The following is a 72,089-nucleotide window of genomic DNA, read 5'->3' as shown; positions in this document are numbered from 1 at the left end:
GCATAAAATAAAGTTTAAGTATACAAATTGAAAGAACATCCCTTGGGAGTGCAATATACTGCCCCCCGGGAATTCAATATAGGTACACCTTGAGGGGATTAACACAATGAGGTGAGTCATCCACTGGAAATGCAGAAAAATGGCGTTTAGGGGCATAGAAACAAGAAAAACTGTGTTAGTGCCACTCAGAAACACGGTAAAACAGACACTAGTGGCAATCTGTTTTCTGTGATTCCTATTTTCAAATTCAAATTCATTGAATTCAAAAACAAGATATAGATCTCTTGGGCACAGCACAAATATTATGTCTTTTAGTAATAAATAGCAAAATAAAGTTGTATGATAAAACTTTGTCAGGATAAAAATAAACTAAAGAATAAAAACACTTGAGATTGAGAATAAAATTATCTGATAAAACTTCGTCAGGATAAAAATAAACTAAACAATAAAACCACTAGAGATCATTGTAGTATTTGACAAAGCTTGGCACAAAGCTTTTACTGTAGCGCATGGTGTTACAGTGGACTGGGGTTAGTTTCGGAACTTTCTCAGCCACTTCCATGGGGGGACGAGATTTTATAGGGACAAAAGGTGGGGGAAGGAATGATCGGTAGATGGGATGTTGAAGGAGGGTGGAGCCAAATCTTTGGCATAATTTTCCTCGGCGGGAAGAAAGGGATTCAAGTTTAAATTCCTTGAGGTAAAAGGAGTAAGGTAGAGGGGAACCACTATAAATGATTTGCAGTGATCTCTTCTGAACTCGTTCTTTTTTATCAATTCCATCCTGGGCAAGGGCAAAGTGCCAAACCGGACAAGCATATTCAACTAAGGGGCGGATGAAAGTGTGAAATATTAGTTTCAGCTTATCCTTAGGAACTCGAAATTTTTTCAGTGTTTTTAGCAGTTGGATTGCGCCGTTAGCTTTTTTTTACAATTGTTTTTGTATTCTCCCGGCATGAGAGGTCAGAAGAAATCACCACACAAAGTAAAGTTATTTTATGACTTATTAGCTCGGAAGCGATAGGAGGTTCAAAAGACGGTTGAGTATTCTGAAGAAAAGAAAGTGTTGTGACCATGCAATTGTCTTTATTCACGACCATGTTTAGTTCAACCACCTTTGAGGTAACTTGGTCAATGAAACCAGCAGCATTGCTCTTCTAATTCTCAGATACGACTTCCGTTAAAGACAAGTCGTCAACGTATTTCTATCTGTCCCCCAGCTCAGCAGCAATTTCACTTATCATGAGGAGGAAGCCCAGCGGCCCGATCACAGTTCCTTGTGGAATTCCACAAAAAACTGGCAGAGAAGTCTAAAATTGGTCTTTATACTTCACAGTTTGCTCTCTATTGGTTAAGAAGCTTTTGATGATTTTGATAATAAAGCTGGGTATATTTTTTCTAACATTTTTTATAAAAGTATTTTGTGATCAACAAGGTCAAATGCTTTTCTGAATTCAATTGCAATTAAATTTATCCATTTTCCAGGTTCATCCAGGTGTTTTAAAATAAAATCAATTAAATTAACGAGGTAATGAACTGTCGAACACTTAGGGATGTTACCAAATTGCTTTCGATCAGTTACTTTCAAAAGATATTTTTTCAGCCATGCGGCAACAAAGCTTTCGTATATTCTGCTAAAAACTGACGTAACTGTGATCGGTCGGACACCAGAGATATCAATAGCTGCTCCTTTCTTTGGAATGGGAGTAATAAATCCTTTCTTCCATTTCTTTGGAAAATATCCTGTTTTTGTTATATTATTGAAAATTATCTGAAGGGGAAATGATAATTCTTTAGCAAATGCTTTAATGAGAGCAACTGGAATGTCAAAAGGGGCAACGGAAGTTCTTTTTAACAAAGAGAGTTTACGGATTATAATTGCCGATGAAATATCAGCAATTAAATTATCATCTGAAGGAGTAGTTAAACTTACTGGAGGATCCTCGGGTGGAAGAGGAGGGTAAGACTGCACAATTGAAGCAAAATGGGCATTTAAATCATTCGCGGTTTTCTCTAGAGGCTCATCCCTCATGAAGTCAACTGGTTGAGAACTTTTGCCAGCCAGACTTTTTACTTTACTGAAAAACTGCGACGGTTTGGACTCCAAAAGATGGTCAACTTCATTTTCATAGTAATTTGCTTGTGCCTTTTTGATTTTCCATTTTATTTGGTTTGCCAACTTTTTTGCTTGGTTCACTTAACCTTTTCGTATTAGGTGCAATTTATGTTTTATCAGTTGCTTTATTTTTCAATTTACGTATGGTTTATCGCTAGAACAGAATTTAGTCTTAAGTTCGGGAAAGCACAGGAGGAATTCTGTATTTACCTTATTATGGAATTCTTCTACTTGAGAGTCCAAGTATTTATCTCAAGAGACTGCGACCCAATATTCTCCCGTCATTCAGTCACCGAAGGGCAGCAGACCATGGTCAGTGATCAGCCTTGAATTAACTTTGGTTACTGAATATTTAATTTTTACTTTTTCCATGGGGTTCCACTGTAACATATAATGATAACTTCCACCAAGTGGTGCTAGTTTACTTGGATTCCGGTAATATTCCAAAAAATTTGTCAGGATTACATCCAGAGAAGTATTCCCCTTAGTTGTTGGGAAATTGACTGGAGTTTTAAGGTTAAGTAACCTGGCCAGCGATTTGCTATCAAGTTTGTTAGCATCTCCTAGCCTTACTACTTCAAAATATGGGTGAGTTCTCTGGACGTAATCTGTCGATTCCTGCAGCTTCTCCCAAAAAGTTTTTTTTCACAACCTCCCACTTTCTCTCAATGTAAAAAAAACAAATACCTAAGATTTAGTATAAGTATACAAATTGGTGAGAAATCCCTTGGAAATGCAATGTAGGTGACTAACCCGCTGAAAATGCAGAAAAATGGTGTTTAGGGGCATAGAAACAAGAAAAACTGTGTTAGTGCCACTCAGAAACAAGGTAAAACAGACACTATTGGCAATCTGTTCACTTTTATTGGAAGTTAAAATCGTCCCTTTTATCTATCTGCAAAAACCAAATACAAAGGTTATTTCTAAGGTAAACCCATGGGCAGACTTTTCTTTTTGCGGGCAATGTACTTCTCATTGGAACTTCAATATCAGAACATCTAGGGTGATGTCGCAAGTTGACAAATCAGAAAAATAGCTTATTGGGCCATAGAAACAAGAAAAACTATTATAGTGACACTAACCATCAAAGTAAAACAGACACTAGTGGCAATCTGTTCCCTGTGATTCCTATTCACAACCTCCCACCTTCTCTCACTGAAAAAAAATATATCAAGGATTTTGTATAGGTAAACACATTGACGAGAAATCCTTTGGGGATGCTATGTACCTCCAACTGAGTATTCAATAGCTTTTCATATTGAGGTGAGTAGCCCGCTGAAAAAGATTAAAGATATCGGTTAGGTGCTGAGACAAACAAACCACTGTGTTAGTGCCACTCAGAAACACTATCAAACTAACATTAGTAGCAGTCTAGTTCCCTTTGATTCCTATTCCCAACCTCCCACTTTCTTTCAATGTAAAAAAAAAAAACCTAAGATTTAGTATAGGTATACAAAGTGGCGAGAATTTCCTTGGAAATGCCATTCAGCGTCCCCTGGATATTTAATATAGGTTGACCATGAGGTTAGTAACCCATTGAAAATGAAGTAAAATAGCGTTTAAGGGCATAGAAACATGAAAAACTGTGATAGTGCCACTCAAAAAAAGTGGATAACAAACAATCGTGGTAATCTGTTTCCTTTGATTCGTATTAACAACCTCCCACTTTATCTAAATGCAAAAAAAAAAAACCTAAGATTTAGTATAGGTATACAAAGTGGCAAGAAATCCCTTGGAAGGTCAATATACCGCCCCCGGAAATTCAATTGAGGTTCACCTTGATGTGAGCAGCCCACTGAAAATGCATAAAAATAGCGGCTAGGTCCAGAGACGACACATAAACTGTGTTAGTGCCACTCAGAAACAAGGCAAAATAAACACTATTGGCACTCTGTTTCGTGTGACTCGAAATTAAAACCCTGCATCTTCTATCAATGTAAAAAAAAAATACAAAAGTTTAAGTATAAGTATACAAAGTGGTGGGAAATCCCTTAGAAATGCAATGTAGCGCCCCCGGAAATTCAATATAGGTACACAATGAGGTGAGTAACCCGTTTAAAATGCATAAATATGGAGTTTTGGGGCATAGAAAAAACAAAAACTGTGTTAGTGCCACTCAGAAACAAGACAAAACAAACACTATTAGAAATCTGTTTCCTGTGATTCGAATTTAAAATCCTCAATTCTCTCTCAATGTAAAAAAAAAATACCAACTATTTCGTAAAGGTATGCAAAGGGACGAAAAATCCTTTGGAAGTGCAATGTACTGCCCACCGGAAATTCAATATAGGGTATACAATGAGGTGAGTAACCCACTGAAAATACGTAAATTTGGCGTTTTGGTACCTAGAAACAAGAAAAAACTGTTATTTGCTCGATAAGCCTGAATGCTGACCGGAGCATATTATCAATCTTGTACGTTTGACTCGTACTCCAAATCTCCACTCCACTTAGTATGCAAAAAAAAATGAAAAATAACTTTCAAATGTAAACACATGGGCGGGAAGTACCTGTGGACTGCCAAGTAGCGCCCCCGGAAATTCAATATGATACACCAAGAGGTGATTCACCCGCTGAAAATGCATTAAAATGGAATTTAAGGTCTTTTAAAAAAGAAAAACTGTGTTAGTGCCACTCAGAAACACGACAACACGGCCTCTATTGGTATTCGGGTCCCGTTTATTCCAAATCCAAGACCTCCATCATCTAGCAATGTAAAAAAAAAATACCAGATTTTACTCTTGGCATAACAAAGGTGCAAGAATTTCATGGTGCAAGACCTTCCCCACCCACTGAAAAGAAACTATAGGTTAACCATAAGTTTTGGCGTACACGTAACACGCAGTAAAATTTCATTTATTGGCATAAACGAAACAAAACCTGTGTTAGTGCCACTCACAAACAGTACAAATCGGACAAGATTAGCACTCTTTTCCGAGTGAGTCGATGTCACAACCCTCCACCTTCTCTCAATGTAAAAAAAAAATACCAAAGATTTAGTATAGGTAAACAAAGTTGCGGAAAATTCTTTGGGAGGGCCATGTACCGCCCCCGGAAATTCAATATAACGTCACCTTAAGGTGAGCAACCCATTGAAAATACATAAAAATAGCGGTGAGGTACATAGAAACAAGAAAAACTGTGTTACTCTTAATAAGCAGCAGGACTAAACGAACAATATTGGTAGTCAGGTTCCTTTGATTCCAATTTAAAACCTCTTACCTTCTCTAAATGTAAAAAAAAACATAAGATTTATCTTAGGTTTAAAAAGGGTCAAGAAATTTCTTGGGAATGCAAATTACTACCCACTGATAATTCAATATAGGTACACCATGTCTTGAGTAATCCACTTAAAATACATTAAATTTGTGTTTATGGAAATAGAAAAAAGAAAAACTGTGATAGTGTCACTCAGAAACAAGGTAAAACACACACTAGTGGAAATTTGTTCACTGTTATTCGTATTCAATATCTCCCACTCTCTATCAATGTAAAAAAAAAATACCATGTATTTATTAAAGGTAAGAAAATTAGCAGGACTTCCCTGCGAAAGGCCATGTACCGCCCCCGAACATTGCATATAGGTACACCAATGAGTGAATCCATCCACTGGATATGAAGAAAAATATCGATTTTGTGCAAAGAAACAAGAAAAACTGCTATATCGTCGAGAAGACACAAGTCTAACCGGACAAGATATTCTGTCCTTAAACTGTGACTCGACTTCCAAATCCTCTCCCCTATCACACTGCAAAAAAAAATACCAACGATTTCGTCTAGGTCTAAAAATGGACGAGCAATACTTGTGGAGTGCAATGAACTGCCCCCCGAGAATTCAATATAGGTACACCATGAGGTGAGTAACCCGCTGAAAATGTAGAAAAATGGCGTTTAGGGGCATAGAAACAAGAAAAACTGTGTTAGTGCCACTCAGAAACAAGGTAGAACAGACACTAGTGGCAATCTGTTCCCTGTGATTCCTATTTACAACCTCCAACTTTCTCGTAATGTAAAAAAAAAATGCATGATATTTCTTATAGGTATACAAAGGTGCAATAAATTTCTTCGGAATTCCCAGCAGCGCCCCCCGGAAATACTATATAGGTTCACCAGAAGTGGATTCACCAACTGAAAATAAGTAAACTTGGCATGTAGGGGCCAAGAAACAAGAAAAACTGTGTTAGTGCCAATCACAAACAGTGTCGAACTGACAATAGTGGCAATCTAGTTCCTTGTGATTCCCATTCCTTACCTCCCACTTTCTCTCAATGTAAAAAAAAAATACCTTAGATTTAGTTAAGGTATTCAAAGTGGCGAGAAATCCCTTCGAAATGCAATGTAGCGCCCCCTGGAAATTTAATATAGGTACACAATGAGGTGAGTAACCCGCTGAAAATGCAGAAAAATGGCGTTTATGGGCATAGAAACAAGAAAAACTGTGTTAGTGCCACTCAGAAACAAGGTAAAACGGACACTAGTGGCAATCTGTTCCCTGTGATTCCTATTCACAACCTCCCACTTTCTCTAAATGTCAAAAAAAATACCTTAGATTTAGTATAGGTATACAAAGTGGCGAGAAATCCCTTGGAAATGCAATGTACCGCCCCCCGGGTTTTCAATATAGGTACACCATGAGGTGACTAACCCGTTGAAAATACATTAAATTTGCGTTTAGGGACTTAGAAGCAGGATATACTGTGTTTATGCAACTCAGCATAAGTGCAAAACAGACACTATTGGAAATCTTTTACCTGTTACACGAATTCACAGCCTTAACCTTTCTCTCAAATTAAAAAAAAAAACCTAGGATTTAGTATAGGTATACGAGGTGGCGGGAAATCCCTTGGAAATGCAATGTAGCGCCCCCCGGAAATTCAATATAGGTACACAATGACGTGAGTAACCCGCTGAAAATGCAGAAAATTGGCGTTTATGAGCATAGAAACAAGAAAAACTGTGTTAGTGCCACTCAGAAACAAGGTAAAACAGACACTAATGGCAATCTGTTCCCTGTGATTCCTATTCACAACCTCCCACTTTCTCGAAATGTAAAAAAAAAACCTAAGATTTATTGTAGGTATACAAGTGGCGAGAAATCCCTTGGAAATGCAATGTAGCGCCCCCCGGAAATTCAATATAGGTACACAATAAGGTGAGTGATCCACTTAAAATGCAGTAAAATGGCGATTATGGGCATATAAGAAACAAACACTGTGTTAGTGCCACTCAGAAACACTATAACATAACCACTATTAGTTATCTTGTCCGAGTTATTCGAACTCCATACCTTCAATCATCACTCAATGTAAAAAAAAAATACCAAGGATTTCGAAAGGGTAAGCAAAGTGACGGAAAATTCTTAGGGAGGGTCATGTACCGCCCCCGGAAATTCATATAGGTACGCCATGAGGTGAGTAACACAATGAGGTGAGTAATCCACTGAAAATGCTTAAAAATAGCGTTTCGGGGCATAGAAACAAGATAAACTGTGTTAGTGTCACTCACCAACAAGGTAAAACAGACACTAGTGGCAATCTGTTCCCTGTGATTCCTATTTCCAACCCTCCACCTTCTCTCTATGTAAAAAAAAATACCTACTTTTTATTATAGGTATACAAAGGGGTGAGAAGTCCTTTTGAAATGCAATGTACCGCCCCCTTGAAATTCAATTTAGGTTCACAATGAGGTGAGTAACCCGCTGAAAATGCTGAAAAATGGTGTTTAGGGGTATATAAACATGAAAAACTGTGTTAGTGACACTCAGAAACAAGGCAAAACAAACACTAGTGGCAATCAGTTCCCTGTGATACCTATTTACAACCTCCCACTTTCTCTCAATGTAAAAAAAATACCTAAGATTTAGTATAGGTATACAAAGTGGCGAGAAATCCCTTGGAAATGCAATGTACCGCCCCCCGGAAATTCAATATAGGTACACCATGAGATGAGTAACCCGCTGAAAATGCTGAAAAATGGCGTTTAGGGGCATAGAAACAAGAAAAACTGTGTTAGTGCCACTCAGAAACAAGGTAAAACAGACACTAGTGGCAGTCTGTTCCCTGTGATTCCTATTCACAACCTCCCACTTTCTCTCAATGTAAAAAAAACCTAAGATTTAGAAAAGGTTTACAAAGTGGCGAGAAATCCCTTGGAAATGCGATTTAGCGCCCCTCGGAAATTCAATATAGGTACACCATGAGGTGAGTAACCCGCTGAAAATGCAGAAAAATGGCGTTTAGGGGCATAGCAACAACAAAAACTGTGTTAGTGCCACTCAAAAAAAAGGTCAACCAGACATTAGTGGTAATCTGGTCCCTGTGATTCCAATTTACAACCTTATATCTTCTCTCAATGTAAAAAAAAACAACCTAATTTTTAGTATATGTATACAAAGGGGCGAGAAATTTCTTGGAAATGCAATGTAGCGCCCCCCGGAAATTCAATATAGGTACACAATGAGGTAATTAACCCTCTGAAAATGCAGTAAAATTGCGTTTAGGGGCATAGAAACAAGAAAAACTGTGTTAGTGCCACTCAGAAACAAGGTAAAACAGACACTAGTGGCAATCTAGTTCCCTTTGATTGCTAGTCACAACCCCCCACCGTCTCTATCTGTAAAAAAAAATACATGTTTTCTAGTATGGGTAAACACAGGTGCGAGAAATTTCGTTGGTATTCCATTTAGCATCCACTTGAAATTCACTATAGGGTTCACCCTGAGGGGACTACTACACTGTAAATGAGTAAATTTTGCAGTTCTGGGAAAAGACAAAAGATAAACTGTGTTAGTGCCACTCACAAACACTACCGAACGAACACTATTAGCAATCTGTTCCCTTTGATTCGTATTCACAACCTCCCACTTTCTTTCAATGTAAAAAAAAAACACCTAAGATTTAGTATAGTTATACGAAGTGGCGAGAAATCCCTTAGAAATGCAATGTAGCGCCCCCCGGAAATTCAATATAGGTACACAATGAGGTGAGTAACCCACTGAAAATGCAGAAAATTGGCGTTTAGGGGCATAGAAACAACAAAAACTGTGATAGTGCCGCTCAGAAACAAGGTAAAACAGACACTAGTGGCAATCTGTTCTCTGTGATTCCTATTCAGAACCTCCCACTTTCTCGCAATGTAAAAAAAAAATACCTAATATTTATTATAGGTATACAAAGTGGCGAGAAATCCCTTGGAAATGCAATGTAGTGCCCCCCTGAAATTCAATATAGGTACACAATGAGGTGAGTAACCCGCTGAAAATACGGAAAAATGGAGATTAGGGGTAAAGAAACAAGATAAAATGTGTTAGTGCCGCTCACAAAGAAGGTAAAACAGACAATATTAGCACTCTGTTCCCTTTTATTAGTATTCAAAATCTACACCCTTCTCTCACTGCAAAAAAAAATTACATAGATTTTATATAGGTATACAAAGTGGCAGAAAATCCTTTTGAAATTTCATGTAGTGCCACCTGAATATTCAATAGAGGTACACTATGAGGCGAGTAGCCCGCTGAAGATACAGAAAGATAGAGTTTAGGGGCTTAGAAACAAGAAAAACTGTGTTAGTGCCACTCAGAAACAAGGTAAAACAGACACTAGTTGCAGTCTGTTCCCTGTGATTCCTATTCACAACCTCCCACTTTCTCTCAATGTAAAAAAACCTAACATTTAGAATAGGTTTACAAAGTGGCGAGAAATCCCTTGGAAATGCGATTTAGCGCCCCTCGGAAATTCAATATAGGTACACCATGAGGTGAGTAACCCGCTGAAAATGCAGAAAAATGGCGTTTAGGGGCATAGAAACAAGAAAAACTGTGTTAGTGCCACTCAGAAATAAGGTAAAACAGACACTAGTTGCAATCTGTTCCCTCTGATTCCAATTCACAACCTCCCACTTTCTCTCAATGTAAAAAAAAAAAAAATACCTAAGATTTAGTATAGGTATAAAAAAAGGCGAGAAATTCCTTGGAAATGCAATGTAGCGCCCCCCGGAAATTCAATATAGGTACACAATGAGGTGAGTAACCCTCTGAAAATGCAGAAAAATGGCGTTTAGGGGCATAGAAACAAGAAAAACTGTGTTAGTGCCACTCAGAACCAAGGTAAAACTGACACTAGTGGCAATCTAGTCCCTGTGATTCCTATTCACAACCCCCCACCTTCTCGAACTGTAAAAAAAAAATACCTAATTACTCTCATGGGCATACAAAGGGTTGTGAAAATTATTGGGAATTCCAATCACTAACCCTTGAAAAGTCTATATAGGTACTCCCTAATGTTAGTAATCCACGTAAAATAAATAAAAAGTTTATCTAGGGGCATAGAAACATGAAAAAATGTGATAGTGCCGATCAGAAACAAGGCAAAACAGACACTAGTGGCAGTCTGTTCCCTGTGATTCCTATTTACAACCTCCCACTTTCTCTCAATGTAAAAAAAAATACCTAAGATTTAGTATAGGTATACGAAGTGGCGGGAAATCCCTTAGAAATGCAATGTAGCGCCCCCCGGAAATTCAATATAGGTACACAATGAGGTTAGTAACCCGCTGAAAATGCAGAAAAATGGCGTTTAGGGGCATAGAAACATGAAAAACTGTGTTAGTGTCACTCAGAAACAAGGTAAAACAAACACTAGTGGCAATCAGTTCCCTGTGATACCTATTCACAACCTCCCACTTTCTCTCAATGTAAAAAAAATGCCTAAGATTTAGTATAGGTATACAAGTGGCGAGAAATCTCTTGTGAATGCCATGTAGCGCCTCCTGGAAAGTCAATATAGGTTCACAATGAGGTGAGTAGCCCATTGAAAATAAATAAAGTTAGCGTTTAGGGGCAGAGAAACAAGAAAAACTGTGTTAGGGCAACTCAAAAAAAAGGTGAAACAGACATTAGTGGCAATCTGTTCCCTATGATTCCAATTCACAACCTTCCACTTTCTCTCAATGTAAAAAAAAAAATACCAAAGCTTTAATATAGGTAAACAAAGTGGTAGAAAATCCTTCTGGACGACAATTTACTTCTCCTCGTATACTAAATAGAGGTACACCTTGTGGCAAGTAGCCCGATGAAGATGCAGAAAGATAGAGTTTAGGGGCATAGAAACAAGAAAAACTGTTGTAGTGCCACTCAGAAACAAGGTAAAACAGACACTAGGGGCAGTCTGTTCCCTTTGATTCCTATTCACAACCTCTCACTTTCTCTCAATGTAAAAAATACCTAACATTTAGAATAGGTTTACAAAGTGGCGAGAAATCCCTTGGAAATGCAATTTAGCGCCCCCCGGAAATTCAATATAGGTACACAATGAGGTGAGTAACCCGCTGAAAATGCAGAAAAATGTTGTTTAGGGGCATAGAAACAAGAAAAACTGTGTTAGTGCCACTCAGAAACAAGGTAAAACAGACACTAGTGGCAGTCTGTTCCCTGTGATTCCTATTCACAACCTCCCACTTTCTCTCAATGTAAAAAAAAACCTAAGATTTAGAAAAGGTTTACAAAGTGGCGAGAAATCCCTTGGAAATGCAATGTAGCGCCCCCCGGAAATTCAATATAGGTACACCATGAGGTGAGTAACCCACTGAAAATGCTGAAAATTGGCGTTTAGGGGCATAGAAACAAGAAAAACTGTATTAGTGTCACTCAAAAACAAGATAAAACAGACACTAGTGGCAATCTGTTCCCTTTGATTCCTATTCACAACCTCCCACTTTCTCGCTATGTAAAAAAACAAATACGAAATGCAATGTAGCGCCCACCGGAAATTCAATATAGGTGCACCATGAGGTGAGTAACCCGCTGAAAATGCAGAAAATTGGCGTTTAGGGGCATAGAAACAAGAAAAAATGTGTTAGTGCCACTCAAAAAACAAGGTAAAACAGACACTAGTGGCAATCTGTTCCCTGTGATTCCTATTCACAACCTCCCACTTTCTCTCAATGTAAAAAAAAAACAAATACCTAAGATTTAGTATAGGTATACAAAAAGGCGAGAAATCCCTTGGAAATGCAATGTAGCGCCCCTTGGAGATTCAATATAGGTACACAATAAAATGAGTAACCCACTGAAAACGCAGAAAAATGGCGTTTAGGGGCTTAGAAACAAGAAAAACTGTGTTAGTGCAACTAACAAACAAGGTAAAATAGACCTTAGCGGTAATCTGTTCCCTATGATTCCTATTCACAACCTCCCACTTTCTCTCAATACAAAAAAAATACCTAAGATTTATTATAGGTATACAAGGTGGCGAAAAATCCCTTGGAAATGCAATGTACTGCCCCCCGAAAATTCAATATAGGTACACCATGAGGTGAGTAACCTGCTGAAAATGCAGAAAAATGGCGTTTAGGGGCATAGAAACAAGAAAAACTGTGTTAGTGCCACTCAGAAACAAGGTAAAACAGACACTAGTGGCAATCTGTTCCCTGTGATTCCTATTCACAACCTCCCACTTTCTCTCAATTTAAAAAAAAAATACCTAAGATTTAGTATAGGTATACAAAGTGGCGAGAAATCCCTTGGAAATGCAATGTAGCGCCCCCCGTAAATTCAATATAGGTATACAATGAGGTTAGTAACCCGCTTAAAATTCAGAAAATTGGCGTTTAGGAGCATAGAAACAAGAAAAACTGTTTTAGGGCCACTCAGAAACAGGGTGTAACAGACACTATTGGTAATTTTTTCCCTATGAGTCGTATTCACAACCTCCCACTTTCTCTCAATGTAAAAAAAAAATACCTAATATATATTTTTGTTATTAGCAGGATCTATAAAACCATTGGTCAAGCAATGTAGCGCCCCCCGGAAATTCAATATAGGGTAAACAATGAGGTGAGTAACCCACTTAAAATAAATTAAAATTGCGTCTTTGGGCTTAGACAAACCATAAACTGTGTTAGTGCCACTCAGAAACAATGTAACACAGACACTCTCGGCAATTTTTTCCCTGTGATTGGAATTAAGAAACTCACCTTTTAGTGCAATGTAAAAAAAAAAATATAAAGTATTTAGTATGGGTATAAAAAGTGGCAGAAAAATTCTCTGAAATGCAATGTACCACTCCTCGGAAAATCAATATAGGTACGTAATGAGGTGATTAACCCGCTGACAATGCTGAAAAATGGCGTTTAGGGGCATAGCAACAACAAAAACTGTGTTAGTGCCACTCAGAAACAGGGTAAAACAGACACTAGTGGCAATCTGTTCCCTGTGATTCCTATTCACAACCTCGCACTTTCTCTCAATGTAAAAAAACAAATACCTAAGATTTAGTATAGGTATACAAAGTGGTGAGAAATCCCTTGGAAATGCAATGTAGCGCCCCCCGGAAATTCAATATAGGTACACCATGAGGTGAGTAACCCGCTGAAAATCCAGGAAAATGGCGTTTAGGCGCATAGAAACAAGAAAAACTGTGTTAGTGCCACTCAGAAACAAGGTAAAACAGACACTAGTGGCAATCTGTTCCCTGTGATTCGTATTCACAACCTGCCACTCTCTCTCAATGTAAAAAAAAATACCTAAGATTTAGTATAGGTATACAAAGTAGCGAGAAATCCCTTGGAAATGCAATATACCGCCCCCCGGAAATTCAATATAGGTACACCATGAGGGGAGTAACCCGCTGAAAATGCAGAAAAATGGCGTTTATGGGCATAGAAACAAGAAAAACTGTGTTAGTGCCACTCAGAAACAAGGTAAAACAGACACTAGTGGCAATCTGTTCCCTGTGATTCCTATTCACAACCTCCCACTTTCTCTCAATAGTAAAAAAAATACCTAAGATTTAGTATAGGTATACAAAGTGGCGAGAAATCCCTTGGAAATGCAATATAGCGCCCCCCGAAAATTCAATATAGGTACACCATGAGGCGAGTAACCCGATGAAAATACAGAAAAATGGCGTTTAGGGGCTTAGAAACAACAAAAACTGTGATTGCCTCGCTCAGCAGCAGGGTATACCAAACACTATCGTTAATCTGTTTCCTGCTTCTCGAAAACTCAGACATCTATTATTTCGCACAGTAAAAAAAAAATAACAAGTTTAAATCATAGTTATACAAAGTGCCGAGAAATTTTTCGGGACTGCACTTTACTGCCCCCTGAAAACTCAATATAGGTACACAATGTGGTGAGTAGCCCACTGAAAATGCAGAAAATTGGCGTTTAGGGGCATAGAAGCAAGAATAACTGTGTTAGTGCCACTCAGAAACAAGGTAAAACAGACACTAATGGCAATCTGTTCCCTGTGATTCCTATTCACAACCTCCCACTCTCTCGCAATGTAAAAAAAATACCTAAGATTTAATATAGGTATACAAAGTGGCGAGAAATCCCTTGGAAATGCAATGTACCGCCCCCCGGAAATTCAATATAGGTACACCATGAGGCGAGTAACCCGCTGAAGATACAGAAAAATGGCGTTTAGGGGCATAGCAACAACAAAAACTGTGTTAGTGCCACTCAGAAACAAGGTAAAACAGACATTAGTGGCAATCTGTTCCCTGTGATTCCTATTCACAACCTCCCACTTTCTCTCCACTCAGAAACAAGGTAAAACAGACACTAGTGGCAATATGTTCCCTGTGATTCCTATTCACAACCTCCCATCCTCTCTCAATGTAAAAAAAAAAATACCAAATATTTAGTATAGTTAAAAAAAGTAGTGGTAAGTTTCTTTGGAATGCAATGTACTACCCCTCAAAAATTCAATATAGGTACGCCTAAAGGGGATTAACCCACTGAAAATGCAGAAAAATGGCGTTTAGGGGTTGAGAAACAAGAAAAACTGTGTTAATGTAACTCAGAAACAAGGCAAAACAGACATTAGTGGCAATCTTTTCCCTGTGATTCCTATTCACAACCTCCCACTTTCTCTCAATGTAAAAAAAAAATACCTAATTTTTAGTTTAGGTATAAAAAGTAGTGAGAAATCCCTTGGAAATGCAATGTACCGCCCCCCGGAAATTCAATATAAGTACACCTTGAGGTGATTAACCCACTGAAAATGCATAAAAATGGCGTTTAGGGGCCTAGAAACAAGAAAAACTGTGTTAGTGCCACTCAGAAACAAGTTAAAACAGACATTAGTGGCAATCTGGTCCCTGTTACTCCTATTCACAACCTTATCCCTTCTATCTCTGCAAAAAAAATACAAAAGATTATGCTTTGTCAAACAAAGGGTTGGAATTTTCTCTTGAAGGGTATTGTAGTGCTAATCAGTACGTCAATATCAGAACATATTATGGGGATAAGCAAATTGAAGAAACATAAAAATATCTTTTATGGGCTTCAAAGAAAGAAAAACTGTTTTAGGGCAACTCAGAAACAAGGTAAAACAGACACTAGTGGCAATCTGTTCCCTGTGATTCCTATTCACAACCTCCCACTTTCTCTCAATGCAAAAAAAAAATACCTAAGATTTAGCATACAAAGTGGCGAGAAATCCCTTGGAAATGCAATGTACCGCCCCCCGGATATTTAATAGAGGTACACCATAAGGTGAGTAACCCGCTTAAAATGCAGTAAATTGGCGTTGTGGTTCTGAGAAACAAGAAAAACTATTATTGTGTCGATCAGCTTCAGTACAACCTAATCACGATTGTCACTCGTGTAGGTGTTTCTAGTATTCCAAGCCTCCAATTTTCGCTCTCTGTAAAAAAAAAATACCAAATTATTTGTAAAGGTCAAATCCTGATCGGGAAGTCCCTTTGGCCTGTCCAATACCGCCCCCCGGAAATTCAAGTGAATTAAGCACTGAGTGGAGTAATCCATTAGAAATACAGAAAAATAGTGTTTAGGGGCATAGAAACAAGAAAACCTGTGTTAGTGCGACTCAAAAACAAGGTAAAACAGACACTAGCGGCAATTTGTTCCCTGTGATTCCTATTCACAACCTCCCACTTTCTTTGAATGTAAAAACAAAATACCAAGGATTAAGTATAGGTAAACAAAGTGGAGGGAAATCTCTGTGAAATCTAAATTACCGCTCCCCAGATAGTACATAGAGGTTCGACTTAAGTGAAGTAGATCGTTGAAAATGCAGAAAAATAGCTTGTTTGGGGCTAGAAACAAGAAAAACTGCGTTTGTGTCACTAAGCCGCAAAGTATAACAAAAACTATTGGTAATCTTTTCAGTGTGACTCCAATTCAAAATCTTACATTTTCTCTCACTGCAAAAAAAAAACCTAAGTTTTAGTATAGGTATACAAAGTGCTGAGAAATCCCTTGGAAATGCAATTTACCGCCCCCCGGAAATTCAATATAGGTACACCATGAGGTGAGTAACCCGCTGAAAATGCAGAAAAATGGCGTTTAGGGGCATAGAAACAAGAAAAACTGTGTTAGTGCCACTCACAAACAAGGTAAAATAGACACTAGTGGCAATCTGTTCGCTGTGATTCCTATTCACAACCTCCCCCTTTCTCGCAATCTAAAAAAAATACCTAAGATTTAATATAGGTATACAAAGTGGCAAGAAATCCCTTGGAAAAGCAATGTACCGCCCCCGGAAATTCAATATAGGTACACCATGAGGTGAGTAACCCGCTGAAAATACAGAAAAATGGCGTTTAGGGGCATAGCAACAACAAAAACTGTGTTAGTGCCACTCAGAAACAAGGTAAAACAGACATTAGTGGCAATCTGTTCCCTGTGATTCCTATTCACAACCTCCCACTTTCTCTCCACTCAGAAACAAGGTAAAACAGACACTAGTGGCAATATGTTCCCTGTGATTCCTATTCACAACCTCCAACCCTCTCTCTCTGTAAAAAAAAAGAACATGGATTATGCATATGTAAAAAAAGTAGCAGGAAGATTTTGTGGCATATCAAGTACTACTACTCGAATATTCAAGTGAATTACGCCTAAAGGGGAGTACCCCACGAAAAATACAGACAAATAGCGTTTAGGGGTTTAGAAACAAGAAAAAACTGTGTTAGTGTAACTCAAAAACAAGGTAAAACAGACACTAGCGGCAATCTGTTCCCTGTGATTCCTATTCACAACCTCCCACTTTCTCTCAATGTAAAAAAAAAATACCAAAGATTAAGTTTAGGTATAAAAAGTGGCGGGAAATCCCTGGGAAATGCAAAGTACCGCCCCCGGATATTCAATGGAGGGTCGTATTGAGTTGATTAAATCATTAAAAAAACTGAAAAATAGCGATTAGGGGCCAAGAAAAAAGATAAAATGTTATAGTTCATATCAGAAGGACGGTTAAACAGACACTATTGTTTGTCTTTTCCGTGTGATTCGTATTCAGAACCTCCCACTTTCTCTCAATGTAAAAAAAATACCTAAGATTTAGTAAAGGTAAGCAACGTGACAGGAAATTTTTCGGGAGGGTCATATACCGCCCCCCGGGTATTCAATTTAGGTTTACATAAAGGTAATTAACCCATTGGAAATACATAAAAATAGCGTTGAGTTGTATAGAAACAAGAAAAACAGAGTTAGTGTAGATAAGCAGCAAGGTAAAACAGACACTATGGGCAGTATTTTCATTGTGATTAGAATACACAACCTCCCACTTTCTCTCAATGTAAACAAAAAAAACTAAGATTTAGTATAGGTATACAAAGTGGCGAGAAATCCTTTGGAAATGCAATGTACCGCCCCCGGGAATTCAATAGAGGTACACCATGAGGTGATTAACCCGCTGAAAATGCAGAAAAATAGTGTTTAGGGGCATAGAAACAAGAAAATCTGTGTTAGTGCCACTCGGAAACAAGGTAAAACAGACACTAGTGGCAATCTGTTCCCTGTGATTCCTATTCCCAACCTCCCCCCTTCTCTCTATGTAAAAAAAAATACGTTAGATTTTGCAAAGGCACACCCAGTGGACAATAATCCCTTGGGAATGCAATGTAGTGCCCCTCGGACAGTAAATATAGGTACACCATGAGGCGAGTAACCCTCTAAAAATGCAGAAAAATGGCGTTTAGGGGCATAGAAACAAGAAAAACTGTGTTAGTGCCAATCAGAAACAAGATAACACAGACACTAGCTGAAATCTGTTTCCTGTGATTTGTATTCCCAATCTCCCAATTTCTTTAAATGTAAAAAAAAAATAACAAGTATTTAGTAAAGTTAAACAAAGTTGCGGAAAGTCTCTTGGAAATGCAATTTAGAGCTCCCCCGAAAATTCCCCCGAAGGAAGCATAAAGGTGAGTCGTCAATTGAAAATGCAGTAAAATATCGGTTACAGACATAGAAACAAGAAAAACTGTTTTTGTGTAGATAAGCAGCAATTTAATTACGACTCTATTGTCAATATTTTCCGTGAGATACCACTTTAAAACATTCTTTTTTCTCTATCTGCAAAAAAAAAAATACCTACAATTTCGTATAGTTATACAAAGGGACGAGAAATTCATCGGTAGTGCAATTTACCGTCCACTGGAAATTCAATATAGGTACACCATATTGCGAGTAACCCGCTGAAAATGTCGGATAAGGTCCCTCGGATAGGTACACCATACAGGGAGAGTTAGAGACGCCCTGAAAATTTTGTATGAACTATTAAGATGGTTTGTACTAAAGTTTAGTTTTTTTTTACAATTTTTATTCCGTTTTGAAGTTTTCTGCATAAGAATTAAAATACCAAAGTGAAGTTTAAAATCTTAAATTATATAAGGTAATCAGAGTGATTCTATTTTAAATCAAGTTCTTTGACTACGCTTATGATTCAAAATATTTTCTTGATAGTGTAATCATAGGCAGCGCGCTAGCGCTGCTTAAGTAAAGAACGATGTGGGTACAATATGTTTTTGGTTGTTTTTTTTTTTCTCCATATCCGGGCACTTCGTATCGAAGGAGTTGTCGTAGAAACTTCGAAAAGGGCTTATTCGATTGGAAATTGGAGTAACTAGTGCTCTTTTTAATAGTCGAAATTGATTGGAGGGCAACTATCCTCCCCCCACGCCCATCATTCCCCCAAACACATCCAATCAAAATTTTGAGATAGCCATTTTGTTCAGTGTAGTTGTTTTCTAGATAGAAAATATATTTTTGAGGACAAAACTCCCCCGCAACAACCGGCGCAAGGGGTTTAAGTTATGCACTGGGGGCATATAAGGTTTTTACAGAAGACGTTGTCGTAGAAACTTCAAAAAAGGCTCATTCGATTGGAAATTGGAGTAACTAGTGCTCTTTTTAATAGTCGAAAGTGATTGGAGGGCAACTAGCCCCTCACCCGCGCCTATCATTCCCCAAACACATCTAATCAAAATTTCAAGATGGTCATTTTGTTCAGCGCAGTAGATTTCCAGATAGTAAATATTTTTTCGAGGAGGACACTCCCCTACAACCGTCGGGACAAGGGTTTTAAGTTATGCCCTGGGGGCATATAAGGTTTTTAAAGAAGGCGTTATCGTAAAAAAGGATCATTCGATTTCAAATTCAAAGGGATAGTGCCCTTTTTAATAGTCGAAAGTGATTGGAGGGCAACTAGCCCTCCCTCCCCCCGCGCCCATCATTCTCCCAAATACATTCTATCAAAATTTTGAGAAAACCAATTTGTTCAGCGTAGTTGATTTCCAAATAAAAATTATATTTTTGAGGATGAAACTCCCCTAAAACCCTCGGGGCAAGGGTTTTAAGTTATGTCCTTAGGCCATATAAGGTTTCTATAGGAGGCATTGTCATAGAAACTTCAAAAAAGGCTCATTCAATTGGAAATTCAAAGGGCTAGCGGCATTTTTAATAGTCGAAAGTGATTGGAGGGCAACTAACCCCCCCTCCACGCCCATCATTCCCCCAAACACATCCAATAAAAATTTTGAGATAGCCATTTTGTTCATCGTAGTTGATTTCCAGATAGAAAAAAATGTTTTTGAGGAGGACACTCCCCCACAACCCTTGGGGCAAGGTTTGTAAGTTATGCCATGGGGGCATATAAGGTTTTTATAGAAGGCGTTGTCGTAGAACTTCAAAAAAGGCTCATTCGACTGAAAATTCAAAGGGCTATTGCCCTTTTTAATAGTCGAAACTAAATGGAGGCCAACTGACCCCCCTCTCACGCCCACTTTTTCCCCAAACACATCCAATCAAAATTTTAAGATAGCCATTTTATTCAACGTAGTTTTAAGTTCTGTAAATTAGGTCTTTGAGGATGATAACCCTCTCACAGCCCTCAGGGCAAGGGTTGTAAGTTATGCCCTGGGTGCATATAAGGTTTTTATAAAACGCGTTGTCGTAGAAACTTCAAAAAGGGCTCATTCGATTAGAAATTGAAATGGCTAGTGTCCTTTTTAATAGTCGAAAGTAATTGGAAGGCAACTAACACCCCTTCCACGCCCACCATTTCCCCAAACACATCCAATAAAAATTTTGAGATAGCCATTTTGTTCCACACAGTTAAAGTTGAGGAAATTATACCTTTCAGCAGGATACTCCCCCCACAGTCTTATGTGCAAAGGTTGTAAGTTATGCCCAGGGGGCATATAAGTTTTTATTGAAATCTTTGTCCTAGAAACTTGAAAAAGGGCTCATTCGATTTGAAATTCAAAGGTCTAGTGCCCTTTTTAATAGTCGAAAGTGATTTGAGGGCAACTAGCCCCCCTCTCTCGCCCACCTTTCCCCAGACCAGAACATAATTCGCACTTTACTGAAAAAATACACATGAATGTGCATTGTCAGTTTAATATATATATACTGATATCTAGTAATCAAAAAGTTAATATTATTTGACTTATTAAAGTTATAAAAGTAAGAACATTTATATTATTTTCAGTAAAGTGCAAATTATGTTCTGGCCTTGGGAAGGCATAGGAATTTTGAGCCCAACTTATGTTAATTTCTGCTCGTTTTGAGTTTGACTCGGTTATTTATTGCAATTTCTGTTCGTTTTTGGGTTTCATTTATTTATCGATGCTGATTTGTGGTAGTTTCACACTTGGTAGATTATTTCATTTTATCTTTGCTCATTTTTTGTTTAATGGAGTTCTTTAATTTTCTTTGAAAAACTTATTTTGTAGTAAAAGCTTTTTTTAATTAATTCAAATAAACATCCAGAGATAACCGTTGGACGATTGTTTTATGAACAAAATGGAGTGAGAAAATAAATACATATCAAAGGATATGTATCAGAAATCGGCTATCTTCGTTTCTGACTCTTTAAAGTATTTTTTTGTGATTTTGACGTTGCCATATGCTTTCTGTGATGTGACTAGGACATCATTTTGAGAACCTGGATGCTTATTATGTTTTTTTATTGAGTTCAATATGCCCATTAATACTCCCTTCAAGTTTCAACTCAATACCTGTGGGTGTTTTTTAGGTTTTCCTTACACACCCTTTTGACTATCTAGATGCACATTATGTCTTTTGATTTAGTTCAACACTCTCCTCAAGAATCTTGGAAACTTTTAACTTAGTACCCTTACCCTTCATTGGATGTATAAGTAATATGAATAAAATGGTACTAAATCATCAATACTAGTATTATTATCATTATATTTTTATTTTGATTGATGTTCGTTAATGCAGGAGTTGAGCGTTGAGTGTTAAGTTAATGGCAGCAGGTTACATGATGTTGTAGATGTGTTTTGTTTTTTAAGCCCCTTCTAAGGTTAATGTTTTTTTTATTTGTTTTATTATTTTTCCCCAATTATTGTCGTTGCATTTGGAGGGGGTGTGGTTGTTTGGAGTTTTTTGTTAACATGATTTACATTAAATAAATAGGAAAACCAATAATATACCGTTTCCTGAGATATTATGGGATCTCCAATTTAACAAAGTGGATTTAAATGGTGGTTTTGGATGTATTAAATAAGACAAATTTAAGTATTCCACCGATTTATTGTTTCTCAGTTGATTACGATAATTTGCGCAATGGGACAAAGGATGATTTATCTATTCTTTCTTATAATTGCCAGGGTTTAAATTCATGTTTTCAATTTGTATCTGAGTTGGCAAACAAATTAATTTTTCATGTGATCACATTATCTGAAACTTGGCTAACCCTTACTAGTAAATCCTTATTGAAAATTTCTGGTTACAACTTTTTATCGAAGCCTAGGCTTTCTAGGCAGAGAGGGGACTAGGAGCATATTGACTAGGAGCATTTGCCATCCCAAAATTTTGCCATTGCCAAAAATTTGCCATATGTGAATAAAAATTGCCATGTGAAGACAAAACCTGATACAAATTGCATCATCGTAGAGAAAAACATATCAAATTTTACTTCAACTATTAGTGAACGATTTTGTCACTCCGAAACGCTCAACGAAAAAAGCAGCATCTAATTACAGTGTGATTAGGGATGATCTTTGTGTTTCTAGAGAAATAATTTTTGAAAGTTTGGTCATTGAATTATTGAATGGAAATTCTAGAATTTTGGTGGCAATATGTTAGAAGCCCCCGTCTTCAACATTTAGAGAATTCCATGAGTGTTTGTTGTCCCTGCTAGATCGACTACCACCTAATACAAACCCATGTTTCCTTTCTGGAGATTTTAATGTTGATTTAATGGGATTTGACATTGGTGATGCACAGGTTGCAAGTTTTATGAATAATATTTGGTCCTTTGGACTGTTTCCAGGAATTAATAAACCTACGCGCGTAGCTAGAACTAGTATATCCCTTACAGATAACATTTTTTCCAACCATCACGCTCAGCAACCACATGCGCTTGTAAATGATGTATCTGATCATTATGCTGATTATGGGTTCTGTCACTGAGTGCCTCCAAACCACACCTAATGGGTGCAGGAAAACCAAATGAGCCATCAATTATTATAAATGCTAAAACACTTTCTAGTTTGAAGACACGGATTCTACAGTTTGACTGGTCTGCTATTGTTAAGAGCATTGAAGACCCTAAGAAAAAAAAAGTAGGTCTTTGGTATCAGCAGGAAAAATTCTTTTTGAGGAGTGTTTTACTGGTAAGTTGACATCAATAAGTCGTGAAGATGCTGCTAGAATAAGATGGATAAATGAGAATTTAGTCCTTTGCATTCGTCATCGACATTTTTTTTTAAGCGTATGCACATTGAAAAAAGTGAAGAATATACTTTTCAGTTTACGAAAAGCATAGAAATGTTGTATATTGTGTTTTAGGAGCTGCAAAGTGAAATTATTATCATTCTAAGTTTAAAAAAATTGAAGGTTCCCCTAAGAAGACGCAGCAAGTTTATTAAAAGCGTAGTTGGTGATCCCCAATACGGTAAGTCGTACGTTATCAAAGATGGAGAAGGTAATCTTTTGGTGGACCCTGTGAAGATTTCCGAAGTGTTTTGTGAAATTTTTCAAATATTCGGTAAAACATATCTTCGAATATTCAGCCACAAGAGAATATAAATATTGAGAGTTTTTTACCAGCAGGTATTGATGTTTCACTTTACTTGTGGCCAAAGAAGTGTACTGAGGTGGATAATATTGTTCGTATTATGAAGTCAAGTTCAGCTGGAGGTGATAAATTAAATCTAAAGGCAATAAAATGCATTGTATCAACAATTTTGGAAGATTTTGCGGGATTGATTAACTCTTGCTTTAAAGCTGGCATATTCCCTGATTGTTTTAAGACAACAGATGTGATTCCATTATTTAAGATAGAAGAGGGGACTAGTTCGTCAAATTATAGACACATTGCAGTTTACCCCAATTAAGTCGTGTAATTCAAAAGTTAATTAATAATAGACTTTATGCACATCTTGTGAAATTTAACATATTACACCCTAATCAGTTTGTTTTTAAGAAAGAAATTAATACGGAACAGGCAATAGCATATTTAACTAATCACTTAGGTAATCAAACAGTTCGTGGTAACGAACTGTAAGTAAGGAGCGACCCGGCTCAATGGTAACCGAAACTCTAGAAAACGGGTTTTTGATACTAATAGATACATCAAAAGAATCTGATTTTAATGCTGAATTCAAATATATAACTTTCATCAAGTTTAGTCCTACTTGTCAAAAGTTACGCGCCTGAGAAAATTTGGCTGATTTTCGAAAAAAGGGGGAAACATCCCCTAAAAGTTATAGAATCTTATGAAAATCACACCATCATGTTCAGCGTATCAGAGAACCCTACTGTTGAGGTTTCAAGCTCCTATCTACAAAAATGTTGAATTTTGCATTTTTTGTCCGAAGAAAGATCACGGATGCGTGATCACGGAAGTCAACTGATCAAAATTTTGAGACAGCCATTTTGTTCAGCATGGTTGAAAATATAATAAGTGTTTCCTTTAGGATGACTTAATCCCCCGAAGTCCCCGGGGGAGGGCTGAAAGTTATGAACTTTACCCAATTTTAACATGTAGTATTGGTTATTAGGAAGTATACAGACGTTTTCAGGGGGGATTTGTTGTGGTAAAAGGGGGGATGGGGAGTGGGTCGGGGGTTATTTAGGAAGATCTTTCCACGAAGGAAGTTTTCATGGGGGAAGGGACATTGCTATGAAGGGGCGCCGGATTTTCCAGCATTAGTTAAAAAAAAGATCAGAAACTAAATATAAAAAAACAAGTTTCCCAACTGAAAATAAGGAGTAACATCAAAAGTTAAAACGAACAGAAAATATTACGTATATGATTGGGTTCACCCCATAGTCAATACCTCGCTCTTTAAGCCAAAGATTTTTTAGTACTTTCATAAGAGCTATTTATTCTAAATAACGGTCTTTGTGATTAATGGTCTTTTTAAAGAACTGGAACAAAATTTGAACTTAAGCTTAAAGAGTGAGGTATTGACTAGGGGGCAAGCCCCCTAATATACGTATTAAAAATATATGAATATAGAAGTTCGTTAGTCAAGTTAGTTTGTAACTTACGTTTATTTAAAGTTAATAAGATCGTTCATAAATAAAACTAAACAACTTTCGAGATAGCCATTAAACTAAATAAAAGTCAAATTAATGTACAAATTTTGGTTTAATTATTAATCTTCGGGGAACCGAAATCAAAACCTGGAGTGATTCAAAAATGTTCAAAAATTAAACTAAAAAAAACAAGTTTTTTTAACTGAAAGTAAGGAACGACGTTAAAACATAAAACGAACATAAATTATTCTGTATATGAAAGGGGCTGTCCCCTCCTCAACGCCTCGCTCTTTACGCTAAAGTTTGACTTTCTCACAACTCTTATTTTTTTAAACAATAAAAAAGTTTAGAGTAAAGAGCGAGGTGTTGAGGAGGGGACAGCCCCTTTCATATATGGAATAATTTCTGTTCGTTTTAAGTTTTAACGTCGCTCCTTACTTTCAGTTAAAAAAAACTTGTTTTTTTTTATTTAATATTAATAAAGAGACTAATGTTTCATTCCTGACGTTTGCTGATGACACCGATCCAATTGTGTGTGCGTAGACAGCTGAATGTTGGTTACTGCATTGTCGAACACCGTCCAAAAGATATCTATCTGGATGAGGTGCAATAAGATTGCTATTAATTGTAATAAATCAAATTTTTAGTTTCTGGACGGTCTGGTAATTGTTATCCATGGATTCCTTCAGTTGAAGCTGGGGGCATTGCAATATGGAGGACTTCAAGTTTTCGATGCCTTGGTATTATTGTTGATGAATCACTCTGATTTAAAGATTTTATTGTGAAAGTTTCAAATATATTAGCAAAACATGTTGGCATAATTCGTAAACTTAAACACTGTTTTCCCAAGGAAATGGTCCGTATGTTATATTTTAGTTTAATTCACCCCTATGTTTTGTATTTTAGTTCAATATGGTTAGGGACTTTCTCTTCAATCCGTCGTCTAGTCCGAAATTTGTTAAATATTGTTATTAGAGTACTTGCTAATTTAAGCCCTTCTGAACCGTGTCGAAAGGCTTATGTTAGGTTGAAAATACTCCCAGCAGCTGCTTTCCGTGGCTCTTATACTGGTGTTTTTATGTATAATTGCGTCAGAGGTAAATGCGCTTTTTTCTAAGAGTGTTCACACCGGTTAGTCAAATTCATTCCCATGGCACAAGGTCAATGAACAAAATTTATGTTAATAATTTGGTTACGTCTAGGTCAGGGTTTTCTTTTATCTTTAGAGGGGCTAAAAATGATATTGGTTAAATGACAATATTGTAATTTAAGTGAATTTAAAAGGCTGTTGAAGAATAAATTGTCTTCTAAATATGACTTTAATGATTAATGCAATAGGATGCATAATTGATAGATTAAATTGGTATTAAATCATTAAAGGTAGTGTTCTATTTTTATTGAGGTGTGTTAAGGAAGGAGTTGAGTGTGGAGTGTTAAGCGAGTGGTAGCAGCGTATTTGATGTTGTAGTTGTGTTTTGTTTTTACACCCCTTCTGTGGTTTACGTTAAGTTGTTTTTTATTTTTTTTATTTTTCGTTTTTTTGTTTTGTTTTATTTTTATTTGTTTGGTTATCCCTCCTCCATGTCATGCTCTGGGATTTGGAGGAGATGTGTTTATGTTAATTTTTGTCAATAATTGTTATTAAATAAATAAATAAAATTTAACAGGTCTTATGACGGATTGAATTAATGACACAATATGGAGGTTAAGAGGTATACCTCCGTGTATACACAATTAGCCTCAGATTAGGTTCTTGATACTCACTTACGGTTGAAAAAAAAATAAGAAGTGGAATTTCAAGAGAAATGAAAAAGTTAAATATGAAAGGGAAAAATGCGTGTCCCGTCGGAAAATTACTATATTACAAAGAAAGAAATTGCAAAGAAAGGAATTGAAACAGGTATGTATAAAATTAGAGTAACCCTGTAAGATTTTCAAAGCTATAACTCTAGGGAGAGGTTAAAAAATAAACACTTTACGGTCTTTTCCACGGATTCTCTAAATCACCTTAAATCTTTCTTTATTATATGCTGATACGGACTAATTGTATGCTGTATAATCGATGCAGCCCAAGATAGTTAATAGCTTTGACATCCCTGCACTAACGGACTGATGAGTTCAAATACTAATTATAATAACGTTAAACTTTTCCATAATTTATGATTAAACGATTTTAAACATAGTAATAAATTAAAAAGTAGAAACACTATTGGTCTGTTTCTTTAAATTATTTCCCATCTATGCATTGAAGAACTTGCTATATGTGTAAGATATTTGCTTAAACAGAGGAGACCTTTTCCCTCTGAAGAGGCGCCCCAACTCTGCGGTCACATGAGTAGCTAATCGTCCGGCATTTGCCTCTTCCTTTCGTGTGGCGAAGTTGTCTGTTTGACTCAGGAATACACTTGCAGTTTTAACATTGATCTTTGACATCTCTACCTTGGTGAGTTTCAGGGATCCATTGGTTCTCTGTATAAAAAAAGAAGAACTATTCAGCGGATAAATACGCACAATAAAAATGTAAATCTTTTTCAAATAATCAATGCATCAAAATCGTTCAACACCAATAGAAAAATAAAATGTCAAAAATCTGAGTGAAAACTTTATGCGAGCAAGTGATAAAGATTAAGAAGTTGTGGGACTATATATGTGAGGTTAAATGTGTTTGTCTAGACCCAAGTGGAAGTTTTCTAGACTTCGAGCGAATCTTAAAATATGTCACCAAACTCCTTTCGATTTTGAAATAGGTATGCCCGTCCCAAATTATGTGCCATGTCTTATAATGGATGGTCTCCACGTACCTTTGTATATTCAATTAGCCGCCAAAGAATTCAACGTACTGAGTGACGGGTGTGCTGACAGCATTCCTCTTGAATCTATATTCCTGTGAATCAAGCTAGAAATTTAAGTCATAAACTCACAGTCAATCTCTTTCCAACGAAAGACTGGTCAAAGATTGTTCTTTTTGAATATAATCCTTGAGCCTATCCACATCATCATCAATTTTGACCCAGCAGAAACTGGTTGAAAGTGTCCCAGATGACGGCTAAGGACCATAAAACTATAAATGTTTGATTCCAGATCAGAAACTTCAACCAACGAAAGCTTTGTAACTGATAAACTATCAGGAGACATATGGCAATGTGTACCTCTACATCCCCTTACGATGGTGGTGAGAGACTTAAGAAAGTCGTGTGACGTCAAGATTCTTTTAAGATAAGATATTTTTATTAAAGATTGACTTGTTATGTACTGTCACTTGTAAAAAGAGTGGTAAATTGTCAGTTAATCCCGCCTAGCCCACTGAATAAAAATTTAAGAGCTATGAAAAAAAGTGAATAAAAAGTTAAGAGCTGTTTAAGTTAAAGCCAAGACAGATAGTCTGAGTGAGAGGCAAAACGGGCATAAGCGTTTTTCAGAAGTGTGTAAAAATGATGTCATTTCACTTGTTGATAGATTTCTATTATCCATCCATCCATCCATCTTTCTTGCCTTCTTTGTTAGTCCCTGATTAAACGAGAAGTAATACAACTCTAAAACTCGTAACAGAAAATAATAAATGGACGTCAAGAAGTTTTAAGCATCTAAAAATAATGGCTACAATATTTACCTTCCTTTTCAAAGTGAAAACTTACTTATACTTAAATTTACAAAGCAGATGAAAAAAAAACCAAAGCAAACAGAATAAATGACATAAAGAAAAAATAAGCAAAAATAACTAATGAGTAGGCTCAAAGGTCCCGGACAGAGTTGCTGTCTACAAGAAGTATGATATATTTTCTACAGAGTAAATTATTCCAAATAATTCCATGATAAACTATGGTGGATATCGTGGACTGGTGGAAGTATTTCAAGGGGTGAGGAACATTTCCTGATGGGAAGTGTCCCTTCCGCATTTTAAGTTGAACTTTGTCGAATTAAAACTCAGATTAATTTCGAGGTTTGAATCCTTCATTATCTGTATAGAAAAAAGTGATTAAAAAGATTCTTCTTGCCCAAGGTAATTTCGTGATTTGTAAGTTCCAGATATATAGCATTTTAAGAGGTTACCATTAGATTTTTTATGTTGCCCTTCCCACTCCCTGAATGGAGATGTTCATTCCCTAAAAAAGTATTGAGGCTTTTGGGCTATTTTTTTTTAAAGCCCATAAAAAGGAAAAATCTTTTCTAATTACAGTTTTTTTGGTTAAAGTACAAGCTTCTGTAGCAGGTAATTTGTCGATTGCTTTAAGAAATTCTAGCCGACGAAATTCGACCTTCTTATCTATAAAAGGCTTACGAAAATAAAAGGGATGAATAAAATTGGAAAACTATTATAAAATTGGATAGGGATGAATAAAATAGCAGGAAATTGGAAAACTTGTATTTAAACATGTATTTACGTTTTTGGACGCGAGTCTGACCAAGTCCGGTATTTATGGTATTTTTGGCCTTAACGCCAAAGCAATTTATTATAGTTTATCGTGCTAGTAACTGCAGGTTTTTTTTTGTGTTATTAAAAGTATCGTACTTTGCGGTTGAGACCTAGCTCAATAACTTGAACTAAAAGTCTATCAGTTATTGTATGAGCTGCAATTGCGCCAAGCTATTTGCAATAAATCCTAATTTTTGCAATTCGAAGTTATTAGTAATGAATTCGCAAGTTCGAAGAATTAGATGAGGGCTGATTTGGAGCTAATCAAGCACCAAAGAGAGCAAGTGGACTCTACGTCACAGTTTTTCCAAGGATGTGGGAAAATGGGAAAATGTATAGTTGATAGACCATTGGTGTTAGAGCCATAGCTTTGAAATGAGTAATTATAGCTTTGAAATAAGAAATTGTAGCCTTGAAACCAGTAACTATAGCTTTGAAACGAGTATTATTAGCTTTGAAACAAGTAACTGTAGCTTTGAAACGAGTAACTGTAGCTTTGAAAGAAGTAATTGTAGCTTGAAAATAAATAGTCATAGCTTTGAAACAGGTAATTTTAGCTTTGAAACAAGTAATTGTAGCTTTGAAACAAGTAATTGTAGCTTTAAAACAAATAAATATACCTTTGAAACAAGTTATTGCAGCTTTGAAACAAGTAATTTCAGCTTTGAAAGAAGTAATTGTAGCTTTAAAATAAATAATTATAGCTTTGAAGCAAGTAATTTTAGCTTTTAAACAAGTAATTTTAGCTTTAAAATAAATAACTATAGCTTTGAAACAAGTAATTATAGCTTTGAAAGAAGTAATTGTATTTTTGAAACAAGTGATTGTAGTTTTGAAACGAGTAATTGTAGCTTTAAAAAAGTAATTGTAGCTTTAAAATAAATAATTATAGCTTTGAAACAAGTAATTATAGCTTTGAAACAAGTAATTATAGCTTTGAACAAGTAATTGTATCTTTGAAACAAGTAATTGTAGCTTTGAAACGAGTAATTGTATCTTTGAAACAAGTACCGTAATTGTAGCTTTGGAACGAGTAATTGTAACTTTGAAAGAAGTAATTGTAGCTTTAAAATAAATAAATACAGCTTTGAAACAAGTAATTATAGCTTTGAAACAGTAGAGAGGGAGGTGCTACTCGTGTCACCCACCCCTGCTGCCACGCATAACTTTTTTTTACATACTTTGTGTCTGGTTGTCTTCAGTAAAAATGAAAAACTGGAATTTTGTCACTTTTATGGAGATTTCTATTAATGATTATTTGTATTTGTCAATTTATTTGATGTTTTTCATGGATGTAAATAGCGTTTTATTAATTTGTTTATGTTGTTTGTCAGCGAGAATGAAAAAACAGGAACTTTCTCACATTTATGTATGTCAACAGCAATTCATGTCTGTTTTATGGTTTTTGTCAGTGAGAATGAAAAAACAGGAACTTTCTCACTTTGATGGATGGTTATGGGTGTTGGTCAATTTATTTGATGTTTTTCATGGATGTCAACAACAATTTATGTCTGTTTTGTGGTTCGTTGTCAGTGAGAATGAAAAAACAGGAACTTTCTCACATTTATGGATGTCAACAGCAATTCATGTCTGTTTTATGGTTTTTGTCAGTGAGAATGAAAAAACAGGAACTTTCTCACATTTATGGATGTCAACAGCAATTTATGTCTGTTTTATGGTTTTTGACAGTGAGAATGTACATGCTCGACGCGAATGTTATGAGATTGTTTGGCTAACCTAACCTGAGAAATTGATTTACATAATCGGTGGAGGAATTATTGGTCCACGAAAGGGGAATTAAGAAACAATCATGGCTTCTTTGATCTTTAGGCTAACCTAACCTGAGAACTTGATTTACATAATCGGCGGGGAAATTATTGATTCACGAAGGGGGAATTAAGAAACAAACATGGCTTCTTTAATCTTAGGTCTGAGGGATAAACGTTCTTTAGGTCAGAGAGAAAAATTAATATTCTATTTCTAAATAGGGCTTCATTGATCTTTAGTGTCAGGAATTAGAAATGACATCACTTGTTATCTTGGAATTATGCGGGAGCCTAAAGAGATAGAAATTCTATTTTTAAATACGGCTTCACTGAGCTTTAAGTCGGAGAGATAAATTGATATTCTAACGAAACCTTAATAGTGTAGCTAGGAACATTTATGAGATGAAGAGATTAACGTAGGAAAGGGTTTCCTAGAAATTTGAAATGTGACATCGCAGGGATGCCAAAAACAAAGGAACACACAGAAATTACTTTTATGGCATTATTTGGGTGAAACGGTTTTAAACATTTTAGGGAATTATTTCGGCGAAACCGTTAGAGACATTTTAAAAGATGATTTTTGAAGAGATTTTAGAAGAGGTTTTGAGTGTGGTCGTTATAGTAAACAAGTTCTATTTGAACAGTGTCGTGAGGTCCTCTACCCCAACCCCAAAGGGTTCCGATCCCCCCACCCCCGCCCCGAACGAAGCCCCCCATCCACAAATGTCCACCCAAGCACCCAAACGACCACCCAGCCCACAAGGGTCCCACAGACCCTCAAAGGCTCTCCCCGAGCCCCGTCTTTCGTTGATGTGTGTTGTCTGAAACTTATGATTTGGGATATGTAAATTACTATTTCGGACTTTTCTGAGCTAGATTTCTTAGTCTTTCGTTGGTGTGTGTTGTCTGAAACTTATGATTTGGGATGGATGGATTGCAATTTTTGACTTTTCTGAGCTGGATTTCTGAGCCGTTCATAGGTTTGTGTTGTCTGAAACTTATGATTTGGGATATGTAAATTACTATTTCGGGCTTTTCTAAGCTAGATTTCTTGTCTTTCGTTGGTGTGTGTTGTCTGAAACCTATGATTTGGGATGTCTAGTTTGCTATTTGGACTTTTCAGAGCTAGGATTCTTAGTCCATCATAGGTGTTTGTTGCTGAAACCAATAGTTTGGGATAAGTAGTTTGCTATTTCAGGCTTTTATGAGCTAGGATTCTTAGTCTTTCATAGGTATGTGTTGTCTGAAACCTATGATTTGGGATATGTAAATTTCTATTTCGGGCTTTTCTAAACTAGATTTCTTAGTCTTTCGTTGGTGTGTGTTGTCTGAAACCTATGATTTGGGATGTGTGGGTTGCTATTTTTGACTTTTCTGAGCTGGATTTCTTAGCCTTTCATAGGTGTTTGTTGTTTGAAACCTACAGTTTGGGATGAGTAGTTTGTTATTTTTGACTTTTCTGAGCTAGGTTTCTTAGCCATTCATAGGTATGTGCTGTCAGAAAATTATGATTTGGGATGTGTAGTTTGCTCTTTGGACTTTTTAGAGCTATGATTCTTAGTCTCTCATAGGCGTTTGTTGTCTGAAACTTCTAGTTTGGGATGAATAGTTTGCTATTTCAGGCTTTTCTGAGCTAAGGTTTCCTACTATTTCGTAGGTGAATGTTGTCTAAAACTTATGATTTGGGATATTTAAATTACTATTTCGGGCTTTTCTAAGCTAGATTTCCTAGTCTTTCGTTGGTGTGTGTTGTCTGAAACCTATGATTTGGGATGGGTGGATTACTATTTTTGACTTTTCTGAGCTGAATTTCTTAGCCTTTCATATGTGTGTGCTGTCTGAAACCTATGATTTGGGACGGTTAATTTGCTATTTTTGACTTTTCTGAGCTAGGTTTCTTAGCATTTCATATGTGTGTGCTGTCAGAAAATTATGATTTGGGATTTGTAGTTTGCTTTTTGGACTTTTCAGAGCTAGGATTCTTAGTCCCTCATAGGTGTGTGTTGTCTGAAACCTATAGTTTGGGATGAGTAGTTTGCTATTTCAGGCTTTTTCATAGCCAGATTTCTTATTATTTCTTAGGCGTTTGTTGTCTGAAGCCTATGATTTGAATTGTTGGGGTTGCTATTTTTTGAATTTTCATCGCCAGATTTCTTAGTCTTTCGTAGGTGTGTGTTGTCTGAAACCTATGATTTGGATTGTGTGGATTGCTATTTTTTGACTTTTCTGAGCTGGAGTTCTTAGCCTTTCGTAGGGGTGTGTTGACTGAAACCTATGATTTGGGATGAGTGGTTTGCTTTTTGGACTTTTCAGAGCTGGATTTCTTAGCCGTTCATAGGTGAGTGTTGTCTGAAACCTATGATTTGGGATGGTTAATTTGCTATTTTTGACTTTTTTGAGCTAGGCTTCTTAGCCTTTCATAGGTGTGTGTTGTCAGAAAATCATGATATGGGAATGTGTAGCTTGATATTCCAGGCGTTTCTGAGCTAAGATTTCCTAGTATTTCGTTGGTAAATTTTGTCTGAAACCAATAGTTTGGGATGAGTAGTTTGCTATTTCAGGCTTTTATGAACTAGGTTTCTTAGCCTTTCGTAGGTGTGTGTTGACTGAAACTTATGATTTGGGATATGTAATTTGCTATTTCCGACTTTTCATAACCAGATTTCTTAGTCTTTCGTAGGTGTGTGGTGTCTGAAACATAAGATTTGGGATGTGTGGGTTGCTATTTTTTGACTTTTCTGAGCTGGATTTCTTAGCCTTTGGTAGGTGTGTGTTGACTGAAACCTATGATTTGGGATGGTTTATTTGCTATTTTTGACTTTTCTGAGCTAGATTTCTTAGCCTTTCATAGGTGTGTGCTTTCAGAAAATTATGATTTGGGAGGTGTAGTTTGGTTTTTGGACTTTTCAGAGCTAGGATTCTTTGTCACTCATAGGTGTTTGTTGTCTGAAACTTCGAGTTTGGGATGAGTAGTTGGCTATTTCAGACTTTTCTGAGCTAAGGTTTCTTAGTATTTCGTAGGTGAATGTTGTCTGAAACTTATGATTTGGGATATGTAAATTATTATTTCGGGCTTTTCGGAGTTAGATTTCATAGTCTTTCATAGGTGTGTGGTGTCTGAAACATATGATTTGGGATGTGTGGTTAGCTATTTTTTGACTTTTCTGAGCTGGATTTCTTAGCCTTTCGTAGGTGTGTGTTGACTGAAACCTATGATTTGGGATGTGTAGTTTGCTGTTTGGACTTTCCAGAGCTAGGTTTCTTAGCCTTTCATAGGTATGTGTTGTCAGAAAATTATGATTTGGGATGTGTAGTTTGCTATTTCAGGCTTTTATGAGCTAGGTTTCTTAGCCTTTCGTAGGTGTGTGTTGACTGAAACTTATGATTTGGGATATGTAAATTACTATTTTGGGCTTTTCTATGCTAGATTTCTTAGTCTTTCGTTGGTGTGTGTTGACTGAAACCTATGATTTGGAATGTGTGGGTTGCTATTTTTGACTTTTCTGAGCTGGATTTATTAGCCTTTCATAGGTGTGTGTTGACTGAAACCTATGATTGGGATGAGTGGTTTGCTATTTTTGTCTTTTCTGAGCTAGATTTCTTAGCCTTTCATAGGTATGTGGTGTCAGAAAATTAAGATTTGGGATGTGTAGTTTGCTTTTTGGACTTTTCAGAGCTATGATTCTTAGTCTCTCATAGGCGTTTGTTGTCTGAAACTTCTATTAGGTTAGATTAGGTTAAGTTAGGTTAGGGTAGGTTAGCATACGTACGCGCGCGTCCTTAGGCTAACCTAGCCTAACCTAACTTAACCTAATCTAACCTAACCTAATAATACACCTAACTTTTTGCGAGAACTTGAACTTTTCTTCACTTCGTTGAGAAAATTTTAAATTGAACTAGAACTTTTTATCTTCCGGAAAAATATTCACAAGTATGGTATTACTTTTTCTATCTTCCACCGAAAAATTTAGAATTGAACTTTAAATTTCTTAATGTCTTTGTGAAATAAAGAACTGAAGTGGAAGATTTTTATTTTCTCTGGTGAAATTAGAATTGAATTGTGTTCTTTGGTACAATTCCGAAGAGAACTTGAATTCTTCTTCACTTCGTCGAGAAAATTTTAAATTGAACTAGAACTTTTTATTTTCCGGGAAAATATTCACAAGTATGGTATTAATTTTTTCTATCTTCCACCGAAAAATTTAGAATTGAACTTTAAATTTTTTATTGGGGAAATTAGAATTGAATTGTGTTCTTTGGTAAAATTCAGAATGGAACCCGAATATTCACGATCAAAGTATAACTTTTCCTATCTTCTATGAAAAATTTGGAACAGAACTTTAAATTTCTTCATCTCTTTGAGAAAAAAATCTGAACTGAAGTGGAAATTTTTATATTATTTTGGGAAAATAGATTTGATCAATAACTTATTTCATTTTCATTGAGAAAAGTCAGAATCGAAGTTGAACTTTTCTTCTTCCGGGAAAATATTTGGAACAGGACTTTAAAATTTTTTCATCTCTTTGAGAGAGGTCGAAATTGAATTTAAGAAAATTTAGAATTAAAGGGAAACTTTTTATCTTCATGGAAAATAATCACAATCATAGTATAACTTTTCCTATCGTCTACGGAAAAATTTAGAAGTGTCCAACTCAGGAAAGCCCGAAATAGTAATTTACATATCCTAAATCATAATTTTCTGAAAGCACACACCAATGAAAGGCTAAGAAATCTAGCTCAGAAAAGCCTGAAATAGCAAACTACTCATCCCAAACTATTGGTTTCAGACAACAAACACCTATGATGGACTAAGAATCCTAGCTCTTAAAAGTCCAAATAGAAAACTACACATCCCAAATCATAATTTTCTGACAACACACACCTATGAAAGGATAAGAAACCTAGCTAATAAAAGCCGGAAATAGCAAATTAACCATCCCAAATCATAAGTTTCAGACAGCACTCACCTATGAACGGCTAAGAAATCCAGCTCGGAAAAGTAAAAAAATAGCAACCCACACATCCCAAATCATAGGTTTCAGACAACCCATACCTATGAAAGACTAAGAAATCCAACTCAGAAAAGCCCGAAATAGTAATTTACATATCCCAAATCATAATTTTCTGACAGCACACACCTATGAAAGGCTAAGAAACCTAGCTCAGAAAAGTCAAAAATAGCAAACTAGTCATCCCAAACTATAGGTTTCAGACAACAAACACCTATGAAAGGCTAAGAAATCCAACTCAGAAAAGTCAAAACTAGCAATCCACCCATCCCAAATCATAGGTTTCAGACAACACACACCTACGAAAGACTAAGAAATCTAGCTTAGAAAAGCCCGAAATAGTAATTTACATATTCCTAAATCATAAGTTTCAGACAACACACACCTACGAAATACTATGAAACCTTAGCTCAGAAAAGCCTGAAATAGCAAACTATTCATCCCAAACTAGAAGTTTCAGAAAACCAACACCTATGAGAGACTAAGAATTATAGCTCTGAAAAGTCCAAAAAGCAAACTACACATCCCAAATCTTAATTTTCTGACACCACATACCTATGAAGGCTAAGAAATCTAGCTCAGAAAAGACAAAATAGCAAACCACTCATCCCAATCATAGGTTTCAGTCAACACACACCTACGAAAGGCTAATAAATCCAGCTCAGAAAAGTCAAAAATAGCAACCCACATATTCCAAATCATAGGTTTCAGTCAACACACACCAACGAAAGACTAAGAAATCTAGCTTAGAAAAGCCCGAAATAGTAATTTACATATCCCAAATCATAAGTTTCAGTCAACACACACCTACGCAAGGCTAAGAAACCTAGCTCATGAAAGCCTGAAATAGCAAACTATACCTCCCAAATCATAGTTTTCTGAAAGCACACACCTATGAAAGGCTAAGAAATCTAGCTCTGAAAGTTCCAAAAAGCAAACTACACATCCCAAATCATAAGTTTCTGTCAACACACATCTAAGACAGGCTCAGAAAAGTCAAAAAATAGCTTGCCATACATCCCGAATCATAGGTTTCAGACACCACACACCTACGAAAGACTAAGAAATCCAACTCCGAAAAGCCCGAACTAATAATTTACATATCCCAAATCATAAGTTTCAGACAGCATTCACCTACGAAATACTAAGAAACCTTAGCTCAGAAAAGTCCGAAATAGCCAACTACTCATCCCAAACTCGAAGTTTCAGACAACAAACACCTATGAGTGACTAAGAATCCTAGCTCTGAAAAGTCCAAAAAGCAAACTACAACTCCCAAATCATAATTTTCTGAAAGCACACACCTATGAAAGGCTAAGAAATCTAGATCAGAAAAGTCAAAAATAGCAAATTAAACATCCCAAATCATAGGTTTCAGACAACACACACCTATGAAAGGCTAAGAAAACAAGCTCAGAAAAGAAGAAAAAATAAAACCCACACATCCAAAATCATAGGTTTCAGACACCACACACATACGAAATACTAAGAAATCTGGTTATGAAATGTCGGAAATAGCAAATTACATATCCCAAAACATAAGTTTCAGTCAACACACACCTACGAAAGGCTAAGAAACCTAGTTCATAAAATCCTGAAATAGCAAACTACTCATCCCAAACTTTTGGTTTCAGACAATATTCACCTACGAAATACTAGGAAACCTTAGCTCAGAAAAGCCTGAAATAGCAAACTACACATTCCCAAATCATAATTTTCTGACAACACACACCTATGAAAGGCTAAGAAACCTAGCTCAAAAAAGTAAAAAATAGCAAATTAACCATCCCAAATCATAGGTTTCAGACAGCACTCACCTATGAACGGCTAAGAAATCCAGCTCTGAAAAGTCCAAAAAGCAAACCACTCATCCCAAATCATAGGTTTCAGTCAACACATCCCTATGAAAGGCTAAGAAATCCAGCTCAGAAAAGTCAAAAAATAGCAATCCACGCAATCCAAATCATAGGTTTCAGACAACACACACCTACGAAAGACTAAGAAATCTGGCGATGAAAAGTCAAAAAATAGTAACCCACACAATCCAAATCATAGGTTTCAGACAACACACACCTACGAAATACTAAAAAATCTGACTATGAAAAGCCTGAAATAGCAAACTACTCATCCCAAACTATTGGCTTCAGGCAATAAACACCTATGAAGGACTATGAATCCTAGCTCTGAAAAGTTCAAAAAGCACACTACAAATCCCAAATCATAATTTTTTGACAGCACACACAGCCGAAATGCTAAAAAACCTAGCTCATAAAAGTCAAAAATAGCACATTAACCGTCCCAAATGATAGGTTTCAGACAGCACACACCTATGAAAGGCTAAGAAATTCAGCTCAGAAAAGTCAAAAATAGCAATCCACCCATCCCAAATCATAAGTTTCAGACAACATTCACCTACGAAATAGTAGGAAACCTTAGCTCAGAAAAGCTCGAAATAGCAAACTATTCATCCCAAACTAGAAGTTTCAGACAACAAACGCCTATGAGAGACTAAGAATCATAGCTCTGAAAAGTCCAAAAAGCAAACTACACATCCCAAATCATAATTTTCTGACAGCAAATACCTATGAATGGCTAAGAAACCTAGCTCAGAAAAGTCAAAAATAGCAAACTACTCATCCCAAACTATAGGTTTCAAACAACAAACACCTATGAAAGGCTAAGAAATCCAGCTCAGAAAAGTCAAAAATAGCAACCCACACACCCCAAATCATAGGTTTCAGACAACACACACCAACGAAAGACAAGAAATCTAGCTTAGAAAAGCCCAAAATAGTAATTTATATATCCCAAATCATATGTTTCAGACAACACATACCTATGAAAGACTAAGAAACCTAGCTCATAAAAGCCTGAAATAGCAAACTACTCATCCCAAACTATTGGTTTCAGCAACAAACACATTTTATGGACTAAGAATCCTAGCTCTGAAAATTCCAAATAGCAAACTACACATCCCAAATCATAGGTTTCAGACAACACACACCAACGAAAGACAAGAAATCGAGCTTAGAAAAGCCCGAAATAGTAATTTATATATCCCAAATAATAAGTTTCAGACAACACACAACTATGAACGGCTCAGAAATCCAGCTCAGAAAAGTCAAAAATTGCAATCCATCTATCCCAAATCATAGGTTTCAGACAACACACACCAACGAAAGACTAAGAAATCTAGCTTAGAAAAGTCCGAAATAGTAATTTACATATCCCAAATCATAAGTTTCAGACAACACACATCAACGAAAGCCGGGGCTCGGGGAGAGCCTTTGAGGGTCTGTGGGGCCCTTGAGGGCCGGGTGGTCCTTTGGGAGCTTGGGGGGACCTTTGAGGACCGGGCGCTTCCTTCGAGGTTGGGGTGGGGGGATCGGAACCCTTTGGGGTTGGGGTAGAGGACCTCACGACACTATTCAAATAGAACTTGTTTACTATAACGACCACACTCAAAACTTCTTCTAAAACCTTTTCTAAAATCATCTTTTAAAATGTCTCTAACTGTTTCGCCGAAATAATTCCCTAAAATGTTTAAAACGGTTTCACCCAAATAATGCCCTAAAAGTAATTTCTGTGTGTTCCTTAGTTTTTGGCATCCCTGCGCTGTCACATTTCAAATTTCTAGGAAACCCTTTCCTACGTTAATCTCTTCATCTCATAAATGTTCCTAGCTACACTATTAATGTCTCGTTAGAATATCAATTTATCTTTCCGACTTAAAGCTCAGTGAAGCCGTATTTAAAAATAGAATTTCTATCTCTTTAGACTCCCACATAATTCCAAGATAACAAGTGATGTCATTTCTAATTCCTGACACTAAAGATCAATGAATCCCTATTTAAAAATAGAATATTAATTTTTCTCTCTGACCTAAAGAACGTTTATCCCTCAGATCTAAGATCAAAGAAGCCATGTTTGTTTCTTAATTTCTCCCTCGGGAATCAATAATTTCCCCGCCGATTATGTAAATCAATTTCTCAGGTTAGGTTAGCCTAAAGATCAAAGAAGCCATGATTGTTTCTTAATTCCCCTTTCGTGGACCAATAATTCCCCCAACGATTATGTAAATCAATTTCTCAGGTTAGGTTAGGTTAGCCAAACAATCTCATAACATTCGCGTTGAGCATGTACATTCTCACTGACAAAAACCATAAAACAGACATGAATTGCTGTTGACATCCATAAATGTGAGAAAATTCCTGTTTTTTCATTCTCACTGACAACGAACCATAAAACAGACATAAATTGTTGTTGACATCCATGAAATACATCAAATAAATTGACCAACACCCATAACCATCCATAAAAGTGAGAAAGTTCCTGTTTTTTCATTCTCACTGACAAAAACCATAAAGTAGACATGAATTGCTGTTGACATCCATAAATGTGAGAAAGTTCCTGTTTTTTCATTCTCACTGACAAAAACCATAAAAACATTCATAAATTACTGTTGACATCCATGAAAAACATCAAATAAATTGACCTACACACATAACCATCCATAGAAACATCCATCAAAGTGACAAAAATCCAGTTTTTTCATTCTCACTGACAACAAACAGACATAAATTATGTAAAAAAAAGTTGTAGGTGGCAGCAGGGGTGAGTGACAGGAGTAGCACCTCCCTCTCTACTTGAAACAAGTAATTGTATCTATGAAACAAGTAATCGTAGCTTTGAAACGAGTAATTGTATCTTTGAAAAAAGTAATTGTAGCTTTGAAACGAGTAATCGTAGTTTTGAAACAAGTAATTGTAGCTTTAAAATAAATTATTATAGCTTTGAAACAAGTAATTGTACATTTGAAACAAGTAATTGTAGCTTTAAAATAAATAATTATAGATTTGAAACAAGTAATTATAGCTTAGAAACAAGTAATTGTATCTTTGAAACAAGTAATTGTAGCTTTGGAAAGAAGCAATTGCAGCTTTAAAATAAGTAAATGTAGCTTTGAAACAAGTAATTGTAGCTTTGAAACAAGTAGTTTTGAAACTGAAGTAAATAATTCCTGTCACTCACCCTAAATTTCATCTTTGCGGGGATACTTTCAGCGATAGCATGTGTTGCGTAAATATCATCATCTGAATCAGGTGATAGCATAATTAGACGAAGTGGGCCAATGAGGAATGGCACATCAATGGTACCTCGTGTGGGACTTTTAGAGTTTCTCGATATTACAGATTGGTTCCTAGTAAAGTCTGATAGGCCATAAAGTTCTGCATTGTAGCCCTTTGGGATTACATACCTATAATAATAATTAGAAAATGCTATTATTTCTACTATACACTGTTGTTCAGAAAAAATGGTTATACGACACTTATGAAGGTACCACTACTGCTCACCAAACCAACTTTTACGAGATCTGAAGAAATATACCGGGACTTTTGGAAGGGAGTATACCCTCTGCTCCATACAGAGCAGAAGATTGAACTCAAGCGAGCTTGATCATAAGCTCCACCCCCATGATTTTCACAGTAAAAGATGATAAAAAATAACTTCAGTCACAAAATTGTTTAATCGTTTCAAATTTACTTACATGTCTTAAATTTAACACTTGTAAATTTAGTTGGTGTTTCTGGACGTATTTTAATAATTAATGTAAAATAAATAACATAACATTCATTTTAATTTAACCCATGTTCTAAGATGCGATGTTAAATCACAAAATCTTAAGAGGGAGGGGGCAAGGATTTAAATATTGGTATCTGATCATAAGTATGGATAGGCATTACCAACCAGGATCAGCCTTCTTAAAGGGGAGTTAAACTAGTTTTAGAGTGCAAACTTATGCATGAAAGTTGTGCAGTATAGAAGTAGATCTTATGTCTATTTTTATTTGGGTTTATTTCTTAAAAATAACTGTTTTTGATAAATGAAATACAAAAAAAGTTAAAAATAACTATAAGTGTTCCAAGTTAATCCTCAACTTAATTCTTTTGAATATCTCCTTACATTTTTTTTCTCAAGGATATTTTTGAGTTTCCACGATTAATTTTGTTCCATTTTTAGTATAAAATAAATTAAAGTAAATTCTTAAAAATAAATTATAAGTAGCCTTAATTTCTTGTTTTTTAAACAATTTTCAATGTGTGGAAAATTTAAAACGTCATGGTGGCCTTAGATCAGTTTATTAAAATTCTGAGATGAAAGGTTGCAACTTTATCATTTCCAGTTGGTATATATGGAAGGAGGCTCTGTCACATTTTGAGACATGCAGGAACCTTCTGCTTGGGACTCCTATGAAAATCGGACTGATTTATCAAAACAACTAGGCTAACTATAAAAGTCTGTTTGAGACCAAGTTATCACGACTTCACAATCATTTTACGTAATGCCCATTTGTGACATTTCAAGCAATTCAGAGATGGCAGTGCTATTATTTAATGCTTCCTCTACATTGGAGCTTCTTAGTTACGGCTTGACATACCGTAAAATAATGGCAATGTTGGATGAAGCGCAAATGTTTCTTGATATTGCGCAATTGTTTGAAAACTTATCCTTAAGAGTCACGTACAAAGGGGTAGAGGTCTTCGTTCTCGTCCTTTTTCCAATTCTCGGCGATTTTATAATTGCAATGATTTAGAGTTTTGCATTCCTATAATGCCCCTCGTCCCTGAAATCAGGTCTTTTGCAAGCACCTGACCATCGATCAAGTATTTGTTTTTTACAACGTCAAACAAATAGAGGTCTTAATTTTTCCGTTTTTTAACAATAAAAACACTTAGACCTCACGATTTTTATTTTCAATTTATTTTTTTTATTGGACGGATTAGAATAAAAAACAAATCGATTCAAAATACAGTTATTTCCTCATATACAGAATGCTTAATAAAAATACGTGACGAACTAAATATTACATCACTCATAGGCAGCACAGTAGCGCTGCCTAAGTAAAGAGCGATGTTGGCACAATGTATTATTATTTTTTTTTTCTTGGTCTTAGACAAGGGCACTTCGTATCGAAGGAGTTTTCACAAAAACCTCGAAAAGGATTCATTCGGTTGAAAATTGGAGTGGCCGGTGCCCTTTTTAATAGTCAAAAGTGATTGGAAGGCAACTAACACCGCTTCCATGCCTACCATTTCCCCAAACACATGCAATCAAAAGTTTGAGATAGCCATTTTGTTCAGCGTAGTTGATTTCCAGATAGAAATTATTTTTTATGCCTTCCCAAGGCCAGAACATAATTTGCACTTTTGCACTTACTGAATAATAATTTTTGCACTTACTGAAAAAAATACGAATGAATGTCCATTGTCAGCTTAATATACATATACTCATGTTTAGTAATGAAAATGTTAATATTATTTGATTTATTGAAGTTATAAAAGCAAAAAAAAATTATATTTTTTCAGTAAAGTGCAAATTATGTTCTGGCCTTGGGAATGCATAGGGATTTTGAGCCCTACTCATGTTAATTTCTGCTTGTTTTTAGTTTGACTCGATTATTTATTGTAACTTCTGTTCGTTTTGGGTTTCATTTATTTATCAATGCTGATTTGTGGTAGTTTCACGCTTGGTAGACTGTTTGATTTTATTTTTGCTTATTTTTGGTTTAATGGAGTCCTTTACTTTTCTTTGAAAAACGTATTTTGTGGAAAAAGTTTTTTTAATTAATAACACCAAAGGGCGGGTATAAATGTTACAGGCAGCTCGTTTAAGTGAATAGTGTAAAATTGAATTTGAATAGTGTTTAAGTTCAAGTAGTATTTAAATATAAAAGTAGTATTTTAGTACTTGGGTTCTAGTTAAGCACAAATTTTAGGAAGAAGTTATCTCTTGAATAACCAGGTAAACAATCTGGAATATCCGGAATATCCAGAGACCTACGACTATTGTGCCAGTTATTTTTAAATTTGCAATTAAAGATACGGCGTATACTGTTTTCAGAGCGAAATCAAAGCTGGTGAAATCGGGCCTATTTGTCACAGAATATCCTCACAAAAATGAAAAAAGTAATTTTGAAGGTGCAAGAGACAGATATGGTGTAAGAAACATGTGGACTTATCGTGCCCTTGTTTACAAACGTGAGCAGGGTGATAGCCACCCAACATGAATCCACTCACTTGCTGACACCCTTTAGTGTCTTAGTAAAAGTTGATTGTATATGTTTTATTGTTTGTTTTTTGTTTTATTGTTTGTTTTTTTTTTTTTTAATAGTAAGCTATTTTTGTTTTTTTATAGGAAAGAGAAATTAATTTATTTATTTGTTTATGATGAATGATATTTCATCATTGAATAGATTTATGCGTAATCCGCTCAGTATTGAAGATCATTTAGAGGCTCAAATTGGAAGTGAGGATTTGCCTATTATTAATTCAATGCCTCTTTGTGAGAGTTCTTACATATTACCCTCGCAAGTTAGTTCGGATATGTCGATGTGTTTTAGGACGAGGAATTGCCACCTCAATAGGGGATTTTTAGATGTTCTGCAGATGATTGAGATATCTTCTTCAAAATTTGGTATAATGGTTATTTGTGAAACTTTTTTGAGTTCTGGCCAATCTCTCTCGGCTTTTTCTTTTCCAGGATACGATTTTGAGGTTTGGAACCGATCAACTATGAACCGGAGAGGCCTGGGATTTGTGATAGAAAAAAAAATATGAAGTATATGGTGAGGGAGGATTTGGGTGTATGGATAGACGGTAAGATTGAAAGTTTTTGTTTGGAATTTAAATTTGAAAAAAAGGAGGTTTTAATTAGTGTGGTGTATAATCCGCCCAATGCTCGCCTGTATGAGTTTGTAGCTGGTTTTGATCAGTTGATGAGCTTGGTTTTATCTGCGAGAATGGATTTTTTTTGTAGGTGCGATTTTAGTTATAACCTTTTAGATCTTTCAGGTGAAAATTTAGATTGTTTTTTAATTATATGGTTTCAAGTGACCTTTACCCTTGAACTTGTATACCTACCCGAAACTCTACTCATTCAGCAACCTTAATTGATAATGTTTTCGTGGGACCTAGCTATCAGAGCCAAACCGACTCAGATGTGATAATATATCCAGGCTCGGATCATCTTCCTGTAATTGCTCATGTAACGTGTCTTAAAAAACGACGTATCCCGGCTAAGAAAATACTGAAACGTGAGCTGAAAAAGCAAAATTTGAGTAGCTTTGCAGAGGAGTTGATCTGTATCGAGTGGGACTCGGTCTTGGAGATTTCTTGTGATTCTTCTCTAGCGTATAATCAGTTCATGCATATTTTCCAACCGATTTATGAGAAAACATGCCCCTTGCGTTTGACCAAACAAAGAGGAATGATCCCCGCAAGCCATGGATTATGGAGGCAATAATAGACAGGATAAAAAAAGGAACTTGTTTTATGAGCAATCTCTGAATAGTTAGGATGACGCAGATTTTGCAGAATTCAAACGAGTGAGAAATTAGGTGAACAGTATGAGAAGACAAGCAAAGAAGAAGTATTTTGAAGAAAAGTTTTCTGATAGTAAAAGAGATACCGAAGCCACATGGCAGGTTAATAATGAGTTTATGGGAAAATCGGAAAAGTAGTTGGTTGCCTTGCATTGATATAAATGGAAGTTATTTGAGTGATAAGAATGTAGTCACGAATTATTTTGACCAGTTTTATTCTCAGGTTGGATCGTCTGTTCAAGAGAGTGTAAGGTGTGACAGGGAAAATTTTCTTAGCGAGGAATTCGTGGACTCTCGTGGAGATACTGTTGAATTCCAGTTGGAAAAGTGCACAAGTAATGAAGTGATGAAAATAGTGCCAAATATAAAATCGAATTCCGCTGGGATAGATGGGGTGAATCAGAAAACTTTTAAAGCTGTTTTAATGTATATAGTACCATGTATTCTCCATATTATCAATTTATCTATAGAAACAGCGACCCTTACAGAAGCATTGAAGCAAGCTAAAGTTATCCCGCTATAGAAAGGGGGTGCCAGGTCGGATGCCGGAAACTAGAAACCAATATAGATACTGCAATTATTTTGAAAATTTTGGAAAAAGTGATTCATCGCCGTCTACATGACCATCTCATGAAACATAGGCCTAGCCTACTCAGTGACACCCAATTCAGGTTTCAAAAGGGTCATTCCCCTAGTCATGCTGCCATTCATCTTGCTGATTTTGTGAAAAATTGTTTGGAAAATGGTGAAATTCCTCTAACAGTATTTTTTTAATTTTAGAAAAAGATCTGACACGGTAGATTTGAAAATTTTATTGCAAAGATTAGATTGCTTAGATATTAAAGGAGGGAATTTGAAGCGGTTCGAAAGTTATTTGTATGGGATGTCTATTAAAGTGATGATTGATGATGTTTTTTCTTCCGCTTATCAAGTGTCGTGTGATGTGCTACAGGGATCGGTCCTTGGCCCACTTCTGCATCTGGTTTATGTGGATAGTATGAGGTTTTTTCTTCCAGATTGTTCCTTGACGTCATTTGCTGATGACACTGTTGTTAACTTTTCTATTTGTTGTTTGGATAGACTTGTGTCGAAAGTGAATTGTATGCTGAGAAATTTCCATGTGTTTACTAGTTTGAGTTTGTTATCAGTAAATGTTACTAAGACTAATTTTATTGTATATTCTATAGTAGGCAAGCCCAGTGATATTGATGGTAGAATTCTGTTTAATAATAAGCATGTAGTTTATGTTCAGGAAATTCGGTACTTAGGTTTTTATATTGATTGTAATTTTTCGTGGAAACGCCACAGTGATTTTGTCGCAATAAAGATTGCACGTGGCCTTGGAGTGATTCGTCGTTTTAAAAAAATTTTAACCCAAAGAGTCTTATGTTTTGATTCATTCATATGTTTCGTATGGCTGTATGTTATGGGCAAGCAATTTTTACGTGAGTTTTAAACGTGTTCAGACTCCTCAAAATAAGGCAATGCGTCTTATTAGTGGGTATTTTGAAGGTATACATAACACTTCAGCTTGCTTCAATAAGCTGCAAGTGTTGAGCGTAGGATAGCTACAAGACTACCAAATAGGAATTTTTGCCTATCAATGCTGGAATAATATTAGTCCAGAGGTTTTTTGGGATTGTTTTAGTGACAATAGGTCTTTGCGCTATTATTCGTCATGCTAGTGACTTTATTGTTCCAAATAGAAATGGCGCCATGGCCGGCTTCCATACTATATTTTCCGGACCTAATGTGTGGAACCCTGTTCCTGAGAGAATTTGGATGGCTGAGCACCTGGATTTATTTAAGAATAAATTAAAAAAAAATATTTGTTAGGCCAAGATTCATAGTTGTTTTTTTATTATTATTTGTTGTTCCTTTGTTTATAGTTAATTATTAGTTAGTAGATGTGTTTTATGTATACACCATGTCGCGAGTGCTTTTTTATTATTATTTGTTGCTCCTTTGTTTATCCTCGTAATTAATTATTATTTAGTAGATAACTTGTATGTACCTGACCAGTCGCAATTGCTTTTTTGTATCTTTCTTGGGGCGGGTATTTGAATATTAGTTAAATATGTTTTTGATGTTAAGTAAAATGAACTGAACTAAACTGAAGTGAGCTCGTGACCAACTATTAAAAGTAGTAACTCTGAGTAATTGCAGTTGAGTAGTTAATATGTTAGAGTAAAACACAAAATCTCTTTAAAACAGTCGATTGGTTTTGTATAACCTTACCTTGCTTCTGGGTTTTCGGGATCAAAATCAAGGTCTGAGTGATCAGCTTCCACTTCAACAGTTATTTTTTGAGAACCGTCCTCCCTGAAAAAAATGGATAATTGTTATTGCTATTTATAGTTATTTCCGTTTATAATTTTTGTAATATGGCAATACCATACTGGGGTCATTAATAGTTGTCATTGAAAAACAAAAGGTGGAAAGACAGAACCAAATTTAGGCTTGGGAAATAAAAAGATTATGTTGCTCAAACAGTTCGTGATAACGAACTGTTAGTAAGGAGCGACCCGGCTCAATAGTATCCGAAACTCTAAAAAGCGGTATTTTGATACCAGTAGATACATCAAAAGAATCGAATTTTTATGCTGATTACAAATATATAAGTTTCATTAAGTTCAGTTCTACCCATCAAAATGAACGAGCCTGAAAAATTTGCCTTATTTAGAAAAAAGGGGAAACACTCCCTAAAGTGATAGAAAACCCTACTGTAGATATTTCTACCTCCTATCGGCAAAATATGGAATTTTGTATTTTTTGCCAGAAGAAAGATCACGGATGCGTGTTTGTTTATTGTTTTTTTTTCCAGGGGCGATCGTATCGACCCAGTAGTCCTAGAATATCATGAGAGGGCTCATTCAAACAAAAATTAAAAGTTCTAGTACCCTTTTTAAGCGACCAAAAAAATTGGAGGGCAACTTGGCTCCCTCCTACGCTTATTTTTTTCTCGAAGTCAACCAATCCAAATTTTGAGATAGCCATTTTGTTCAGCATAGTCGAAAATCTAATATATTTGTCTTTGAGGATGACTTAATCCCCCACAGTTCCGATGGGAAGGGCCGGAAGTTTTGAACTATGCCCATTATTTACATATACTATTGGTTATTGGGAAGTATACAGACGTTTTCGGGGGGGGGGGGGCGGTCGGAGGAGGGAGATACGTGGGAGGATCTTTCCTTGGAGGAAAAATTATTGGGGGAAGGGACATTTCTATGAAGGGGGTGCCTGATTTCCCAGCATTATTTAAAAAACGATCAGAAATTAAATAAAAAAAAACAAATTTTTTTAACATGAAAGTAAGGAGCAACATTAAAACTTAAAACGAACAGAAATTATTACGTATATGAGGGGGTTCACCCCCTAGTCAATACCTCGCTCTTTACGCTAAGATTTTTTTTGTACTTTCAAAATAGCTATCTATTCTAATTAAAACAGCCTTTGTGATTCAGCGGTTTGTGATTCGAACAAAATTCAAACTTTAGTGTAAAGAGCGAGGTGTTGACTAGGGGGTGAACCCCTTCATATACGTAATAACATATACGTAATAAAAAAAATAATAAAAAAAACAAGCGATATGGCTCAATAGTAATCGAAACTTAAAAAAACGGAGTTTTGATGTCAATAAATATATCAAAAGAATGGGCTTGTAATGCTGATTCAGCATTATCATGAAAAAAGCTTCTCATTGTTCCAATTAAACGAAGATGGTGTTTCAGAAGTCGTTCTTAAAGAATTAGAAGAAAATTCGTAAGTTACGTAGATTTATTACTAATAAAAACGTTTGCCAATAAAATTAAAAGTTCTAGTGCCCTTTTTAAGGAACTCAAAAAAATGGAGGGCAACTAGGCACCCTGTCCCAGCGTTTTTCTCAAATTCCTACGATCAAAACTTTAAGACAGCCAAATTAATAAAACAAGTTTTTTTAACAGAAAGTAAGGAGCGACATTAAAATTAAAACGAACAGAAATTATTTCATATATGAAGGGGATTTCCTCCTCCTCAACACCTCGCTCTTTGCGCTAAAGTTAAAATTTTCTCCCAATTCTTTAAGAACGACTTCTGAAATACTATGTTCGTTTATTTGGAACAATGAGAAGCTTTTTTAAAAAGTACTAAAAAACTTTAGCGTAAAGAGCGAGGTGTTGAGGAGGAGCCAAACCCCTTCATATACGGAATAATTTCTGTTCGTTTCAAGTTTTAATGTCGTTCCTTACTTTTTGTTTAAAAAAACTGTTTTTTATTTAACCAAACAGTTCATGGTAACGAACTGTAAGTAAGTAACGACCCGGCTCAATGGTAATCGAAACTCTAAATAACGGGATACATCAAAGAATCAGATTTTAATGCTCCTTTCAAATATATAAGTTTCTCCAAGTTTAGTCCTACCCATCAAAAGCTACGCGCCTGAGAAATTTGGCTGATTTTCGAAAAAAGGAGGAAAGACCCCTAAAAGTTACAGAGCCTTAATGAAAATCACACCATCATATTCAGCGTATCAGAGAACTCTACTGTAGAGGTTTCAAGCTCCTATTAACAAAAATGTGGAATTTTTGCCAAAAGAAAGATCATGGATGCGTGTTTATTTGTTGTTTTTTTTTCTCAGGGGTGATTGTATCGACCCAGTGGTCCTGGAAAATCTTGAAAGGGCTCTTGGAACGGAAATTAAAAGTTCTAGTGCCCTTTTTAAGTGACCGAAAAAATGGAGGGCACCTATGCCCCCTCCCACGCTCATTTTTTTCCCAAAGTCACCTACTCAAAATTTTGAGATAGCTATTTCGTTCAGCATGGTCGAAAATATGATAACTATGTCTTTTAGGATGACTTAATCTCCGGAAGTCCCCGGCGGGAGGGCTGAAAGTTATGAACTTTACCCAATGTTAACATATAGTATTGGTTATTGGGAAGTACACAGAAGTTTTCAGGGGGGATTTTTTTCTGGTAGTAGGGGAGGGGATGGGTCGGGGGTTATGCGGGAGGATCCATGAGGGAAGTTTTCATGAAGGAAGTTTTCATGGGGGAAGGGACATTGCTATGAGGGGGCGCCAGATTTCCCAGCATTATTTTAAAAAAGGTTAGAAATTAAATATAAAAAAAACAAGTTTTTCAACTGAAAGTAAGGAGCAACATCAAAACTTAAAACGAACAGAAAATATTACGTATATAATTGGGTTCACCCCCTAGTCAATACCTCGCTCTTTAAGCCAAAGATTTTTTAGTACTTTCATAAGAGCTATTTATTCTAAATAACGACCTTTGTGATTAAGAGGTCATTTTTAAAGAATTAGAACAAAATTCAAACTTAAGCTAAAAGAACGAGATATTGACTAGGGCGCGAACCCCCTAAAATACGTATTAAAAATATATGAATATAGAAGTTCGTTACGTATGTCAATTCGTAAGTTATGTATATTTATTAGTAATAAAAACGTTCGTAAATAAAATTAAAGAACTTTCGAGAAAGCCATTTAACCAAAAAAAAGTAAAATTAATATACAAATTTCGTTCTAACTATTCACGTACGGTGAGCCAAAACCAAAACCTGCATTAATTCAAAAACGTTCAGAAATTAAATAGAAAAAAACAAGTTTTTTTAACTGAAAGTAAGGAACGACGTTAAAACTTAAAACGAACAAAAATTATTCCGTATATGAAAGGGGCTGTCCCCTCCTCAACGCCTCGCTCTTTACGTAAAAGTTTGACTTTCTCACAACTCTATTTTTTTTTAAACAATAAAAAACTTTAGCGTAAAGAGCGAGGCGTTGAGGAGGGGACAGCTCCTTTCATATACGGAATAATTTCTGTTCGTTGTAAGTTTTAACGTCGTTCCTTACTTTCAATTAAAAAAAACTTGTTTTATTTGTTTAATTACACTAAGGAGCAGACTCGATTGTTCTCACAGAGCTTTTTACGCTAACTCAAAGCATAGTAAAATTCTGCAATTTTTACAGGAATATTTGTATAATTTTTTGTCTGCTTTATAGACCCAGGAGTAACCTTAAGCGCTTCAAAGACAAAGAAAATATTGGACGCAAAGAATATAAAATAATCTTTTAAATTTAGTTTTTTGAGCATTTATTATTTTAATTTAAACACCTTAATCTCTTTTAAATAAAACATATAAAACTAACTACGATAAAACTTTGCGGTAGAGAAAATTATGATGCAATATTTGAATCCAGCATAAAAATCTACGCAGGAAGCACATGGAAATTAGTAAGAGCAAAAAGAATGTACCCGAGCAATATTTACCGGATCTGAAATTGTTCAGAAAAGATATACAACAATGAAACAAGTCAACAACCCGCGACATCATAAGGCCCCCCAATGCCAACATAAAACATCTGTGTCTGTTTCTTGGCTAGAATTACATCAATGGTCAACGTTTTCAAAAACGAAAACCTTGTAATAGGCGGATTTTGCTTTGCAGTCCCCAGAGTTTTCAGGCCCGGCTGAGGTATGAAAAATACACCTCAGGGAAATGTGGCTACTTCGAAGTTTTCTCCTTGGCTTCATACCTCTTTGCAGTCGTGAGCGCAAAGTTTTACTGTTTCTCGAAGGGTTTAGGATTCTTCATTTTGAGCATAACTCAATTCCAATAAATTCGTATTGATGTGAATGTGCTTAGATTCTGTAAAATTCTTAGAAGCCCTCCTGTGGTCGTCTCAATTACTTATGACCTCCATGTACGCCTTCCTACTTCTCCGAGCTTAGGGTCGTGATTAATATAGAGGGACCATCTTATAAATTCATTATTTTGGCCTATACCGTATAACGAGTGAAAGTATTCTTTTTTTTTAATCTAAACAATGCCTGGATCTACCTTTTCTATTAAAAATACCAAAAAAAACGTTCATAAATTTTATAATTTTTGTGCGATGCTAGTTTCTCTAATGAAAGAAAATGAATAAAATATGTATGTATTTTATATACATATATTAAAGCATTGCACATATTAAATACGCAGCCTAACCTAACCTAGGTACCTTTTTCTTCCCCTAAACCCCAAAAAATAACAGTTTAAATATTGTAAATTCGATGAGAAACCACACTCTTCGATCAATTTAGATAACAATTACCCGCTTTACGAGTCTCCGTCACTGCATTCATTCGACTGCCCATACAATGGGAAAGTACCAAAAAATTTAGGGGGGGCGTGCGTAATATGCGTAAAAAGTATGCATAAACCGCTAGGCTATACTCTACTTTTTGCAGTCATTTAGAAATGGTTTTGGAATAAGGTGGTAAGGCATTGCGAATTGACGATATGACGCAAGTCCTGGCAAACATCTATTTTTGAAGTTAGTTGCAAGATGGAGAGTCCTTTAGAAAAAGAGTATAAACTAGAATAAAATTTATACTGCAGAAAAAATATAGAGTTGGATAAAAATAGAAGAGTTTTATTATTTTTATTACTATTATGGGCAGGCTCATAAAATTAGGTTGAGGCTCAGGCCACAAAGGCCCATTGTCTCTATGTAATAAAGACCTATTCTATAGTGGAAGGTACAAATATTTAGTTTCCCCGTCAAACCTAGTCTGGTAGTCTATTGGCGTCCCTTATTGGTGTTTTGAAACAGGGCTTGCCTGTTTGCTGTTTTTTAAAGATTACCTTCCTTTGTATTTTCAAGATGTTTACCATAGTTCTCACCCATCGCGAGAACTTCGCTGACCAGCCTTAGACCAGCTTGGCAAGGCAGCACTCATCCTTCAAGGAAGAGGTAAGAGCCACTCATCACTCGCCAGCCAACCATGGCTAGCAGCAATTGATACTCAAGACAGGTTCTAAAAAAACTTTGTTCTTCCATCTCAGATTGCTCCTCAAGTGATTTTTTTCTTGTGTCACGGTCAGCATTGTGTATGCCCAGCCGGTTAAACCCCTCCCTCCGTGTATAAATTTTGCCACTGTTACTGACTTTGGTCAGTCACATCTTGGCAACATATTCTACCTCGAACACCCTACCTCTTGGCAAGACACTAGCAGGTGGCCAGTGGCTGGGTGGTGACTGACATTAGCAATTCTATGCCCCAATTATCTATAGGTATTGCCTAGCATACTAGTTTAAAGGCTTTAGGAAAAGATTGTGACCACTACACTCGATAGAGGAGTATACAATGATTCATTTATCATATGTTTCGGTACTAATTTATTCAGTAAAAATAAAAGCGTAACTCTATTTATGGGTGCTTCGTATGGGCTCTATTCTTGATAAATAAACAAATATTTGGCAAAATTTGAATCTAGAAACGTTAGCCCAAGGCCAAGATAATTTTTAGTTGCTAGTTTTCTGCTATTTCTTAGGTCAAAACAACTGAATAAATCTGAAGGTGTAAACCAGGTACAAAAATTCCTTTTTTTAAGTTCAGCTAATGTACTTCTATCCAAACAAGTAGAGCAAATTCCCTCCCCGGGCTTGGCTGAAGGTTCCCCTACATGGAGCAATTCAAAAATAGTGTGCCAAAAATACACTCATTTTAGTTTGGATGCCCTCCCCTGTCTCTCTAATGGTAGGATCTGTGAGAAAATATGATATAAGGGATACTAACGCATGTTCCAATTCTGGTTCATCCTCTGGAGAAGTAACAGCTGAATCAGCTGCAGAGTTTGACAGTTTTTTTAACACCGTAGCCTTCTCTCGTTCGCCAATAAATTTGAAGGCTTCAGACTTGTGTCGAGCATTCTGCACAGCAAAACGATTTATAGCAAGCTTTTTTGGTACCGGCCTATAAATAAATAAGTTAAATCCAAGGCTGTCATATTCCATTGCACTGTTTTTTTTTTCAATCGTGTTGAATTTTCTAGACAAAGAAATTGTTCTTGATTACCTGAAAATCTAGTTTGTAAGCAATAATGTTCGCAAAAAAATGCCGAAATTTACTTGATTGAGGATATAATACTGGATATAACCGCTCTCAGCCCACTTTAGAAAGAAATCTTTTTCTAAGAACATCCTAAAAAGACTCTAAAACTGACGAGACCACTAGATTTCCAATAGAAGTTTATTAGTAAATATGAGCAATCAGATCCATATTAAGGTGTTTCATTGAAAGAGTTGATGGGGGGGGGGGTCTAGGTAATTACTTTCTAATGAATAGTCAAAGAATTTGTTTTTCTATATAATGTTGGATTTCAAGGATTAAGATCAAATGTAGACTCTTCTCCCCTGTTTACTGACGTAGAATGCTTAGTGCAACAATAACAAAACAGCTGAAAACATCAAGTGCTTCTAAATGTGCATCAATATTTATGAGAAGCTTATTTATCAATAAAACTACCTCTTTTTATGTTGAGTCATCCTAGCCGAACGGTTGGTGCGCTGGATTTGAAATCCTTTTGCCAAAGGGCAGGGGTTCGATTCCTGGTGTGACCGGTTATTTGTTTTGAGACGAGGGTCAGTGGCATGACTCTCTAAGCTCAGCGAGAGTAGACTTAGCTTTAAATGGATACCTGGAGAAACCTGGGGAAAGTAAGCAAGAAGGGTGTATGAAAGCACAGGATGGCTGGCCCCCAATCCCTCCATTGCATTTCCTGGCCAAAGGGCCTTGAAAAGGATATCCGCACCGCCGGTTTGGACTCTAGTGCCTTTCTCTTTTTCCTTTTTCTTTTTTCTCTTAACGTTGATTTGAAGGGCAACATTGATAGAAACAATTTCAAAAGAACTTTGAAATTGACATTGAGGTCTAAATAAGATCTAATATTACAAGTCTGGCTGACATCAATGCTTACTGAATCACCCTCATGCTAAAATGAGAACAAGGTTAACTTGATCGCCATGTAATGTTTCTAATTTAGTTTTTCCTAAATATATGGCTAATGATAAAAATGCATACGACACATCGACACATAAGTAGTAATAAAAAGAATGCAAAAAGCAGATGGCGTGCTAGCGTTTCGGTGGGTTTGAGGCTTTAACAATGGCAATACCGTCTGGGAATATATCTGGTAATTGATGTTCGAGTTAAGTTTGTGTTCTTTTCATTTTCTCTTTGTTTTAGATTTCATCTTTTCATTGATAGTAACTTTTCATTAAGAATGGATCTTAAGTCTACGCTACAAACTGATTTCAAGAGGTTTTTCCGTGAATAAAAAACTTTGGCAATTTAAGTTTTCAATACAATAAAAGTAAATAACCCAAAAAGTTATCATATAATATCAAAGTAAGTTTTAATATAATTTATTTTTGTTTATTTGATTGGGGTTGAGTTATGTGCATAGTATATCGTATTCGTGCCAGCTTGGAATGCTGTTAATTTAAAATTTCTCACAGAGATCTGTAAAGCTGTTTATTTTCTAACCCAACTGAGGTTTCTAAGACATAGGTCTGTTCTGTAAATCTTTTTTGGACGCACTCGCTAGCTGATTTCTAAAAGGAATATATCTAATCTCATTTTTTATGATTTTTTGATGATTTTATCAAGAACCTATAATAGGTATGCCGCTATGCCTGAGTTAGGAATTTAAAGCGCCAACCTCCTCATAAGCTAGTATGTGTTCCTCTGAGGAGCCCTGAAGGACTATGATCCTTCATAGTCTTGGGAGCAACTCACAAGATTTGTGGTCTTTTTACTTTTGAGGTTACGATGGCTTATATTTACTAATGGCGTAGTGAGGTGAAAACTATCTAACTTTATGTTTTTTTTTTAAATTTATGCAAGCTTATGTGTACTGTTACTGTAGCACAAAATTTCTAAACATACAAGCAGATATGCTAATGTGGTGTTTAATTAGTCAACATAGTGAATTGGACCTGTTTTAAGTTTACCGGTGAAAGTGATAAATTTGCAAAATAACAAAAAGCTAACAAAACCAATGTGTTTACCCTAAAAATTTTAAAGTAAAAGTTGCCTAATAATACTATTAGAAGTTGCATGGTAGATGGTAAATATTAGAAACATTGATATCAATAATTTGGATGATGACCACTTACTAATGTGTCTAATTAATGTCACTTAAAACTGAAATTAGTTTTTAAAAAACTCAAATATCCAAAAAACCCACTAAAATTGTGAAAATAACTATAAACATTTGATTATCTTTTTCTTAGAAATATATTACTTCACTTTACCGAAAGCATGAAACATCTAACAAAAACATGATATTCTTTTGTAAAGCTTTCAAGGATATTAAAAGCTTTTAAGGAAAAAGCATCCTTAAAAGCATCCTTAAAAGCTCTTAAAGATGTTGCTTATAAGGAGGATGTTCTTTTGCTGCCAAGGTAAGCAAGGTAAAAAACTTAAGAAGCACCATGAGATTAAGTAGCACTTAGTGGCTTATGGACAATTTTATCGAGTCCCAAACTTAAGGATGTTGTTTATAAAAAGGATCTTCTTTTACTGCCAAGGTATAATTCTGTTTTATTCTATATCATGGTGGCAGAGATAGCTCCAATCTAGCAAAGAACACGGATCTAAATGTTCATAAACATTGGATGTAATCTAAGAGTGGTATAGTGTCACCATCTACCAGTGGAGTACTAGATGTCTTACTTAATTTCATAGAGGCTATAAAACATAAACGAAAGATTTAATGACTTTTTTAAATTTATAACTATATATTATTATTATTCTATTTCTAGAATATTACTATTCTAGTTCATATTCTTTAATACGCAATATTTTTATATCTAATACTTTATATGTATTCATACAATGAGTATATATTTTGACTTTGTTTTCATTTTTTTTTTTCCATAATTGTTTACTAGCTACGTAGTAGCTAAAAGCTTATAGACGATAATTAACACCTAGGAGCGACGAATGTAAAATAGAATGATTTTATAACTATGCAAGGTGGCAGGCACCGCGATGCAACGATCCAAAATCAGATGTATTCGTCTATAACGTCTCTATTCGTCTTTAACGGATATGAGCTTTGTCTCTATTCGTCTATAACGGATGTTCAACAAACTTTTTTGATTGTTAGAAGTTGATACATTTTCTCCTTTTTAGTTAATTATAATGATTTGAGGAACTGACAAATAAAAGCTGAGACCTTCTGAAGTTAAAGGTTTAATTTTTTTCAGTAAAGTGCGAATTTTGTTCTGGTCTTGGGAAGGTCCCAAGACCAGAACGAAATTTGCACTTTACTGAAAAAAATACAAATGAATCTGCATTGTAAGTTTAATATACATATAATGATATTTAGTAATCAAAATGCTAATATTATTTCATTTATTAAAGTTACAAAAGAAAAAACATTTATATTTTTTTCATTAAAGTGCAAATTTTGTTCTCGCTTTGGGAAGGCATAGGGGTTTTGAGCCCAACTTATGTTAGTTTCTGCTCGTTTGGAGTTTGACTGGGTTATTTATTGTAATTTCTGTTCGTTTGGGGTATCATTTATTTATCGATGCTGATTAGTGGTAGTTTCACGTTTGGTAGATTATTTGATTTGATTTTTGCTCATTTTTGTTTAATGGAGTTCTTTACTTTTCTTTGAAAACTTATTTTGTGGAAAAATTTCTTTTAATTAACCTTTAATTAAAAGTCGTTAAGTCCTTGCTTAATTTTCTAGCCATGACTAAGAAGATAAAGTAGTTTCGAAATCCCCTATTCCAAAAGTACTATTCTTGCCCCTATCAAATCACCCCCTTAGCTTCCAAAATTTTTTTTTCATTGCAGGGTCATGGTGTCAACAAATCCTCACATTTAGATAACCCCCAAATGTTTTGGAGGTTATTATAAACCAAAACTATAAAGACTGCAAAAGTTCGCGTATGTTAATTGTTCACGCTCAAAAGCTGCATTCGCACCGAACTCTTTCTAAGAAAATAGGAAGTCCTGAAAATAATTTATTTTCTTAGCACATACACGGAAGCTTCTTTCTACAAGGAGAATCATCCCCTTTATCCCTATTTTTCAACAAGAATGTAGGGTGAATGTAGGGATAATGTAGGGATGCATGATGAATCTAGTTATATCCATGTCTGTTCTCCCTAGAACTGGCGGCCCTTTTGCGGTTATATCTGGTACAGTACTTTTTTAGTTACATCTAAAAGTCGAAGTACCAAAAAAATTAAAGGGTGGGGGTAGGCATTTCCGAACCATTGTTGTAAATATATTGAAATACCTATGTGAATGCAAGTTTGAAGGATTCAAAAATACGATTTAACAACTTTTTAAGTATTTAAGTACTCAGTCGTGTTATATGCATTATTCTGATGTTTCATCTCTGATTTCTCATTCTTTAATCAGCAAAACTGGTTTTTCAACTTGATCTCAAAAATAGATGTTAGCATGGCAATAAAAGTATTACGTCTCAATGTATACCGTTATGCAAGGATAGGTTTTGTTTTAATTAATTGAAAATGATATCTATGCATGACTCAACCTTCAGTTCCACAGATAAAATATCCCTTGGATAGAACTTGAGGTTGTATTAATAACAACCTTTAATACAGTATTCTAATTATTTAGTTCTAAGTGGCTACGCCGCTGGGCCCCGGCAGGGCTAAGTTGCAGGCTTGCACAAATTGGTTCTCATTGTCGCTTGTCTTCTAACAGCAGCCCCTTCTTGCTGTCATGGCGTTAGCATAGTTTCGATATTGCCACCCTGGGAAAAATTGAAATTCTCCCTTAAAGTTGTGACCTATTTAGTTCTTTTTTGTGCGTGGAAATGCGAATATGCTAATTTTAAGAAAAAAAACTGTAATAGCCGATTTTGAGGGGGCTGGAACGGTTACGTGGCAGGCTTATATATATATATATACATTTATTCTCGTTGTTGCTTGTTTTCTAACTGCAGACAATGTGAGCATCTTCTTGATGTCATGGCGTCACCATAGGTTTGATACAAACACCCTGGGAAAAATACAAATTCTTCATTTACCAATTTAGACCTTTTTGCGCAAGAAATGTAAATATGCCAATTTTTTAGAAAAAAAAATTCTAAGTAGCCGATTTCAAGACCAAGACCCGACACGGCTACACGGCAGGATTGTATATATTGATGCTCATTGTTGCTTTTCTCCTAACTCAAGACAATATTCTTGATGTCATGGACCGGGCCTCAGCTTGGCTACAGGACAGGCTTGTATTTTCTTTATTCTCAATGTCAATTATCTTCTAACTGTAGACAATGTGAAACTCTTCTTGATGTCATGTCGTCACCAGAGCTTCAATACAACCACCATAGAAAAAATACTAATTCTTCCTTAAAGTCGCGATCTTTTCAGATCAATTTTGTGGTCAGAAATGTCAGTATGCCAATTGAGAAAAAACTATGTAGCTGAATTTGAAGCCGGGCCCCGACACTCGGCATGCAGCATGCTTGTATAAACTGATTCTCGTTACAATTAGCAACCTGCAAATGAATCACCTTTGTTTGCTGCTGTTTCCTCGGGAAAGTGGAGGGCTCCAAAAGGAATACATATAGTGTTAAAGGGTCCCAAAAACTTAATTAACACTTTCGTACTTTATGGCATCTTTGTAGGTTTGTGCAGGGTTTTGCGCCACATTTTCTTGGCATTGAAGATTGTGATGGCGTTGTTCCTCTAGCCAAATTTTTTTTCCTCACTCTCATTTTTGATTTTTAATTCATTCTGCTCCTCGTTTTTGAATGTCTTGTAACCGCACCGTTCTTTTGTTTAGTTTTTTACTGGTTGTAATTACCGTTAATGCAAGTATTCTAACCATAAATTTCTTTGTACATCATTTTCGTCTATCATTACTTCAGAAAATTTTCCAATACCCGTTACCTTAGCTTCTCGGATTGGTCTTAGGGCGTTTATTTGTCCTCTAGGCATTAGAAAATTTGACTCGTTTTGATTCTCGCTGTCGCTAATCTTCTAATCGGATATTTTTTTTATTCTCCACTTCCAGTTTTGATTTGTTGTACTCGTTGTTGTCTCCAGTATTCAAACCAGACATTTCGTTGCTCTTCAATGTCTAGGACATTGATTTGTCCTACAGATATAATGAAACTGCTGGAAACACCTTTTGCAAATAGACTAATTATACCAGATAATTTTTAATTGACTATGTTTCTAATGTAATTTTGCATCTGTAATAGATACTAACAACAATATAGCTACTCCTGTGGCAAAAATGACGTTTGCAAACTCTCGAAATGTGATCATAAAGATGATGTCACTCGCGGGATTTTTTTTTTCTCTTAAAAATCAAGGCAATTAACAACTTTTTTCAAACTCGTTACCTACATAAGTCATTTTTTAGGCCAAAAAATCCATGGATGGCAATTTTTAAAAAAGATAATGAGATATCAGTATATATATATATATATATATATATATATATATATATATATATATATATATATATATATATATATATATATATATATATATATATATATATATATATATATATATATATATATATATATATATATATATATATATATATATATATATATATATATATATATATATATATATATATATATATATTGTTCACATTGTAACAGAGAAAAACTACTAAAGTACGATATATCTAGGAATACTTAGATGTTTTAAAACACTCAGAGGGATCAGTTCATGTTTTCTATTTAATATGTATATAATCCACATATTTGAAAGTAATCATCATATTCTTATCAAGGGTCGTTATCTGGCTTGTGCCTTCTTTGAAATCAAAATTAAGACGCAATGTGAAAAAAAAATCTTAAAAGATCAGTTTTTTGAATCTTCAGATTAAAAAGAAAAATCCATACAATGTTTGTGTTTATAAGATTTGACAATGGAAATTCAGGAGGGACGGAGGAATGAATGGGAAATCAGGAGGGATGGAAGAATGAGTGGAAATTCAGGAGGGACGGAGGAATAAATGGAAATTTAGGAGGGACGGAGGAATGAATGGAAGCTAAGGAGGGACGGAGGAATAAATGGAAATTCAGGAGGGAGGGAGAAATGAATGGAAGTTCAGGAGGGATGGAGGAATGAATGGAAATTCAGGAGGGACGGTTGCCGAAAATATGGAAATAAAACAATGCCAAAGAACAAGCAATCCTACTAATTCTAAGTAAAATAAATGACTTACCCTATTCTGATTTTCAGTGGATCCATCTCACTGCTTCGGAACGTTTCACTTAGCAGCAATAATTTTTCATCAAATATCTTATCCAGTTCCCTTGCGTTTTCCAAAGAACTCATTGTTATTTCATTGTTTCTGAGTGAAGGCTTCACAGGGCCTGGAGCTGATAAAGAATTTATTATTTTTCTGTACCAAAAAAAGTGTTTTACCTGACATTATCGAAAAGAAAAACACCCGTAGTACCTCGTTTGCAGTTTTTTGTGTCACACCTTGGGGAAATCAGTCGAGTAAGGATTTCCAATAAGGCAATGAAAATTAAATGACGAGAAATTTTAAAAAACAATTAAAACAATAAAAACAATGAAAACAAGCTTGAAATATACTGTAATTATCACAAAAGATTGTAAAATTGCTGCCTTTTATATCTCCCAAATGACTAGACTGTCATATGGACTGTACTGAAAACACATTAGATTGCTTTAATAAAAAAAAATTAGCCAACTCGTTTTATGCAATTCAAAGGAATTAATTCAGAAGTCCCTTGTTCAATTTCAAATTTTTAGGACACTGTGTCCTAAAAATTTTCAGGCTAACTTTTACCACAGTTTTCATTTATTAACAGAATTTTCAATTATGAACAAAATTTTTCATTTATTCAAATCGGACTATTCTTACTTTATATGGGAAAATATGAGGGAAAAAATGAAAACTTCGGATCTAATTTTCTTATACTAACCCCCAACTCCACCTTCTGTATTATTTTAATGAAAATAAAATTTCAAAAATACGAAATGATTATAAATGTTAGATTATTTATTTGGAATTTTTGACCCCTAAAATTCTGCACCCAGGGGAAGTACCCCTCCCCCCCTAAGGCTACCTCTGAGAGTCTTAAAGCTATTTACTGATGCTATTAATATATTACTCTTTTACGTCAATTTTTTACTTCTCAGAAAATACAAGAACTTTATCCGTCTGAAATTAATTTAAGTAGTGATAAATTAGTTGAATTATATAAAGGATGCGGAGTAAGTAAACAAATAAAAAAATGAAATGCATGAATTATATGTTAAGCACATCTTACGAAAAAAAAAAATCAACCTACCCGGAGCAATGATCTGGTGAAGTAGCGTGAAGATGACAACTACAGCGAGTTCAGCTCGCATCCTGAATTATCTGAAAGTAAAAGATTGGTACACTTCTTGTTTTAGAGAAAGGGAGTTAAATATATTCATTTAGTATTTAGAAAAAATATTAGTACGAGCTACACTGTATTCTGTGCATAAAATTTGTGCCTTTAAATATTTTATCTTATCATTCTTGCCCTCTTGTCATTTTTTCATCCTTATTGTTGCTTTCTATATTATCAGTCCCATTATTGTACGCTGTCCTAGGCTAAACTATAAAGCCTAACTATATTAAATAAAAAAAACAAGTTTTTTTTAACTGAAAGTAAGGAACGACGTTAAAACTTAAAACGAACAGAAATTATTCCGTATATGAAAGGAGCTGTCCCCTCCTCAACGCCTCGCTCTTTAAGCTAAAGTTTTTTATTGTTTAAACAAAAATAAAGTTGTGAGAAAGTCAAACTTTAGCGTAAAGAGCGACGCGTTGAGGAGGGGAGAGCTCCTTTCATATACAGAATAATTTCTGTTCGTTTTAAGTTTTAACGTCGTTCCTTACTTTCAGTTAAAAAAACTTGTTTTTTTATTTAAGTTCTGAACGTTTTTGAATTAATGCAGGTTTTGATTTTGGCTCACCGTACGTGAATAATTAAAACAAAATTTGCATATTAATTTTACTTTTTTTTGGTTAAATGCCTTTCTCGAAACTTGTTTAATTTTATTTACGAACGTTTTTATTAGTAATAAATATAAGTAACTTACGAATTAACTTACGTAACGAACTTCTATATTCATAGATTTTTAATATGAATATTAGGGGGTTCGCCCCCTATTCAATACTTTGCTCTTTAGGCTAAAGTTCGAGTTTTGTTCCAATTCTTTAAAAATAACCCCTTTATCACAAAGGCCGTTAATTAGAATAAATAGCTCTTATGAAAGTACTAAAAAATCATTGGCTTAAAGAGCAAGATATTCACTAGGGGTCGAACCCAATCATATGCGTAATACTTTCTGTTCGTTTTAAGTTTTGATGTTGCTCCGTACTTTCAGTTGAAATACTTGTTTTTTATTTAATTTCTGATCTCTTTCTTTATTAATGCTGGGAAATCCTTCACCCCCTTCATAGCAATGTCCCTTCCCCCATGAAAACTTCCTTCATGGAAAGATCCTGCCATATAACCCCCGACCCCCCCCCCCACCTACCAGAAAAAATCCCCCCTGAAAACGTCTGTATACTTCCCAATAACCAATACTATATGTTAACATTGGGTAAAGTTCATAACTTTCAGCCCTTCCCTCGGGGACTTCGGGGGATTAAGTCATCCTAAAAGACATAGTTATCATATTTTCGACCATGCCGAACAACATTGCTATCTCAAATTTTGATCGGGTGACTTTGTGAAAAGAATGTGCGTGGGAGGGGGCCTAGTTGCCCTCCATTTTTTTGGCCACTTAAAAATGGCACTAGAAATTTTAATTTCCGTTCCAATGAGCCCTCCCAAGATATTCGAGGACCCCTGGGTCGATACGATCACCCCTGGAGAAAAAAAATAAATAAACACGAATCCGTGATCTTTCTTTTGGCAAAAAAAGCAAAATTCCACATTTTTGTAGATAGGTGCTTGAAACCTCTACAGAAGGGTTCTCTGATACGCTGAATATGATGGTGTAATTTTGATTAAGGTAAATAATTCTATAACTCTATAAAAATTCTATAACTTTTAGGGGGTCTTTCCCCCTTTTTTCTAAAATCAGCCAAATTTTCTCAGGCACGTAACTTTTGATGGGTGAAATTAAACTTAATGAAACTTATATATTTAAAACTAGCATTAAAATCTGATTCTTTTGATGTATCTATTGGTATCAAAATTCCTTTTTAGAGTTTCAGTTACCATTGAGCCGGGTCGCTCCTTACTTACAGTTCGTTACCACGAACTGTTTGAAAGGCGGACGGAGAGTTTTGTGGTGTGAATGGTATTTTAGCTCATCTCAGAGCTGTCAATTCAAGAAAATATAGACAGAAAAATCATAACTTCGTCCAACGATCAAAAATCTTCATCAAAAATGTTGCTCTTTACTTTCAATAAAAAAAAGTACTTGTTTTCTTATTTAGTTTCTGATTGTTTTTTAAACAATGCTGGGAAATCCAGCTTTCCTTCCATGGAAAATTCCGTTCCCCCATGAAAAATTTCTCCTTGGAAAGCTCTTCCTACGTAACCTCCCGACCATCAGCAGGAAAATCCCCCCAAAAACGCCTGTGTGCTTCCCAATAACCTACACTATATGTAACTTATAAAAGAACTGACAAGTAGTCAGCAGTCTTATAAAGACTTATAAAGAGCAGTCTGAATATCATCCTCAAAGACATAGATATTAGATTTTTCGACTATGCTGAACAACATAGCAATCTCAAAATTTTGATCGGGTGACTTCGGAGAAAAAATGAGCTTGGTAGGGGGGGCTAGTTGTCCTCCAATATTTTAATCACTTAAAAAGGGCACTACAACTGGATTTTCGAGCAAATGGGCCCTCCCCCGAATTTATAGTTTTATAGGTACCATTAAATTTGCTGAATTTTACAAATTTTGAATTAGCATCAAAATTTGATTCTTTTGATGCGTTTATTGTTATCAAGACTTTGCTTCTTAGAGTTTCGGTTACTATTGAGCCAATCGCTTCCTACTTACAGTTCGTTACCACGAACTGTTTGAAATGGCAATAATATGTCAGTTCATACATATATATATATATATATATATATATATATATATATATATATATATATATATATATATATATATATATATATATATATAACCATAGAAGAAGTTTGAATAGGAATAATAGGAAGAACTTATAGAGTCGAAAGATATTTGAATATCAGAAACCATGGTAGTGACAGTGGTCAGGTATCGCGGTGAAACGTCGGCACTTGGACACTTCAAAAGGTTGGAGAAGATTTGTTGAACGTTTTTACACGTTTTATTGACGGTATATCAAACATTGGGTAATTCAAAGACTTGGTTTGACCCCTTTTTCTAGGGCTATATAATAAAAACATAAAGATCACCCGGCTAGGTTTTACAAATAAAGGATGACATATTTACAAAGATAACTCTTTGTAGCCATCGGTCTGGATTAACAAGAAAATAGTCACCAACTGTTGATGGGAAGAATTTATAAGAGGGGATTAAAGGCAAGTGAATTTCATAAGAGAGGCTAAATAATTAGATTGGGGTGAAGAAGGAGAGTTTTCAACTGTCTTGGCTACAGGCGGATTGGTCATGATAGCACAAATTGTCATTAGCATAGTGGTTTAGAGTAAAGTTTATATTAACGGTTTATTAAGGTACCTGAGAATCAGACTTATCTCTATAAATAAATGTTAAGTTGGTGAGCCAAAATAAAAGCTGCATTAACTGAAAAACGATCAGAAATTAAATAAAAAAACAAGTTTTTTAAACTGAAAGTAAGGAGCGACATTAAAACTTAAAACGAACAGAAATTATTCCGTATATGAAAGGGGCTGTCCTTCCTCAACGCCTCGCTCTTTGCGCTAAAGTTAGAATCTGTCTCACAACTCTATTTTTTAAAACAATAAAAAACTTAAGCGTAAAGAGCGAGGCGTTGAGGAGGGGACAGCCCCTTTCATATACGGAATAATTTCTGTTCGTTTTAAGTTTTAATGTCGCTCCTTACTTTCAGTTTAAAAAACTTGTTTTTTTTATTTAATCATTTAAAACGCGTCGAAATTTTGATTACAAGATTAGCCTGCCCCAACTACAAACGAATATACGATGGGATATTTTATTCCTATATTTGCAAAGTAATACCAAATTGAATGTGAACGGAAAATGATTCGTTTCATAAAAATAAAGTTAGTAATTAACATTTTTATTTTAAATCCAGTTGGTACCTAAAGTAAAGTTCCAAGTGCAGCACTGAAAGTAGAGACTGTATTGGGCAGTAAAAGATTTCACTTCAGTTGAGGGAAAGGTTAAATTTATTTTGATTTTAAAAACACAAAAAGGATCTTCTACAAGGCCAAGTTTTATTTATTTATTTATTTTTTTAGGAACTTGTTGATTTAAAATAATTAAGTACTAAATTCAAGATTTTGAAAATATGCCTGGTTCCAAGACACAGAGCAAGAGGGTAAGAGCATTCACCTCATTTTACGAAATAAATTAATTTACAAATGCAACTAAACAAGGTTTTATTAAATAAACAACAATTTGGTTCGTCCTATATACTTTACCACGCAATTGTAGCTAAATTGTTTTTGCAAATGACAGCGCGAAATGAAGGTGTGAGAATGGGGCTTAGAACGGAAATCCTTGAAATGGAAGCAAAATAAGACCCATTGGGTCTTGAAGAGAAATGGCATTAACAAAATGTACATACCGAAACAGGAAACTTTACGAGTATATTCTTTTAAAAAAAACTGGTAATAGTGACTGCTAATTCTAAATATTACTGGCTGCTTTTTGTTAAAGTAGCTCCCAGTTTTATGTCAGTGAAACAATTGTGCCCTTAGCAGTCTAATCCGGATTTGTTGCTGGAAAAGAATCAGGCCACTAAAATCCGTTATCTGTGAAGTAATTAGAATAGTGTGCTACAACTTGGCACAGATACAGAGCAGGTTCTTTTTTTACAAGCCGACAAAAGATCAACAAAAAAGATATCCAATGCTGCATTATGACATCCTCGACTTTAAAGCCCAACTTCCAAATATAGTTAAAGTTAAACAAAATGACTCGAAAATATAACCAAAAAACATTCATTGAATTTCTTTTCTAGCTTTATTTCACAGATTTTATTTCACGATTCAAAGTTAAAAATATTCTTTATCTCATGACCCCAAAAAGGGAGCAAAGATTTCCAAATTTTATGAAAGGGGCCAAAACAGTCCCTATAGGTAATTAGTGCTATGATCAATTAGAGCAACACTATATTCGACAATAAGTACTATATTCGGAAATTCGACAATAAGCACTTGGTTTCTGGCATTCAGATTTTTTTTTCGATTTTTTTTCTATTTTTTAGGAATTTTCACGCAATGGATTCATAGCTAGGTTTTGTTGGAAAGGCTGAACTTTTGAATCAAGGTTAAGTCTGGTTAGCTGATGCTTACCTCACATGTTTATCCATAACATTAAAAAATGCTTTTTTGGTTTTCTCAAAACAAGAACGGGTTAAAACATAGCAAATGCAAAGACGTTTCTTTAACGATACAGGCCTTTAGCTAAATATAACTATAAAGATAATAGTTTTTGTTTTTTAACTATGACTCTATTTACCAGTACATGAAGCAAACATCAGTTGGCCAAACCGAACTTTCATTCAAGAGTTCGGCGTCGCTCTTAAACAGTTCGTGGTGACGAACTGTAAGAAAGGAACGACCCGGCTCAATAGTAACAGAAACTCTAAGAACGGAATTTTGATACCAATAGATGTATCAGAAGAATCGGTTTTTTATGCTGATTTCAAACATATAAGTTTTATTAAATTTAGTCTTACCTATTAAAGGTTACGATACTGAGAAAATTTGCCTCATCTTCGAAAAATGGGGGAAAACCCCCTAAAAGCCGTAAAATCTTAATGATTCACCGTATCAGAGAACACTACTACAGAGGTTTTAAGTTCCTATATGCAAAAATGTGCCATTTTGTATTTTTGCCAGAAAAAAGATCACGGATATATGTTTTTTTCAGGGGTGATAGTATCAACCCAGTGGTCCTAGAATATCGCTAGAGGGTTCATTTAAAAGATAATTAAAAGTTCTAGTGCCTTTTTTATGTGCCTGAAATCATGAATTAGAATAGTTAATTAGCTGTTTGGGTTTTCAGACCTAGTTTTTTTAGATTTTCGTGGGTGTTAGGTTCCTGGGATTTATTATTTGAGAAGTTAACTTTAGTATTTCATGGTTTGACGTGCCTGAAATCATAAATTAGAATAGTTAATTAGCTGTTTGGGTATTCAGACCTAGTTTTTTAGATTTTCGTGAGTGTTAGTTTCCTAGGGTTTATTATTTGAGAATTTAACTTTAGTATTTCGTGATTTGATGTGCCTGAAATCCCGAACTAGAATAGTTAATGATCTATGTGGGTTTTCAGACATAGTTTTTTAGATTTTTTTGGGTGTTAGGTTCATGGGATTTATTATTTGAGAAGTTAACTTTAGTATTTCATGGTTTGACTTGCCTGAAATCATGAATTAGAATATTTAATTGGCTGTTTTGGGATTTTCAGACCTAGGTTTTTTGGTTTTCGTGGGTGTTTGTTTCCCGGAGTTTATTATTTGAGAAGTTAACTTTAGTATTTTGTGGTTTTACGTGCCTGAAATCATGAATTAGAATAGTTAATTAGCTTTTTGTGTTTTCAGACCTAGTTTTTTAGATTTTCGTGTGAGATATCTTCATGGGATTTATTATTTTAGAAGTCAAATTTATTATTTCTTATTTTAAGTTCCTGAAATCATTAATAAGAATATTTAATTTGTTTTTTGGGAATTTTCAGACCTAGGTTTTTTAAGTTTTTGTGTGTCTTTGACTCCTGGGGTTTATTATTTGAGAAGTTAACTTTAGTATTTTGTGGTTTTACGTGCCTGAAATCATGAATTAGAATATTTAATTAGCTGTTTAGGGTTTTCAGACCTAGGTTTTTTAGATTTTCGTGGATGTTTGACTCCTGTGGTTTAATATTTGAGAAGTTAACTTTAGTATTTTATGGTTTTACGTGCCTGAAATCATGAATTAGAATAGTTAATTACCTGTTTAGGGTTTTCAGACCTCGGTTTTTTAGATTTTCGTGGGTGTTTGTTTGCTGGAGTTTATTATTTGAGAAGTTAACTTTAGTATTTCATGGTTTTACGTGCCTGAAATCATGAATTAGAATATTTAATTGGCTGTTTGGGGATTTTCAGACCTAGGTTTTTTAGGTTTTCGTGGGTGTTTGTTTCCTAGAGTTTATTATTTGAGAAGTTAACTTTAGTATTTTGTGGTTTTACGTGCCTGACATCATGAATTAGAATAGTTAATTAGCTGTTTGGGTTTTCAGACATAGTTTTTTAGATTTTTGTGGGTGTTAGGTTTCTGGGATTTATTATTTGAGAAGTTAACGTTAGTATTTCATGGGTTGAATTGGCTGAAATCATGAATTAGAATATTTAATTGGTTGTTTGAGGATTTTCAGACCTAGATTTTTTAGGTTTTCGCGTGTGTTTGAATCCTGGGGTTTATTGTTTGAGAAGTTAACTTTAGTAATTAGTAGCTTTACGTGCCTGAAATCATAAATTAGAATATTTAATTGGCTGTTTGGGGATTTTCAGACCTAGGTTTTTTAGTTTTTCGTCGATGTTTGTTTCTTAGAGTTTAATATTTGAAAAGTTAACATTAGTATTTTGTTGTTTTACGTGCCTGAAATCTTGAATTAAAATAGTTAATTAGCTGGTTGGATTTTCAGACCTAGTTTTATAGATTTACGTGGGCGTTAGGTTCCTAGGATTTATTATTTGAGAAGTTAACTTTAGTCTTTCATGGTTTGACTTGCCTGAAATCATGAATTAGAATATTTAATTGGCTGTTTGGGGATTTTCAGACCTAGGTTTTTTAGGTTTTCGTGTGTGTTTGACTCCTGGGGTTTATTATTTGAGAAATTAACTTTAGTATTTTGTTGTTTTACGTGCCTGAAATCATGAATTAGAATAGTTAATTTGCTGTTTAGGGTTTTCAGACCTAGGTTTTTTAGATTTTCGTGTGTGTTTGACTCCTGTGGTTTATTATTTGATAAGTTAACTTTAGTATTTTGCGGTTTTACGTGCCTTAAATAATGAATTAGAATAGTTAATTAGCTGTTTAGGGTTTTCAGACCTTAGTTTTTTAGATTTTTATGGGTGTTCGTTTCCTGTACTTTATTATTTGAGAAGTTAAATTTAGTATTTCATGGTTTGACTTGCCTGAAATCATGAATTAGAATAGTTAATTAGCTGTTTGGGTTTTCAGACTTAGTTTTTTAGATTTTCGTGTGTGTTAGGTTCCTGGGATTTATTATTTGAGAAATTAACTTTAGTATTTCGTGCTTTGACTTTGCTGAAATCATTACTTATAATATTTAATTGGCTGTTTGGGATTTTCAGACCCAGGTTTTTTAGGTTTTCGTGTATGTATGACTTCTGGGGTTTATTATTTGAGAAGTTAACTTTAGTATTTTGTGGTTTCACGTGCCTGAAATCAGGAATTAGAATAGTTAATTAACTGTTTAGGGTTTTCAGACCTAGGTTTTTTAGATTTTCGTGGGTGTTTGTTTCCTGGGGTTTTTTGTTTGAGAAGTTAACTTTAGTATATTGTGGTTTGACGTGCCTGAAATCATGAATTAGAATATTTAATTGGCTGTTTGGGGATTTTCAGATCTAGGTTTCTTAGGTTTTCGTGTGTGTTTGACTCCTGGGGTTTATTATTTGAGAAGTTAACTTTAGTATTTTGTGGCTTTACATACCTGAAATCATAAATTAGAATATTTAATTGGCTGTTTGGGGATTTTCAGACCTATGTTTTTTAGGTTTTCGTGAATGTTTGTTTCCTAGAGTTTATTATTTGAGAAGTTAACATTAGTATTTTGTGGTTTTACATGCCTGAAATTTAGAATTAGAATAGTTAATTAGCTGTTTGGGTTTTCAGACCTAGTTTTTTAGATTTAAGTGGGTGTTAGGTTCCTGGGATTTATTATTTGAGAAGTTAACTTTAGTCTTTCATGGTTTGACTTGCGAGAAATCATGAATTAGAATATTTAATTGGCTGTTTGGGGATTTTCAGACCTAGGTTTTTTAGGTTTTCGTGTGTGTTTGACTCCTGGGGTTTATTGTTTGAGAAGTTAACTTTAGTATTTTGTTGTTTTACGTGCCTGAAATCATGAATTAGAATAGTTAATTAGCTGTTTAGGGTTGTCAGACCTAGGTTTTTTAGATTTCCGTGTGTGTTTGACTCCTGGGGTTTCTTATTTGAGAAGTTAACTTTAGTATTTTGTGGTTTTACGTGCCTGAAATCATTAATTAGAATAGTTAATTAGCAGTTTAGGGTTTTCAGACCTAGGTTTTTTAGATTTTCATGGGTGTTTGTTTCCTGGAGTTTATTATTTGAGAAGTTAACTTTAGTATTTCTTGGTTTGACGTGCCTGAAATCATGAATTAGAATAGTTAATTAGCTGTTTGGGTTTTCAGACCTAGTTTTTTAGATTTTCGTGGGTGTTAAGTTCCTGGGGTTTATTATTTGAGAAGTTAACTTTAGTATTTAGTGGTTTGACTTGAATGAAATGATTAATTAGAATATTTAATTGGGTTTTTGGGGATTTTCAGACCTAGGTTTTCTAAATTTTCGTGTATGTTTGACTCCTTGGGTTTATTATTTGAGAAGTTAACTTTAGTATTTCGTGGTTTGACGTGCCTGAAATCATGAATTAGAATAGTTAATTAACTGTTAGGGTTTTCAGACCTACGTTTTTTAGATTTTCGTGAACGTATC

At 35.3% G+C, this 72,089-nt stretch overlaps 1 protein-coding gene across 1 annotated transcript; it reads right to left on the bottom strand.

Annotated features, from left to right (window-relative positions):
• Positions 1–27,017: 27,017 nt before the first annotated feature.
• LOC148953438 (uncharacterized) lies at positions 27,018–67,070 on the bottom strand. The gene is made up of 7 exons (XM_089088538.1): positions 66,977–67,070; positions 62,554–62,624; positions 61,455–61,611; positions 54,006–54,182; positions 47,685–47,768; positions 41,096–41,321; positions 27,018–27,344 (listed from the first exon to the last, which is right to left on the bottom strand). The coding sequence occupies exons 2-7, from the start codon at positions 62,612–62,614 to the stop codon at positions 27,114–27,116; spliced, it is 936 nt and encodes a 311-aa protein (XP_088944664.1). The 5' UTR covers positions 62,615–62,624; positions 66,977–67,070; the 3' UTR covers positions 27,018–27,113.
• Positions 67,071–72,089: the final 5,019 nt, after the last annotated feature.

Source organism: Artemia sp. Qi Xiang Cuo, chromosome 4 (genome assembly GCF_049724085.1).
Source record: "Artemia sp. Qi Xiang Cuo chromosome 4, ASM4972408v1, whole genome shotgun sequence".
Classification (NCBI taxonomy): domain Eukaryota; kingdom Metazoa; phylum Arthropoda; class Branchiopoda; order Anostraca; family Artemiidae; genus Artemia; species Artemia sp. Qi Xiang Cuo.
The sequence above is the reverse complement of the archived record's forward strand: the minus strand, read 5'-3'. Positions and strand labels throughout refer to the sequence as shown.

What these genes read in the sequence shown, in the direction of transcription:
- LOC148953438 (XM_089088538.1), bottom strand. Translation starts at nt 62,614, where the DNA reads ATGCGAGCTGAACTCGCTGTAGTTGTCATCTTCACGCTACTTCACCAG. An exon ending in TCACCAGATCATTGCTCCGG is followed by an intron (nt 61,612 to 62,553) that starts GTAGGTTGATTT and finishes ATTCTTTATCAG; the next exon opens with CTCCAGGCCCTGTGAAGCCT. An exon ending in GAACCAGAATTGGAACATGC is followed by an intron (nt 47,769 to 54,005) that starts GTTAGTATCCCT and finishes CATTTTTTTCAG; the next exon opens with GGAGGACGGTTCTCAAAAAA.